At 34.5% G+C, this 58,500-nt stretch overlaps 6 protein-coding genes across 11 annotated transcripts; 4 read left to right on the top strand and 2 right to left on the bottom strand.

Moving 5' to 3' along the window:
• Positions 1-1,204: 1,204 nt before the first annotated feature.
• Positions 1,205-5,002, top strand: LOC142532019 (uncharacterized). The gene is made up of 7 exons (XM_075638316.1): positions 1,205-1,471; positions 2,045-2,160; positions 2,274-2,392; positions 2,814-2,976; positions 3,053-3,273; positions 3,363-3,684; positions 4,001-5,002. Exons 1-7 carry the CDS (start codon positions 1,319-1,321, stop codon positions 4,098-4,100), a joined length of 1,194 nt encoding a protein of 397 aa, XP_075494431.1. The 5' UTR covers positions 1,205-1,318; the 3' UTR covers positions 4,101-5,002.
• An 807-nt stretch (positions 5,003-5,809) lies between these two features.
• LOC142531541 (uncharacterized) lies at positions 5,810-9,100 on the bottom strand. Of its 2 annotated transcripts, none has more exons than XM_075637708.1 (6): positions 8,819-9,100; positions 8,684-8,743; positions 8,409-8,521; positions 7,787-7,855; positions 7,100-7,151; positions 5,810-6,176 (listed from the first exon to the last, which is right to left on the bottom strand). In XM_075637708.1, the coding sequence occupies exons 1-6, from the start codon at positions 9,050-9,052 to the stop codon at positions 6,051-6,053; spliced, it is 654 nt and encodes a 217-aa protein (XP_075493823.1). In that variant the 5' UTR covers positions 9,053-9,100; the 3' UTR covers positions 5,810-6,050. The 2 variants fall into 2 exon arrangements, with proteins under 2 accessions (XP_075493823.1, XP_075493822.1); XM_075637707.1 differs by having other exon boundaries at positions 5,810-6,179; positions 8,819-9,097.
• Positions 9,101-19,734: 10,634 nt separating this feature from the next.
• On the top strand, positions 19,735-24,637 carry LOC142530798 (VIN3-like protein 1). Of its 3 annotated transcripts, none has more exons than XM_075636637.1 (5): positions 19,735-19,888; positions 20,020-20,074; positions 21,572-22,110; positions 22,618-22,931; positions 23,015-24,637. In XM_075636637.1, exons 3-5 carry the CDS (start codon positions 21,644-21,646, stop codon positions 24,199-24,201), a joined length of 1,968 nt encoding a protein of 655 aa, XP_075492752.1. In that variant the 5' UTR covers positions 19,735-19,888; positions 20,020-20,074; positions 21,572-21,643; the 3' UTR covers positions 24,202-24,637. The 3 variants fall into 3 exon arrangements, with proteins under 3 accessions (XP_075492752.1, XP_075492751.1, XP_075492750.1); XM_075636636.1 differs by having other exon boundaries at positions 21,507-22,110; XM_075636635.1 differs by having other exon boundaries at positions 21,483-22,110.
• Positions 24,638-34,319: 9,682 nt separating this feature from the next.
• Positions 34,320-39,453, top strand: LOC142531218 (SKA complex subunit 1 homolog). Of its 2 annotated transcripts, none has more exons than XM_075637305.1 (9): positions 34,320-34,486; positions 34,565-34,689; positions 35,256-35,368; positions 35,460-35,532; positions 37,976-38,043; positions 38,187-38,292; positions 38,387-38,416; positions 38,752-38,865; positions 39,161-39,453. In XM_075637305.1, exons 1-9 carry the CDS (start codon positions 34,390-34,392, stop codon positions 39,236-39,238), a joined length of 804 nt encoding a protein of 267 aa, XP_075493420.1. In that variant the 5' UTR covers positions 34,320-34,389; the 3' UTR covers positions 39,239-39,453. The 2 variants fall into 2 exon arrangements, with proteins under 2 accessions (XP_075493420.1, XP_075493418.1); XM_075637303.1 differs by having other exon boundaries at positions 34,322-34,486; positions 35,454-35,532.
• A 68-nt stretch (positions 39,454-39,521) lies between these two features.
• Positions 39,522-43,601, bottom strand: LOC142531219 (Golgi SNAP receptor complex member 1-2). 2 transcript variants are annotated; one of them, XM_075637306.1, is made up of 6 exons: positions 43,413-43,601; positions 42,702-42,898; positions 42,024-42,113; positions 41,866-41,937; positions 39,841-39,970; positions 39,522-39,707 (listed from the first exon to the last, which is right to left on the bottom strand). In XM_075637306.1, exons 1-6 carry the CDS (start codon positions 43,531-43,533, stop codon positions 39,610-39,612), a joined length of 708 nt encoding a protein of 235 aa, XP_075493421.1. In that variant the 5' UTR covers positions 43,534-43,601; the 3' UTR covers positions 39,522-39,609. The 2 variants fall into 2 exon arrangements, with proteins under 2 accessions (XP_075493421.1, XP_075493422.1); XM_075637307.1 differs by lacking the exon at positions 43,413-43,601 and adding an exon at positions 43,006-43,387.
• A 10,362-nt stretch (positions 43,602-53,963) lies between these two features.
• Positions 53,964-57,315, top strand: LOC142531406 (putative pectinesterase/pectinesterase inhibitor 36). The gene is made up of 3 exons (XM_075637516.1): positions 53,964-54,471; positions 56,079-56,408; positions 56,504-57,315. The coding sequence occupies exons 1-3, from the start codon at positions 54,039-54,041 to the stop codon at positions 57,193-57,195; spliced, it is 1,455 nt and encodes a 484-aa protein (XP_075493631.1). The 5' UTR covers positions 53,964-54,038; the 3' UTR covers positions 57,196-57,315.
• The last annotated feature ends 1,185 nt before the right edge of the window (positions 57,316-58,500 follow it).

Raw genomic sequence — 58,500 nt, 5'->3', positions numbered from 1 at the left:
TCAATGTTTTTATATTTAAATAAAAGATATTTTTTTGTGAGCGTATTACAGCAAAATCTTAGTTCGTTTTTGTAAAGACGAAGAAAGAAATCAAACAACTTTAAAACGAGTAACAATAATAATAAAGAAGGGCGTGGATTGTACAAGATCACATGCTATAGATCTATGAAATAACACAGATTTTCTTCTGACTGTGCCAACCATCGTGAACCCAGAAACGGACTTTAGCAACGTTGGAGCAAATGCCACCGAAGTTTGAAACTTTATTGGATAAAACCAAGGCATACATACACTTCAAGGTTTTTTTTATAATTAATTTAAAAATAAAAAAATATTTCAAAATTTTGTTTGAGAATTTGTACTAGACGAGCATCCATATCATTTAGAACATACTAATGTACTAGATTTTGAAAATTAATTGTTTGAGCATCTTGAAAAATTAATATAAAATTAAATAAGAAAGAATGATATATTCTTAAAAAATAATGGTCCAAATACAAAAATATATATTTTTCATTAAATTTAAATGAGCACAATTAAAAAACTATATTTAATTATTTTTCAAATAAATGGGGGTGAGGTGGATGGAAGATGTGGAGTATTCGTGCTTACAAAGCATGGATGCTCGTCTTGACGTGGATCTTTGCTTTGTAAGCACGTATGCTTGTTGTAACGTGGAATATCCGTGCTTACAAAACACGAATTAAGGTAATTTTGCAAAAAAAAATTATTTTAAATTATTTTTGAAATATTTTTTATTTTTAAATTAATTATAAAAAAATCATATACTTCAACCACATAAGTAAATCGACGAATGTAGTTGTTCAATCACTTGCGTCATTTGCTATTTCTTCCCTCTCTTCCTTTGTATGGGAGCCAGTGAACTTTCCGTTTTGATTTGTTAATCTTGTAATTGACGATCTCACTCATTATTAATAAAGTTTTTAAGGTTTTACTTAAAAAAAAACAAAATAATAAAACATGAGCATCGTTATTCTTTATTCTGTATACATGTAAAAAAAACATAAATATCATTCTCTCAGGGGCAAAATGGTCTTTCCAGTTTCTCAAGTGTTGTTAGTGGGTGTGTGGGTCAGCCCATGTAGCCGTTAGGCATTTGAAACAGCCAAACAAAGAAAAAAAATCATTTTAAAAAATTAAGAAAACGACCGTTAACTTGTCACTCTGCTTCACCAAAAAAACCCTCAAAGATCACAGATTTTCTCCTCTGTTTGTACTTCTACAGCAGGAAAAATCCTTTGTTTTCAGTTCTGAAATTTTTTATTAAAGAGGACACAAGATTTCAGAAATTGCGGTAATGGATATCTTGTTTACGAAAGAAGAGATGTGCATAGATCAAGGCCTGGGCTACCCAAGAGCCTATGCGAAACTCTGTCGGGATAGGAGTTTCGGGCCGTATAGCAATGGCCCCCCTTTCACTTTTACTCCGTATACTTTGGTGCAGCAAGAGGTAGCCGATTGAATGATTTTTTGCTCTCTCTGTTGTTTACTTCGTACTGAAACCCAAGTTTTAATTGGAGAGAAAGATGGCTGTTTTTGAGTAAGAAAACAAGATTGTAACTTTTTTAGGTTGTGATTGGATGGAAGAATTTGAGTTTTGAGTAAGAAAACAAGATTGTAACTTTTTTAGGTTGTGATTGGATGGAAGAATTTGAGTTGAGGGATAATACAATATTGTTAAGGAAAGGCTTAAACTCGTGTATAATTCAAAAAATATCTTTATAAATGCAAAGGGTTAAGAATTATGAATTTGAAATATGTGAGGTCATATCCTTCAATCCGTTGATACTCGTGCGATTTGATGTGTAATAGTTTTACAAATTCGAAAGCTTTAGAAGTTATTTTTGCATTGGTATGTGTCTATCTTCTTAGATGATTAGCCCTCTTAAGTTGGTAGATGCCATGATTTTTCTTTTGGTTTTGTGGAGCATACTTGATCGAATTCGACACCCAAAAATCCCAAATCATTCATAGTTACGGGGGATTTTGCTGGATGTTTTGTTGAGATTCATGGGGATTGCAGGAATTAAGAGTAAAGGAATTGGAAGAGATGTTCCCAATCATAGACCAGGAAGCAAAACCAACAACCAAGCCAAAGATTTTTGTGTCTCTTCTGTGGAAACAGCTCAATCATCTTGGGTAGATAATTTTTCAATTTATTGAATACTATTTCACTTGAAAAAAAATCAAGAATGATATATATTTCTGAATTCAAGAAAATCCCACAATTAATGTCCCATTAATAATTCCAGGAATGCTGGATTTGATCCAGAAATAATCCGAGTTGATCCGTTCGGAAATGTTTTGTATTATCATGCTGATCCCGCTTCCCCTCTGGCATGGGGGATTGATCATTGGTTTCCTTGCTCAAGTAATTTCTGTTTGCTCGAAGACTACGTTTGGATCTGATTTTAATTACACAATGAATTTTAAAATTAGGGGTTTTAAAATCTATGGATTTTAACAACTTTTTGAAGAAATTTGAAAGAAACTTCTCAGCTTTTTTAGCATCCAAACATTAATGATGGACTTAGCCAATCGATTTTAATTTCATGATGCTCAAATTTGTCCAACAAATGTGTGTGTTTGAATGGATGAAGTTGAAGTTAAGGATTTCAAGCTCATGATAATAAATTTCATTGGCTTGTTGGAATAAATTTATTTTACGATGGATTTTCGAATATTAAGAGTTTATAAATGCCGATTTAGTTGGTTATATAAATCTAATATTCTTGAGGTAGTGAAATACATTTCATACCATCAGTACACTGATGTAATATCGAATCATACAGGAGGAGGATTGACTGTTCCTAGCAACCTTAGAATATTACAATGGCAAGTGCGCAAGGGAAAGGATAATAAGCTGGAATATCTCATTCCTTGGTGGGATTTTCAACTGGGCGTATCTATTAACCAGTTCTTGTCCATTTTTGCTTCATCCAAATCAGATTTCAGGTTTGTAAATGCGACTTTTGATACAGTGAGAAGGGGTTATGTCCCAGTGTACGAGCTCTTATTTCATGTTTTCCAGGAATAGAGCATTTTCTTGGCTGTTTTCAGAAGGTGAAAGTGAAGAAATAAATGCCACTCAGACTGTTGAATCTCACACTTTTCCACAACACTTTGCCGAAACGAAAGAAAAACTAGGACTGGCTCCAGCAGCAGTCGTTCTCTCCCGAAGGGAGTCATTTGACAATGCATTGAAATCTCTAGATGCCAACAGAAGGCCAAGATCAAGTACTCCAATAATAGGTCTGGGCTATATGATCCGACAGATATACAGACAAATCAGATGCCATGCCACTTTTGTTTCGTTTCACATAGTTTTTTTCTTGTGGCAGCTATGAGGAAAGTACAACCATTCGTCCGTAAAGAAAATGAAGATCCATTAATGGTGAGCAACCCATATCAAGCCATTCTTACAGCAAGAGATTCTTTGAAACACAGAGAATCAACTGCAAAAATGCAAGCAGAAATACAGAAGTTAGATGATGAAGTAAATGAGCTTCAGCAGAAGACTGAAGAAGAGAATGCTTCAATACATGACCTTGAATTGGTGCTGATGAAGAGAAAAAGGAGGGCCGAGAAATGCAGACGTGTAGCCGAGGCACAATCTTTCTATAGGGCGATGCTGGAGAAGATGATTCGAGATGCCATGCACCAGTAAGTTTGTTATAAACAAGGGTCGTAAATTACAACAGCTATGGTCATTGAAATTTGGCTTGATTACAAAAACTGCCCTCGATGTTTGATAATATTTACAACAGCATGTTGAGACATCCTCAAAGGTTTACGTACTTTAAGGGGCATAAATGTAAGATTAGGGTGTAAGTTCAAGGTGGTGTTGTAATTATTTAAACCGATAGTATCTGTGTGAGTCAAATTTTGAAGGGAGAGGTGTTGCAGTAGTTTACCTTAAAACCAAAATACATGAGTCTCAAGGTGACCGTCTGAGTTTTGTCAATATTTATCTTTGTAGGAGTGTTGTTTACAAAGAACACGTGAGGTTAAATCAAGCAGCAAGCAGTGCTCTTTTGGCTAGACTCGGAGCACAGAAGGCAATTTGTGATTCTGCTTAGAGAGAACTTCACAGGAAGTATGAACAAAGAGATGAGCTAGAGAAACAGATACAGCCCGGATGGGAGCAGACACCGAAAAGGTCAAGAATGTGTGAAGAGGATGATAACAAGATTGTACGGTTTTTGACAGGAAATGAGCCAAACCTGCAGCAAAAAGAGACTCGAATGAATAATACTTTCTTGAGAAAAGAGGTCGAGCAGGCTCTCTGTTTGCCAGAAGTTAAATCTGCTGCCACTTTACGAAAGGAATTAAGAGGAAGTTCCTGGAAGAGGAGCAGAGGGCTTCTACAGCGAGTTTATTGCTCAGCGAAAACGAAAAAAAGAAAAACTTGAAGAAACAGAAGAGATCGTTACCAATATTAAAATTTTGAAGCCTTATAGAGTTAACAGCGAAGAGAATAGCAGCAAAACTGAAGAAGGGGACGGCGAAAAGTTGGAGATACTAGATAATTGGACAAAGTTGCACAATATTCAGTTTCCCGATTATCATGAACCAAAGGAAGATGAGGATGAAGAGGCGAGAAAACTACGTGGAAAGGGGAATATAGATAAATGGATGCAGAGATTTCAAAAGGGGTCATTAAAATGGAAGAAGTTAGGAGCTCAGTGTCATCAAGTAAAAATAAAGAAGACATGGAAAAGAACAACATGTTTGACAGGAACATAGGTGACAACAGTCTCTTTAAGAACCCTCCTAACCGTATAGAAGAAGAGAGAAATAAAGCAAAAGAATCGGTTTCCACTGGTAAAGGAGAGGTAGAAAGTGATGGTGGTGAAGAGAATAAGAGAAAGGGAAAGAATTGCAAGGAAAGCAAGCTTTCGAGATCAGACAGTAAGGGCGCGTTTCGAAGAATCCCATCTTCTCCATCTTTGATCTTGGAAGGCATGAAAAGAGAGTGGATTGCATTGATGCTTCTGCCCGGAACAGTTTTATTAAATCGTCTATCAAGACAATCAAGAAAGCAGTGAAGTTTTAGCTCTTTTGTGCAGAAGTTCATTCTTTTTACAATTACATTATTTGTTGAGATGTGCATCCATGAAAATAATTGTGTTCTAGTCGAGTGTTGTTTTTCGTGTGCATGTTTGGTTGTTAATATACATGTAATATATAACTTCTTGTTGTTCTGCACTCTTGAAAAGGGTTTAATTGATCGCTATCACATACTTTATTAGTTCTAAGTTCGAATGAGCAAACATACCAAAAATGAAATAAATTCCAATAAAAAAACGAATAAGCAGGAATATTATAAAAACAAAATGCAGAAAATAAATAGGCAATATATCTTGTGGACTTTCCAATAATAGTGTCATCGTTCTACTCCTCTTCTTATTTGGAAGGAATCTACTAGAAGTTTTTCCAAAGTCGTGCATTCCTGACACTAAAAATACCAAATGATAAATATAATGTTTTTTTAAAAAAAATCTAATTCCTTGTCATGATCGAAAATCTTATTTTAATTGAACTTCTGATTGTTTAAAGATATTTTTTATAAGATGGAATCCATAGTCGCTAATATTCGGTTCAAAACTGGATAAATTCTTTGGCTAACATAGAATATTCTGCAAACTATGCTAACCATATATATCGTACAAAACAAACCCAGCGCGACACATAGATTTTCACTTCTTTTTCTCAAAACCATTATACTTCACATTTTGAACATATTCTTACATCGTGTGACATGTAAAAGAACATCTCTACCAGAATGTAAAACTAAACATGTATCACATTCCAACACAATTTCTTGAATACATTAGAAAACATATTTTTGCAAACCCTGGCCACAAAATTTCCAATGCTTTCAAAATTTTACATGACCAGAAGTCAAGTTATTTACTTGCATCTATCCAAGTTAAACCGGACTGCTGACCCAAAACACTAGCTAGAGTCAATAAACATTGCAGCTGCCTTTTGCCATGAGAACCACATATAGTTCATAATCAACCATTTTATTCCTCTGGAAAAAAATCGGTATCCTTTGGGGGACCTTTGCGCAGCTTGTTTTGGAGTTCAACCTGCTTCGGAACAACAAGTTCAATTCCATATCCCGAATCCGAAAAGTATCTCTCAAGCACCTTCTGCAATCAAAGAAAGGAAATGGATCGAGCCTCACTCAAGGCATTTGATATAGAGGTGTAAAAGAGCTGCGTCTTACAAGTGTTAGTTGCGAGTGGCTCAACAAAGTTGATACCGGTTTGAACTTGTTTTCATCAAGATTGCAAATTGAGCTCAAGTAAATCTCCACACTGACGATCACGTGCTCATTAAGCTCGATTCACATTGATCTATTTATTTTACTTTTCAATATTGTTCAAATTACTACTGTATCCTGAATAATTTTATAATTATTGTTTCAACAACTCATTACATTAAATACTTAAAAGGGAAAGGTAATCATTTTCACATTTCAAACAATCGGAGTTTTTCAAGCTTCAACTTGAATAACTCAAAAGCTTACATGAGAATCAGATTCATGTATAGTAATTGACAAATTGGGCGAGGTTGAGTAATGCCATAACTAATTGCTTTAACCTCAAGTATAAAACTATTCAAACTTTAGTCCACGTGTGTGAAATGAGTTTGATCCAATTATATTCAAGATAATCTATGCTATTTATTAAGCGAAGACACCTCTGAGAAACTAACTTTAGGACACTAATTGTCTCGATCAATTTCATTCCTATTCCCTTCTCATCATGATACAAAATGATGAGATGATGGTTTTATCCTCTCCTAAACCATTATCCACATAATATTAAATGAAGCTTCATACCTTGTATTTGTTAAATTCGATATTCCGCCAAAGAAAAAAATAGTTTTTAATATATAAAACACTTTTCACACACGAATTTCTTATGCCGCATTTACTAGTTTTAGTTAGTTCAAAGGAAAAAAAACTAGACGAACAACGGTGTTGTAAATGAAATATATATGAAGTAATCAAGGACAAATATAGATGAAATAATATGAAAAGAGAATGATTTTGTTTACAGCTCACCACAGCAGCATAGGCATCAATGTTCCCCTGACGAGCAGATTTACTGAGACCCCTGTTATTTTGAGACAAAAAATAAGATATGCTGTCGTCTAGATTTTAAATGGAATAAAGAATTTATACCATTAATTTCCATGGTGACAAAAATAACTCAAAAATTAATAGAATTATTATAAATATGCAACACAAATTCAACTCGCGGGAGTGAATTGCCCTTCTTTATCAATCCCACTTTGTAATGGGAAATGTTAGCTGCTCTTCATCTTTAACCTTCTTCTACTCCACCTCAATGGGGTGCATGAAGGCTAAATCCAAAGTGCTTGAGCATCTTTTTGCTTACTAATAAACTTGCAAATAGGAAATAGTTAACTAATTTAGTAGATTCAAATTCAATTCTCATAACAAAGGATATTGCAAAATCTAGCACAAATTCTCGAAAAAGAAATAAAATGCTTTTATTCTAAGAAAAAATACTATTTTACTTGAGAAGAGTTTTCTTATAAAAATCTTCTTGGAGTCAACCACACCACACAAGCCTTTTTTAAGACCATGCATACAATTTTAAAAGTTATCGGTCGAGATTCTCTCAAGCCGATCTCTTGCAAAGTAACTTCCCTACCAAAGGTAAAACATATTCAACCTATCTTGGCAAAAACAATATGACAAGTACCAAGACGAAGAGGTAATTACTGGGCAATCATATGGTCAACAGCCTCGGTTGATGTTCCATGCTCATCCTGAAGGTACACTCTCCATCCCCTGATACAAAATCGAGGCTTATGGTCAATATAACAATGTTCTAAATAGCATGAATTGAGATTAGTAAGACCAGCAATCATTTAGTCAGAGATACAAAAGCAATGCAGGGGGCAGTAAAGTTAACATGATAAAAGCGTGTAAGTAATAATTTAAAAGTTCATTTGTAATCCCAAAATATTACCCATGTTAATTACACAGAGTTAAATACACCTCAAGAAATTGCAGGACTAGAACATCAAAGCAGGCCTATCCATCATTCACGGCATTCAATCAACATACTTAAAAAACTCTGCAATTTGACAATTGCTGAGCTCAAATCTAATCATACATGTCAAGTCAGGAGAGGGACCTAATTGGGTGAGTGGGCTTGGCTCCTTGAATATATAAAACATTAAATTTCATGTGAAACTTCTCAAAAACTATAAGTTTGTCCCAGTTCATAACACTATACTACAACCCCAGTTGAATCTCCATGTAGCAGCACTGTCTCAGCGCCTTCTAAAACTGTCATCTGATAAAAACCATGCGAAAACGAAAGAAGAAGGCAATATACCTTTCCGCTGCTCGAACTGCAAGTCTACCCGCAACACTACGAACCTTATTCGATTGCTCTGTCTCCTTACCATCACTCGACTTAGGAATCCCAACTATAAACTCATCAACTTCCTAAAAAATGCGCATAAAAGAAACATTTTTACACAGACACGAATCGCATGGACACTAAATTCTCGATAACATTTAGCAGTATTAACAAATGCAAAACAAAGCAAAAACAGTAAAAAAAATCCCGGACAAAAAATGTAGAAGCAAAATCCTGTAAACCCTGACCTGGTTTTCAGCAATATCAAGAAGCCGGAGCTCAAGCTTTTGCCCTCTCAATTCCAAAACCTGAAACTAAATGGAATGAGCCCATCTCGAAAACACACTCATATACATACAAAAACAGCAAGAATGTGAGAATACCGTCAACGGGCGAATCGAGAAGCCTTTGCTAAGTGCCAGTCCGGTTCGAGAAAATCCCATGTCTACTCCGAGGCTGAAACCTCCCCGCCACGAAGGATTACGTCTTCGGAGGACGGAATTTGGAGGAATTTGCTCCTCCCAAGTCACTGAAACCGAGGACCGTGATTGGGTTCTTCGAGGAATGGAAATTGAATTGACATTTGCAAAGTGCAGAAGGTTGCTTTGTAGTGCCATTCGTTTGGTCGTTTCTTTTTTGAAGAAAAATGGTCCTCCGTTGCGGGTTTGGGATTAGAAACTAAAATCGTGTGGCTCATGTACTCTTAATAAGTTGTCAGTCGCTAGAAACGTTTTCTAATCTTAAAAAAAAAAAACACACACACACACACACACATATATATATATATAAACACTACTTTTAATTTACATTTTTTTATTATTATTATGAGGTTTTTCAATTAAATATTTTACCCACATTTTTTTGGGATAATTACATTCACATTTACATAGTTAACAAATTATAACATTTGAATGTTACATTTATCCCTTGAGGCAATAGGAGAACTACATATTGGCCTAGGTGGCCCACTTTTATTTTTAGAGTTTTGTGCATCAAGCTTATATTTCTCACATTTGAAATATAAATGTGCATCTCGGACTTTATTTTTAAAAAGTTTCACGAACAACACATGCATCAGCTAAAAATCTGATGAGTTGAAATATTTTGATGATATTTCATAGATTAGTGATCAAAATGATTAATGGACAAAACAGTTTTAAAACTCGATTTACTCCAAATCATAGCGCAAGCTGATTAGATTAGTTCGGATGTTATCTACAGTAATCGGACACCGTCGCTTGTAATATATGTGTCATCTAGCTACTAGAGTACTATTAGCCCCACTTATTTCTCGAGAATAGATTATACGGTATCATGCATGTTCATTTAACTGAATAGTTGACCAAACCCTCCATATGAACGGGTGATAAATGCAATTTGTGCACTTAAATTATCCTTATAATGCATTTAGATTGTTAGTTTTTTTGGTGTGATTGCAGGAATTTAGGTACGGCTACGACATGAGCGTGAAAAGGATAAAAAAAATGGCGCTTAGAAGAAAAATGTGAGCATGTCCCAACGCTGAAGCAGTGAGACCCGCGCATATGCGCGAATCATGGGCGCGCATGTGCGCGCAAGACAGGCGAGACACAAAGCAAAACAGAAAATCTCGCGCATATGCGCCGGACTTGGGCGCGCATATGCGTGCAAGAAGAGAGCCAACACACAAAAGGACCCGAGCATATGCGCGCGGCGCGATGTTCAGAATTAAATAGGTCAGTCGTGGACTTTGAAGGGTTTTTATTCTGATTTTTTGACACAGCCGACAAGGTGATCTAGGCGACTAAAAAGCGAGAGCCAATGACGGAGCGCGAAGAACGGAGACTGAAGACGCTTAATCCGGACACGGAGACGCACTTTCATCTCTCTTCAACACGTTTCTAATTCGGTTATTTACTTTTACGTTTTTAATGATTACAAACATGTTGTGTTGTGATCTAGATTTGAGTATGAACTAATTTTATTTTCTAGATATTGACGTAGTCGTGGTCGAACCTATGTTATTGACGTTTTGAATTTTCATTGAATTAATTCATCGTGTTTATTTGTGATTTCCTGTCTTTAATGCTTTTGGATTACTGGCCATAATTCAACTGATCTAATAATTGAGATCTAACACTCGAAAGAGGATATTGAAATTAGGACATGGGAAATCACATCGTCAGATGTTTATAACGTGCAAAAGACGTATAACTTTGGCGAATCCATAAGAGAACCTTGTTTGCATTTATTACGTATTACATGATTTTTGAATAGATATATTAAAATCGATAATAGGTAATACAGTTTTATTTATTACTTGAAAAAGGGAATAGAAAATATTGTGAGTTCTTGGTTAATAAATATGGTGCAAATTAATAATATGTTAGACTATTTTAATTTAGCATATGAGAGACTCGACGAAATTGTAGAAAAGAAGAGAGTGAGGAATAATCACGTTATTCTATTCATTGATCAAAACCAGTAAATATATATACAACCTAATATACTTAAAAGTAAGAGTTGTACCAAATCAAAAATAACAAACTAAGTAACAAGATAATCTTAAAACTAAGAAAAGATTATATGCCTAATCTGTGAATAAATATCCTATAATTATTCCTAAATACATGGCAAGCTTCTAGATGTTCCACAGTCCCCCTCAAGCTCGGACATAAATATTCAGAAGATTGAGCTTGTTACACATGTCTAGGAAGCTTGGACGAGAAAGAGGTTTCGTAAGGATATCCGCTAACTGATTTTGAGACGATACATAGTTCATCGAAATAGACTTTGCCTCTACTTTCTCACTTATGAAATGTCGGTCGATCTCGATGTGTTTAGTCCTGTCATGATGTACTGGATCCTGGGACATGCTGATGGATGCTTGATTATCACATAGCATTCTAACTGGGCCATCAACACTGACTTGTAGGTCTCGAAGTAGCCGCTCAAGCCAAATTCCCTCGCACACTCCATGTGCAAGAGATCTCAACTCCGCTTCAGCACTACTCCTGGCGACTACCGATTGTTTCTTGCTTCTCCATGTAACTAGATTTCCCCATACATATGTGCACATCCCGGATGTAGATCTTCGAGCGGAGACTGAACCACCGTAATCAGCATCCGTGTAAACATCTATATGTCGGCTGGGAGTCTTTCTAAATAAAAGACCTGATCCTGGGGATGCTTTTAAGTATCGAAGGATGCGTATTACTGCTTGCATGTGTATCTCTGCGGGGTCATTCATAAACCTGCTAACCATGCTTACCGCGAATGTGATATCGGGTCGAGTATGTGCTAAGTAGATCAATTTTCCTACTAGTCTTTGGAATCTCCCCTTATCAGCAGCTTGCTCAGTCGTTCTTGGCCGCAAGGTTTGGGTCCATGGAAATATCCACGGGTTCGCATCTAAGCATTCCAGCTTCTTTGAGTAAGTCAATGGTGTACTTCTGTTGTGCTACTGATATTCCATTCTGTGAGCGTGCCACTTCCATTCCAAGAAAGAATTTCAATTGCCCTAAGCATTTGACTTCAAATTCAGTAGACAATAATTCCTTCAGCCTTTTTATTTCTTCCACGTCATCTCCAGTGATTATTATATCGTCTACATATACACTTAGTATCGTACATTTCCCATGAGTAGAGTGTTTTGTAAACAAGGTATGGTCGGCGTGGCTTAGATGGTAAGACTGTCGTTTGAGAACTCGAGTGAATTTACCAAACCATGCTCGAGGAGATTGCTTCAAACCATATAATGATTTCTTGAGCTTGTAGACTTTGTTTGGATTTAACCCGTTTTTGAAACCCGGTGGTATGCTCATGTATACTTCCTCCTCTAAGTCACCATTGAGGAAGGCATTCTTGATGTCGAGTTGAAACAATGGCCAGTCAAGGTTGGCAGCAAGAGATAAGAGAACTCGGATTGTGTTAAGCTTAGCCACTGGTGCGAAGGTCTCACCATAATCAATCTCGTAGGCTTGAGTGAAGCCTTTTGCCACTAACCGTGCTTTAAGCCTCTCAATTGACCCGTCTGCATTGTATTTGACGGTGAATAGCCACCTGCATCCCACAGCTTTCTCCCCCGGCGGTAAGTCTGTAATCTCCCAGGTTTTATTGCTCTCTAGTGCATGGATCTCCTCATACGTTGCAGCCTTCCATTCTGGTACTTTGAGAGCATCTTCCACAGAGTTAGGTATTTGAATCTGATCAAGATTGGAGACAAACGCCTTGTAACTTGTGGAAAGATTCCCATAGTAAACAAAATCTTGCATGCGATAGGGGCCGCAATCCCGAGATGGTTTCCTTACGGCAATAGGTAGGTCCCGGTTAGTTTGATTAAAAACAGGAGTTTCAACAGGAGTGTGAGTATTACCTTGTTCCGTTACAGATTCGGAAGCTGGAGTAGATTCATGGATGTGTTGTTGTGTGTTCTCTCGTTGGACTCCATGAGGGGACTGAAGTTGAGAAGGAGGTGGAGGTGGGATGTGCTCTGGCTGATCACTCAGGAACAAGTACTGGGATTCACTAGGAAGGGATTCACTAGGAACATGCTCCCCCTGAATGACAGTAATGGTAGAGTAGAAGGGTTGTTTCTCCTGGAAAGTAACATCCATAGTGGTGTAGTATTTCTTAGTGCTTGGAGAGTAACACTTATACCCTTTTTGTGTGGATGAGTAGCCAAAAAATATGCACCTAAGGGACTTGGGATCTAGCTTATTCTGATTGTAAATATGAACATACGCTGAGCAACCAAACACCTTAGGTGGAAGGTAGGATATCAGGCGAGTGTGTGGATAGACAGATAAGAGAACTTGAGTAGGGCTACTGTAGTTGAGGATACGAGATGGCATGTGATTTATTAGATAGGTCGCAGTAAGTACAGCTTCCCCCCAATATAATTTTTGGTACGTTTGAGGTGAACATGAGTGATCGTGCAACCTCAAGAAGATGTCGATTCTTCCTCTCAGCAATGCCGTTTTGTTGAGGAGTTTGAACACAAGAACTTGTGTGCACGATTCCATGAGACTTGAAGTAGTGCCCAAGTTCATGGTTGAAAAATTCCCCAGTATTATCAGAATGGAATATCTGAATATTAGCATGAAATTGGGTTAATATCATGGCATGGAATTGTTGAAATAATGAAGCAGCCTCAGATTTGTTTTTCATAAGATATACCCAACTAAGCCGAGTATGATCATCAACAAATAATAAGAACCATCGAGATCCAGTAATATTTGCAATCTTAGATGCTCCCCAAATGTCACAATGAATCATGGTGAATGGCTTAGATGCTTTGTATGGACGAGGTGGGTATGAGTTGCGAGTATGTTTGGACAGTTGACAAATATCACATGAAAAAGCAGTGACATCTTTATTAATAAACAATGAGGGAAACATTCTTTGCAGATACAAGAAATTAGGATGGCCTAACTGATAGTGAAGTAATAGGATATCACTATGATTACTGTCCTGAAAACTAGAAATATTATGAGAAGATGCGAGAGAGCATTGTGGAGTTGCAGTGGGGTTGTTGGTGTTGATGATGTAAAGTCCAGAACACAGTTTAGCATATCCAATCATCATCCCCGAGCCCCGAGCCTGAAATAAACAAGAATGATCATCAAAAGTTGTGAGACATTTCAAGTCCTTATTAATTCTAAGGACTGAGAGAAAATTGCACTGAAGTTTTGGAATATAAAACACGTTATCAAGCTTCAACTTTGGAGTGACAGTGACTGATCCAATTCCTTCTACCATGGAATGTGTGCCATCGGCGATCATAACGGAGATAGGGTGGTCACATGGTGAATAGGATGTGAATAAGGATTTGTTACCAGTCATGTGATCTGACGCACCAGAATCGACAATCCAGGACAATTGAGCAGCCTGGACATGAAAGGCTTGAGAAGTGTTACCTCGTTATGCAACATTGCTGGAGCCTGCTGGAGGTGATGGATAGGCTTGGTGGATGATGCTGTGGAGGAGATCAAGCTGCTCCTTACTAAATAGATTTGAGGTTGCAGTGTTAGCCTTGCTCTCGGGATCACCAGAATGGTAGGGTGGCTTTCCATTTGGTGGCTTACCATGAATTTTCCAACACGTCTCACGAGTGTGTCCGAGCTTTCGGCAATGATCGCAATACGGACGTGGCTTTCGCGGCTTGTTGTCATATGTAGCTTTTGCTGCAAATGGCTGGTTGGAGTCGGATGAGCACATCGCCGATGCCTCTACAGGGGTTGAAGTCTGCAATGGTGTCTCGCCCATCATCACTTTCCGCCGACTCTCTTCATGTCGAACAGATGAGAATGCCTCCTGAAGTGACGGTAATGGCTTGATACTGAGAATACGACCTCGGACGTCATCGAGCTCCTTATTCAGTCCGGATAACATCTTGAACACACGCTTGGTTTCAATGATTTTGTTAGAGATGGGCATCTGTAGGGCATGTCCACTTGTGTTGATCGTAGAGGTCTAGTTTCTGCCAAAGTCGAACAAGGGAGGTGTAGTATAGAGTGACTGAGGAATCGCCCTGTCGGAGATCATGGAGACTGCTCTCTATCTCGAAGAGCTCAGACGTGTTATCGATGTTGGAGTATGTTGTTTTTGCGTGGTCCCATATTTCTGCAGCAGTATCATACATCAGAAACCCTTCACCGATTTCAATGGTCATGGAGCCGATTAGCCATGTCTTGACCATGTTGTTATTTGTCTTCCATACTCTATGGCTTGGATCGTCTTCCTCTGGAGTTTGAATCATTCCAGTCAGGTAGTCGTCCTTGCCTTTACCACTCACAAACATCAAAACTGATCTGGACCATGCTAAGTAGTTTTGGCCATTCAGCAAGTGATGTGTGATGAAGCTGGTAAATGAGTCTGTCGCTGAAGGAGTAGGGATGACTGGTAAAGGTGAAGTGGCCATGATGTAAAGATGGTGTGATGGCTCTGATACCATGTAGAAAAGAAGAGACTGAGGAATAATCACGTTATTCTATTCATTGATCAAAACCAGTAAATATATATACAACCTAATCTCCTTAAAAGTAGGAGTTGTACCAAATCAAAAATAACAAACTAAGTAACAAGATAATCTTAAAACTAGGAAAAGATTATATGCCTAATCTGTGAATAAATATCCTATAATTATTCCTAAATACATGGCAAGCTTCTAGATGTTCCACAGAAATCATATCTCTAGATTTCTTTACTCACTGAATCTCGACTGAATTGATAATTAGTTCTAATCTCCTAAACTAATATGCATCAAATAAAGGAAACTGATGGAAAAACAATGAAAATTGATTCAATAAATCCCCAACATTATTTTGAATTTACAAAAACATATGATTTCATCAACTACTACAAATTATAATAAACTTGAAGAAAGAAACTAGAATGAAAATAGGAAATGGTATACATGAAGATTGAAATTTTGCAAAGATAATTTGCAACTTTTTTTGTTTTTGAGTTCTCTTGTCAATCTGTTGATTCTTTCCTTCTTGTTCAGCTTCTAGAGTATTTCTTTCCCACTCTCATGTTTCTATTATCTTACGATCATTGGCCATGATCTTCTTCACTTGGACATTGTTTGGTTTATTCAAATACTTTGAAATGATGGGCTTTTATATTTGTCGATTGACTTTCTCACTGGGCTTGGGTCAAATTAATTCAGCTTACATAATTTTAGTTCAAACAAATGTCCTTGGAGGCATTGGCTCATTGGATCAAAATGTCTGTATAAATTCTTCGATCTAATTTTTCTTTCATTTTCACTATCAGGTCACTGATCTGGATCAATCGAGATATTCTACTCCTTGTTTGGTCCACCAATTTTTATTTGGCCCTATCAATTTAATTCAAAACTTCTTTTCTTGCTAGATTATTCTACATGTTGAAGTGTCTAGTAAGACCATTGAATCTTCTATTTCCTTTGCCAGTTGTTATAAGCAACCATCTATCTTTTCAAGTTTGTGGCAATTTTCGCAACACCAGCCCTCGCACTCCTCCTTGGTCATAGTCGTGGATGCCTAATTGGCTAGTCTAGCCCGCTGCCATCTTGAACCACGATCTCTCGGTCCACTCTTGATTCTTTCTCACAGCACCGACCCCGATCTTCTTCATATTTTCATAACTAAACTCTCACGCTCAACCAATTCATGTTACCTCGAGTCATTATCGCAGCGCGTGCTGCGACTCAAATCTTATCGCTTACCATCTAATGTCACGATAGGGACGGTACATCCTCTTCTCTGTTTGTCAAATTGTATTTATTGTGTTTGTCAGTTTGGCCAAATGAAATCCACAAACATTTGCCAGGCTCCGATTTTCCATCCAATTGTCGCCCCTACTATTGATATGCCTGTGGCCCAAGCCACTCCCTAAACTAACTCTCCATATCCCATGACCACATATAGTTCTCTGGACATAGGTGATATCGATGTTATCATAAAAATACAGAGACATTTGATGGAACACCTTGAAATGATTCAAAACGAGTTCAACAAGTTTGCTCTAAATGCAGAAGTTACGGGTAGGCTACAGCAAGCCGATAAGATAATTGTCTCTTATCGAATTATAGGATGTTTACAGGCTTATATCCAACTATGGTCTATAATACAAAGGCATATCCTCCAAGGCATTGAGAAGCTACTGTTTTCTCAAATGGAGAGTTTTTGAGTACATGATCCTATACCTGGAGCATATGATTCAAATACTCCTAGCGCAATTGTTAGGTCGGGTCATCTCCAGATGAGTCGGTCAAAACAAAAATTGAGACTCTAAATCTTTATCTCGAGTCTTCAAGTCAACCCTCCACCTCGGGGATTGAAGAATGAGATATCAACCTTAGACCTCATGCAAAAAAAAGATAAATCTAAGGTTGATAGCAATTAATCTGTAGTTTTTCCATTTCATGTATATCAAGAGAACTGAGAGAAATTGAAAACAATAATAGATATTAACCCGACCACAATGCATGTTGATGTAAAAGGAAGATATCCCAGTGTATGGATGGAACCAAATTCATATCTAAATGAGGTCAAGATATGGTATGAATTCGGGCTCTTGCATCAGTTTATACTACATTACCCAGCTTACCAGAAGTTTCAGGATTACCTAATTGGATTAAGGAAATAATGTACGAGATACAAATATTCAAAAATTTATGAAAAATCTTTCATCCGAAGAAACACCCTTGTTGCTTCATGAAATGAAAATTACATATCTACCAGAAGAGCATGAAGTCCATAGGCCTATCTAACCGAGATAGACAAAGTCAAGTCTCTATTTAAGTTTATTAGAATTTCGTAAATCCATCTTTTGTGTTAAATACAGGGTCGGCCCTTTCCAAGGGCAAACTGGGCCCATGTCCAGGGCCCCATTTTGATGGGGGCCCCAAATTTTTTAAATATATATATATATATATATAATAGTATTGGGACCCAAATAATTACTTTAATTATATTATATATATAATAAGACCTAAATATGATAAAAAAATTATAACAGCAGCATTTTCAATACTCAAATCGTAAGACTCAATTTTCGATTTCGGCGGATGAAGCTATACGATCTGACCAATCTCTAACATCCATTCCAATTGTCTTCTATCATCTCAATTTTGTTTCAGTACTCATCGTTGCTCCTCGTCATCCCTTAGTAAATTTTTTATCGTCGAAGATTAGAGGTATGAATTTTCAAAACCTAATTTTGAAATTTGGGACTTTTGTTGAATTTGATTTTGAATTGCTAAATTAACTGGTGTTAAATTAAATTAGCACATGCATTTTGAATTTTAATAGTTCATTGTGAATTTTTTTGGATAATTTTATAATTATGAATGTGAAGGATAATTCTTTATAGTTCAATTATTTTTTTGTGGTTGTTCTTGGTGTAGTATCACTTGAAGAAATATTTTATCGTCCAATGCCTCTTTTTTCTTAGGACCGCCCCTGGTTAAATACTATGACATAAAAAACAACAAGTTTTGCAGAAGACCTATTTGAAAAGAAATAAATCTTGTGTAGAATAACAAGCTGTCAAGGAGTAAAACACTCGCCGAAAATTCTGTAGCTCATGTGTGAAGATGGTCAGAAGGCATATGCCTAGAATGCCCAAATTAGAAAGAGTCAGAATTCGAGAAATGTTTTTCGGCCAAGATCTGACCGAAAGCATCTTGTAGAAACATGATCAAGTGATGAAGGACCACACAAAAAACAATTTCTTCGAGGACCATAAAAAAGTAGAAGATTCCCCAACAAAGATAAAGTAGGCATACTATCCAACCACTCCATTAGTGGAGGATGGACCACCACTAAAAGACGATTCCAATAACTAGTGGAAGATGAGCCACTCAACCACCTATAAAGACAAGTCATTAACTAGTGGTTAAAGGGACTACCACTCACAGGTTGTTGTCGGCCATAACTGGCAGAATAATGCATAAGATTTGAAGTCCGAATTTCTAATCCATCAAGAATTCTATAAATATCAAGGCAGAAGGAAGATGAGAAAATCATTCAATCTCTTCATTTTATTTTAAATAAATTTTAATATTTCTCTTTCTAAGTTTATGTGTTATATTATAGCTACTATAAATAGCTAAGGAAGTTCATTCTTTCTACAGGATGTTACTTTGTATTAATAAATTTTATGTTTGGATAAAAAGACCAAGACTTATTGTTCATCTCATATATTATTTTCAAATTGAATTATTTTACTATACACCATGAGGTATAAAACGAAACGGGAATGTGTTAGGTGTTGTCGAAGGAATCTACGTCAGGAACCATTTGTTATTCATGTGTGGTTAGACTGTGGGGAGCAGTCTATAAAACCAGATGGATACAACCCGTCGGTACTCCGATCAAAGTGGTAAACTATTCAATTTATTACATGGAAGCATGATGAGTCATTTATAAAAAAAAACTCAAACATCTGAAACATGGTATATAGGTTGGAAACTTTGTGTAGCTGCATGTATTTGGGCTATATGTCTTTAAAAACATGTTTGATAGGTATAACAATGTCACGTATAATAATTATGAAAATTGAGGGTATTTTCGAAAAATTTAAATGATTAAGGAGACAGAACAAAGTTATCTTTGAGATGAAGTGTTATCAATAGTTTTCCTTAAAAGATTAGTGTATATAACTGTATTTCACACAAAAATTAATAATATATAAAATTATATTTTATTATAGATTTAATGTATATGCATGTGTAATATTTGTATTTAATTATTTTAGATATTATTTTAAAGTATTTGTGGAATAATAGCGTGGCTAGATAGAAAATTATTATTATTAAAGAAAAAATGTGTGCTAATAAATAAGTCAATAAAGGTATAGTATTGGATCTGGTCTTCACATGTACAGTCAGAATCGATCTGTCTTCTCCCAATCTCTGCTCTGATTTCCCATTCATGTACCTCAATTTTATGCCCTAGAGAGACTACCACCCGCCAGCCGCGGCGGTATGATTTTTAGTTTTTTTTTTTTTGGAGTATGGTGTTTGTTTTCTAATTCCTTTTAAATAGCATTATTATTGCTGCAAATTTCATGGATTTCTATCTTTTGAATCTTGTTGTTTTGGGTGTCTCTGCAGGGGTTTAGGTCCTTAGTTTAGAGCTGCAGCAACGGGTCAGCATTGGCCTTCCATGGTGATTTTTCTCGTTTGTTTGATGGGTTTTTGATTTGGATGTATTTTAGCTGATTCTGTTGTTCCTTGGCTGAACTTGTTGTTTTATTCACGTTCTTGTTTTAACTAAAGTTTGTGTGGTTGTGTCATGTTGAACGTCAAATAAGCTTTTTCCAGCTGGGCTTGTTATGAGTTTTCATTGGACTTTTACTGGTTTCTTGTTATGATGTCCTGGCCCAAAATTTAGTGGAAGGAGTCATGGTTGCCAATTGGTTGGTGAGGGTGGCATTTACTACATTCTGGAGGCAAAGTTTTCACCTTTTGGAAAATTATATCTCAAAACATTAAATTTTCAAGTGATGGGGATTATCCCCCGCTAGTTTTTCCCCTTGCCGGCATTCATTGCAATTATGCATATGCTGCTATTGAATTCAGCATTTTTTTCCCTCTTGTAGATGAACTTATGCAGATTGAGGTTTCTGGAATTTACTATGCTTGTTAAGTTACTGTTTTGAATTTTAAGATGAAAATGGTTGATGTTTGAGAATTGAATCCAACCTGTGACACGTGTTTGGACTTGATTTGTTTGGGAGGCCTTGGTGCTATTGTAGTTCTTATTTCAGTGCCATCTGCTCACGCGTGCAAAAATGTAGTGCTACTCGTCCTTCTGTTCAACCTTTTAGGTTTGTGTAAATCTCTAAAGAACAACTCACTTTTCACGTTGTGACAAGGTGTAAAAGAGAATAACATCCATGTTTCGGTAGCCTTGTGTTTGTAACTAGAGTTGAGATAGATTGTGATGCCTTGAAGGTAGATGTCTTATTTTTGTGAAGATGCTTCGACATCGAATTTTTGTAGTTGCTGATTAAACATGATGCCGTTACTTGTACTCCTATCATACATCCAGATTTACCATATGCTAAAAGTTATTGAATAGTTTGGCTGAATAGTGGAATTTGGTAAAATAATATGGATAAAGTTTGAAAATTCTGTAAGTTCCTGGTGAAGCATAGAAAAGCTAGTTGTCATGTGATGTACGAATTTGTGCTAAACTTTTGAGAAGGATAAGGGCATGTTTTTTGGTGCGTGATAAGGGTAACAGAAAATTTAATCCTTGACAGCCGTAACATTCTATTTATAATTTATTATGAGAACAAGTCTCGATGACAATGCTGATTCATATTAGTTTATTGAAGGTTAAAAAGTGCTCAAAGAAATAATCCTTACACATGAATTACTAACGTGTGATTTGTTCAATGCTTTTTCTGTCTTCCTTCTTGGTTGTACTGATGCATCCAATATTATGCTGTGATCTTCTTAAAAGGCTAAGTTGCTTTCAGTTGTCATTTATTTATGTTATTATGTGTCCATTTGAGAATGCCGTGACATTGATGCACTCTTATTCAAGTCTAAATGCAATTTTAATCCAGATTTTTTACGCTCAAGAATTTCAGCCTAATTGCAAAGTCAATGAGAGAAAATTGGTTTGCGAAATGATGCTTCGAGAATTTATGAGCAGGTTTGAGAATAGATCAAAGGGAAAGAAGACATTTCGGAATTGAGTTAAAGAAGCATTCTGCTTCAGAAGTGCATGATGGACGAACAGCTTTCCAAGGCTTGTAAGAAAACAAATAAGACTCATGACCTCAAACGAGCATTTTCAAGTCCTAAAGATCAGCAACAACAGTCCAGGAAACAGCAGCGGAAGGGGGAAAACCCTGTTCGAATTTTGCCGAGTCCTGAACCACGTGTTGATTTCAAATTTTCTAATGCATGGATCTGTAAAAATTCTGCATGTCGAGCCACTCTATCAATGGATGACACATTTTGCAAGAGGTGCTCTTGCTGCATTTGTCATTTATTTGATGACAACAAGGATCCAAGTCTTTGGTTGGAATGCACCTCTGAATCTGTTGTGGGAGACTCTTGTGGCTTGTCTTGCCACATTGAATGTGCCTTCCAACGTAGTAAGGTGGGGGTCGTTGATCTTGGACCTTTGATGCAGTTGGATGGAAGCTACTGCTGTGCTAATTGTGGCAAAGTTTCAGGGATACTTGGGTAAGCTGTTTTATGTTGGCTGCTCTCATTTCAGTTCCTTCTTTTGGACCATTGTTGGTAAAATCTTGTTTGCTGTATCAATTTGTGACCTGGGAGATTAGTTAAATTCTTCCATCCAAGGCCCATAAAAGAAATAGTGCTCGCCAACTCCTATTATTTCTTCTTCCCTTTCTTTTACGCTCCCTCGCCGAGCTGAGAAGCTAGTGGATAGCCCTAAGATTGTAATTAAGCTGATTTAAAAAGCAAGACATTTTTTGAGTTCAGTTTGTTTTTTAAACTAGCTTAACATTATAAGAGATGTCCTGGCTTGCTTTGTCATGCTACAAAATTTTGCTGTAAGCACTTGTTTAATCTGAAAGTTGAGCTGCTTGGTTTGTTTCATTTCCTTAATCAGTAATTGCACACAATTGCATTTTGTATTCAAAGATCAAGTATATAGATCAAGTCCTTTCTTTTCTTCGATCTCATATATGTTGAGACTTTTTAAAATGTGGTCTACTTTGTCAGATGCTGGAAGAAACAGTTAAGTGTAGCTAAGGATGCTCGCCGTGTGGATGCCCTATGTTATAGGATATTCCTAAGTTTCAGGCTCTTGGATGGGACTTCCAGATTCTGTGAACTGCATGAAATTGTTAAAGAAGCCAAAGCCAAGTTAGAAGCAGATGTGGGTCCAGTTGATGGAGTATCGGCCAAGATGGCTCGAGGAATTGTGAGTAGACTCTCTGTAGCAGCTGTTGTTCAGAATTTATGCTCTCTTGCAGTTGATAAAGCTGATGAATGGATATCTTCAAAGTCTACCTCCTCAGCACTTGATTCCATTGGTAATTCTGTGTTCCTTTTTGGTGAAATAATGAGAAAATTACATTGTCGTATGCAATTGTTTTACTATTTCCTCCCCTGGCAGAGGGTTCACTTCCCGCAGCTTGCAAGTTCCTATTCGAAGAAGTGACTTCTTCTTCTGCTGTGGTTCTATTGATTGAATTTTCTACTGCACCAAATGATGATATTAAGGGCTACAAACTCTGGTATTGCAAGACTAGAGAAGAGACATACTCCAAAGAGCCTGTTTGTGTCTTTCCAAGAGATCAGAGAAGGATTTGGATATCCAATCTGCAGCCTTGCACAGAGTACTCCTTCAGGATAGTGTCTTTTATAGAGACTGGGGACATTGGCCACTCTGAAGCAAAGTGTTTCACGAAGAGTGTTGAAATAATTCATAGAAACTCTTCTTCTGTGTCAGGAAGTCCTGAAAAGGAGAATTCTTCACACAATATGGGGAGCTCTAGTTCCAGGCAAGAGCATAGAAATGGAGTAGACATTGAATCAGACTCAGGTTTCAAGGTTCGAGACCTTGGGAAAATCTTAAGGCTTGCATGGGCTCAAGAACAAGGGTTTTTTGAGTCATTCCGCAAAATTGATATTGAGAAATGCTTTAGTGGTTGTAATACTGTTAAACTAGAAACTCCACAGGAAAAAAGGTTGCCGCCTATTCCTCGTGAACTTGACTTGAATGTTTCAGTTCCTGATCTGAATGTGGAGTTTACCCCTCCAATTGAGTCATCTAGAGATAAAGGTGATGGATGCACTTTAGGGCAACCAGTTGAGGTGGATGATTACACCTTTTCTCACGACCTACAAAGAAATGTTGTTGCAAGGTCGCATGGCAGTGATGTCCCTCATAATTGGAATCATGAAAAACATGGGGATGTACCAGCTGTTGACTCTAAGTTAACTGCCTCCAAGAAGAGGAGACTTAGCACCAACGGAGAGTTACAGGATTCTGATAGCACTCTGACAAATGGATCTCCATGCCAAGTCCAAAACGAATGCTTGGACGAGAATTTTGAATATTGCGTCAAGATCATACGTTGGCTGGAATGTGAGGGTCACATTAAACATGATTTTAGACTAAAGCTACTGACATGGTTCAGTCTTATCTCAACTAAGCAGGAGCGCAGAGTGGTAAACACTTTCATACAAACATTAATTGATGATCCTAGTAGTTTGGCTGGGCAATTGGTGGATTCATTCTCAGAAATTGTATCAAGCAAGGGGCCACAAAACGGTTTCTGTAACGAGTTTTGGCATTAGAGCTGTAGGGTTCTTGGAATACGATACGGGTATTAAACTCGAGTATTATCATTCCAGTGGTAAGTTATTGCTGTTCATCTTGCTGCTTCTTTTTACAGGCACCTGCTCCTAAAATTTCTTCTAGTGATTCATTTGTTAAGTTGACAAGCTCCCAAACTAGCAGATCTGATTTCCCCTTCATGAAGATAGCTCTTGATTTCCCTACAAGGTCATCCCATTGTTTAAGCCAATCTCACTCATTGTGGGATGCATTTTCATTCTTAAGAGATGCTCTTGATTACATTTTTAGTAATTAAATGTGACCTTGGAACTTCTTCAAGTAGGAGATGGGTGGATGCTAATAGACATTTGATGTTCCATATTTTCCATTTAACTGTTATTGCTATTGAATCAATTGAAGTTGACTTTTGCTCCTTTTGGTTGAATTTTTCATCTATGCAACATCCCATGGCCATTACTAGTTTCCTTTACATATTTCTTGAATTTTTCATCTATGCAACATCCCATGGCTAGCTATTACTAGTTTTCCTTTACATACGATGTGTGTATGATAATATTTTTTTTATGTATGAGTAATATTATCAATAAAATAAATCAGAATAATCAAAAGTCCACATAAAATTAAAAAAACTCACTATAGTAATTTTCAAAATTTTGAAAAATGGATGAAATAGAAAAGTTATATATGAGTGAAAAATTTATTAAATTATACTTTTATCAAATAGAAATGGATAAATTTTGTTATCTGAGAGGGTTATTCTTTATATTTTAACTAGACAACGACATCAAAGTTAGTTTTTTGAGCGTAGGGTTCAACTTTAATAATATAGTCTAGCTATATGTATATAAAATAATAAAAAAATATAATATTGTTTGACATGAATTTTAATTTTGTGGACAACAATGACAATAATGATAATATAAGTATTGTCTGATTTGTTAGATAAAATGCATAATATATGGATGATAAATCGACGTATAAAGATAACGAAATGAATTATGACTATCATTTATAGAATTTAACTCCAACTTTAGATGAAATATGAATATAACATATATGCAAATGGTTACCAATGTTCAATCAAAATAATGATTGTTTAGCATTTGGAGAAGAACCATTTAACAAAATTTATCATTTGTTTATAACTATGATCGGGATTCTATGTGGATTTAAAGTTTAAGGTTTTTCTCAAAATACTGATTGTTTGCAACCTCAAAATTACGACAATCAAACATACCAAACACGTTTACCGTAAGAGAATACAGTTTACTCACTCTAATTGAGTGATGTATTTGCTATAAAATATGATGAAATTATTAATATCTTGATCGCAATGAAATTATATAATAATTGTATTGAAACAAAGAAATGTTACAGTCATTCATTACAAAATATTATTGTATTGATGATCGAAATGTAGATAACTTTCCTAAAATGATAATCCAAATATTCACTATTTTTTGGAAAAGAAAAGTATTCAGTCTACAAATCCAACTAATAGCCAGTGTCACATGCACATGGTGTGTCCATCATACTTTTCGGTGTTAAATATTTTTGCGGAAAAAAATAGAGATTATAATAAATTTGGATAATGTAAAAAAAATCTTTAAAATTTTTTGTAATTATTTAGAATAATTGTTTATCTTTTAAATTTTATAAAAGTATTTATTTATCTTTATCATATTTTTGTTAAAAGTACAATTTACGGTAAAAAATAAAATCTCAAACTCACAAAATATATTAAACTACACATTTTATAAAATTTTATCTACTCAATCGTGTGTTTTCTTCACAAATTGATAGACCTATTTATAGAATTTCTTTGAAAATAATCCAAAAATAAATACATCATTTTATAAATCATCACACACTAATTTTCAATATTTACAATTCTTATTACAAGTTCTTTTATTCTCGATCGAGATTGGTTGGAAATATATGAAATTCATATATATTTATACACTGAAAAACACTTCTTTTCATTTTTTCCTTTTTTTTAATATCTAATTACATTGTCATATCCAAATTGTTTGAAGAATAAATGTCAATTTTAGTTTTGTATGTATTGATTTGTGAGATTTTTATTTTTTAGTCATGTATGCTACTTTAAATCTCATGTATGTTGTTGGAACTTTTCAAGTTCGCAATCTTGATTTTGATGTTAACAAAACTTGTTATTGTGTTTCTAACATATTTACTCAAGTGTGAAGTTGCAAACACAGGAAGCAAGCTGAAACTGAATTTTGCACAAACTGAATTTCTGGCGAGCTTCGGTATTTTGATGATATCTCTCAAATGAATTATCCAAATGACAATCCGCCAATTGGACTGATTAGAAAACTCAATTTGGAACAAATCGTATTTCATGTCAGTTGGGAAAAATCGGATGTTATCATGGTCTAACTGATCGCTCAATTACCGAACTGATCACACGAAAACAGCAATCAGTTGAGTTTGAGCAGCTGCGGTATTTTGGTCATATCTCTCAGCTCGGCTATCGAAATGAATCGATTCAGTATGCGTTGGAAAGATAAGACGATGATCTACAAATCATCTTCAGAAGTCAAAGTCTGAATCAAAGCTTAAGATGCTGATAAATGACGATGAAGTTACTGGTTCTGCACAAACTGAAATCAGCTAGGCTGATTTCAGCACACCAGCTGAAACTGAACCAACTGAACCAACTGCTGACCAGGTGACCAACCAACTGAACTGAACCAGCTGCTGACCAACTGAAACTGAACCAGACCAGCTGAAGAACAGTTGAACCAGACCAGCTGAACTGAACCAGCTGAAACTGAACCAGACCAGCTGAAGACCAGTTGAACCAGTCCAACTGAACCAGTTGAACTGAACCAGACTAACTGAACCAGTTGAACTGATTGACCAGTTGAGTTGACCAGAGTTGACCAGTCGAGAAAATGTCCAGCAAGACGAATTTGACCGTTGCAATTCCAGAAACAGTACAGAAACTTTCCAACGGTCATATTCCTGTGTCTAACGTATATATCAGTGTTGGAGCCTATAAATACAACATATTGAAGATCAAACAACAGCTTTTGAAGTGGATTCAAAGCATGGGCAGTTAGCATGAAGATATCAGCTAGTTGAGAGCACAAGCCCTTGTGTGAGGATACATTTGAGATATACACTGTAAATGATAAATTCCTTATACAAAATCACTCACACATATACAAGAGAGTTGAACTTCAAAGATTAGTTGAGTGAGTCTTGCACAAAGACAATAAACTTGTGTATGTAGTCTTTGCATATGAGACATTAAACAATATGCTGATTTTGAGGTGCTGCCTACAATCTTGAATGCTAGGAGTTCTAGTTGGGTGCTGCCCTTCCGGAATGGATTTGTACAAGTAGTTGTATAAATCAAAGTCTTCTAGTGGATCCTTCCCAAGGGGAAGAAGGGGTGACGTAGGAGTGTTTGAAATCTCCGAACATCCATAAACAAATTCGTATCTATTTTTTTATTGCATTTTCTTATCATTTTCACTGTTTTTAAAGATGCATTGTTGAAGCATTTTATGTGTTCTTCAAATATCAAAATATTGTATACCAAGTATTTGATAAAATGCTTCAACTGAATATTTTTACTCATTCAACTTGCATATATTTTAAATGGTTTACAAAATATTTAATCGGTTTTTACGAAGGATTATTTCGAGTATCTTCCGCTTGGTTTTTAACCAAACTCGATTCAATTCATCGGTGTTCAATATTTCAAGAACCGAGCTATTGTAGCTCAACGATTACCCCCTAATCGATCCCAACATATGTTATATTAAATCAATTATAATCCTGTAAATAAGTTTTTTTAAATCACTTTTAGTCCTTATTGTCAAAATTATATAATTATATGATTAATATCATTGCTAAAATTATAATTACATTTTCAAACAAACATACGTATCTCGAGAAATATTTTAAACCACATACATAAAAAAATTTAACACTAATATTGATAATTTAATTATATTATTATAGAAAGAATCATTAAAATTGAAAAAACATAGTTACAAGATCTAACGAAACATATAAAATCAAAAATATTGCATGTCAATAGTGGTTAAAATTGATATTTTACATTGTTTGAATAATCAGATTGATTCTTGAGGTTTTGGTTAACATTACAAAGTTTCAAGCTCATGTAATTTGATTAGATCTTTAGAGGGTGTGGATGTAATTTGATTCATTTTTTAGTTTTGTGAATAAAATTGGCTGAATAATCCAATATATTGGACTGTTAAAAGTAAAAATTTACGGTAAAAAGTAAAAACCTCAAACTTACAAAATATATCAAACTACACATTTTATAAAATTTTCTCTCTACTCGATTATGATTTTCTTCACAAATTGAGAGACTTATTTATATAATTTTTTTGGAGATAATCCAAAAATAAATACATCATAACATACATAATCACACACTAATTTTCAATATTTACAACTGTTATTTTCAACATTCAAATATTTCAACTCCTATTTTTGAACACTCTCCCTTGTGATGATGATCATGATACAATGATTGTCTTCATTACGTGTTTTATACTACTTTGTTAAAAATCTTACTAGGAAAACCCATTGGGATAAATCATAGTAAGGGAAAAAGAGTGTAGTCACGTAAATTCTCCTTCATGTTAACACGAACAATTCTTCAAAAATTTCGTAGATTGCGCATCCTAATATTATATCTATGCTTTATGAATATTATCATAGGAAGCACCTTTGTGAAAAGATATGATGAATTTTCACTTGATTAAATGTAACGAATATCAATATCTTTATTCTTCTCAAGCTCTTGGGTGAATGCGAAGAACTTGGGGGGATATGTTTAGTTCTGTCACTTTTTATATATCCCTCTTTCATTTGAGAAACATATGCAACATTATCTTCTAATATCGCATGCTTCTTGTCGAATGATAATCCGCATGAGAATTGGATATGTTCGTTCATTGATTTTAGCCATACACATTCACGACTTGCTTCATGTAGTGCAATAATCTCGGCGTGATTTGATGAAGTTATTACGAGTGTTTGTTTTTGTGAACGCCAAGAAATTGCAGTGCCTCCACGAGTAAATACATATCCGGTTTGTGAACGTGCCTTGTGTGGATCGGATAAATACCCAGCATCAGCATAACCAATTATGCTTTGATTGATATATTTTGTTTACAAAAGTCTCAAGTATGTCGTTCCTAGTAGATAACATAATATATGTTTAATTTTGTTCCAGTGTCTTTTTTTTGGTATTAGCTAAATCTTGTCAATAAATCTACAGCAAAAAATATATTAGGTCTTGTAAAATTTGCAAGATACATAAGGAAACCAATAGCACTTAGATATGGTACTTATGGACCGAGAATAACTTCATCATCTTCGCATGGACGGAATGGATCATTTTCTATGTTTAATGATCTAACAACCATTGGAGTAGTGAAAGGATTTGATTTAATCATATTAAAACGTTTAAGGACCTTTTCTGTATAATTTGATTGGTGAACAAATATTTCACATTCTTTTTGTCCAATTTGCAAACTCAGACAATACTTTGTTTTTCCAAAGTTCTTTATTTCAAATTCTTTCTTCAGGTACGATACAACTTCTTGAATTTTCTTATTTGTTCTAATGATATTTAAATCATCAAGATATACAACAATAATTACGCATCCGGATGTTGTTTTCTTAATGAAAACGTAAGGGCATATTGAATTATTTATATATACTTTTTCATTAAGTGTTCACTTAGTCGATTATACTACATTCAACCAGATTGTTTTATCCTATATAATGATCTTTGCAATTTCAAAGAATAACATTCTTTGAGTTTTGAACTTTGTGTTTCAGACATCTTAAATCTTTGAGGGATTTATATATATATATATATATATATATATATATATATATATATATATATATCGAGTGATCGATGTAAGTTAGTTGTGACAACATCCATAAGACGCATTTCTAGATTTTCAGATACCGTCAAATTAATCAAATACAGAAACGTAATTGCATCCATAATAGGAGAATACGTTTCTTCATAATCAATTCCAGGTCTTTGAGAAAAATCTTGTGCAACAAGTCGAGCTTTATATCTTACTATTTCACGATTCTCATCAGTCTGTGGTTCTAACAGAAAATTTTCATCATCATATATTTCTACCGGAATATCATTATCTATTTTGTGATCATCGTGTTTGTCTATGCTTTTTCGTTTTTGATGATTTTTATCATTGGAAGCGATTGGTCTTCCACGTTTCAATCGTTTTACGACATCATAAGTGTCTTCAATTTGTTTCTTTGGAATTTCAATTCGAGCAGGGGCATTTACAACATGTATATATGATTTAGTTACCCATTTTGTGTCTTCAAATGCATCCGGTATTTGATTTGATATTATTTGCAAATGCACAATTTGTTGTACATCTTTTTCACATTGTTTAGTTCTTGGATCCAGATGTAACAATGATGATGTATATCATGTAATTTCTTTTTCGATATGTTTCTTTTCTCCCCCCTAACATTGGGAAGATTTTCTCATTAAAATGATAATCAGGAAAACGTGTTGTAAACACGTCGCCTGTTTGAGGCTCAAGATATCAAATGATTGATGGGCTATCATAACAAATATAAATTCCGATCTTTCTTTGATGTCTCATTTTTGTTCGTTGAGGCAGTGCAATAGACACATATATCATACATCCAAAAATTCTCAAATGAGAAATGTCTGGTTCTTTATCAAAGGCAAGCTGCAATGGAGAATATTTATGATATGCACTTGGTCTGATGCGAATTAATGCAGCAACATGTAAAATTGCATGTCTTCATATAGAAACATAGAGTTTTGTTTTCATAATCATTATTCTAGCAATCAGTTGTAAACGTTTAATCAATGATTCAGTTAATTTATTTTGTGTATGTACATGAGCAACATGATGTTCAACAATGATTCCTATTTACATACAATAATCATTGAAAGTCTGTGAAATAAATTCACAGCATTATAAAGTCTTATTTTCTTGATTGTATGATCGGGAAATTGATTCAACAATTTTATTTGAGCAAGTAATCTTGAAAATGCCACATTCTGAATTGATAATAAACATACATGTGACCATATGCTGGATGCATCAATCAATACCATAAAATATCTAAATGATCCACATGGTGGATGAATTGTCCACAAATATCACCTTGAATACGTTCAAGAAATATAGGTGATTCAGTTTGAATTTTAGCTGGTGATGGTCTTATAATAAAGTTCCAAAGAGAACATGCTTTGCATTGAAATTTATTATTTTGAAAGATTTTCTGGTCTTTCAGCGGATGATCATGTGTATTTTCTATAATTCTTCGCATCATTGTTGAACCAGGATGTCCTAATCGATCATCCCAATTGATTAATATTGAAAAATTATCAACTACCATGTTTGACTCAATTGGGCTTATATGTGTATAATGCAATCCAGTAGAGAACATCGGTAGTTTTTCAACTACATATTTTTTTCCTGATTTATATGTGGTAAGACACACATATTTCTCATTTCCTTTATTTATTGTCTGATTATCATACTCATGGGAATATATGTAATTAAAACTCAACAATTTTTTTCGAATGTGGTGAATACACAGCATCATTTATCAGAAATTTTGTACTATTAGGTAACAAAAATCTGCTTTACAACAATCTTTAATCAATTCTACAGGACCTGATATTGTATTCACCATTGTTTTTGTTGGTTTTAGTTCCAAGAAATATATTTTATCTCGGAAAATAGTGTGCGTTGTACCACTATCAGGTATACAAACTTCCATGAAATTAGTTCCTTGTTTAGCTTTGTTCATAGTAGTGTTCATATTTGAATTTCAAAAAAATATGAAATGAAAAATATTACTTGTAATACATATGTAATTTATTGAAAAATATAAGGCGTATCATAATTATACAATAAAATATTAGCATATGAGCATATGAAAAATAAAATATTTTACATTTCAATTTCACAAATATATTGATCATTTTCAGAGAAATCATTCAGAAAATCAGCAGCATCAAAATGAGTTAATAACTCAAACGGCCACTGTGCTCAGTGAAGTTAGTCTCTTTTTCTTTTCCCTTTATTGAATCTTTATAGAGTTTACAAAGGTGCTCGGGGGCTTGAAAAAAATGAGACCAATGTCCTGGATTGCCATAACTAAAACAAGAAGTTTCAAATCGTTTTGAGTGATTTTCATTTACACTCATGTTCTCATGATGCCTTTTCAGTGGGTGGTTCGTGACGCCCTTTTGAGATGGGTTATAGAAGTAACTATCTTGATTGTTTTCAAAACCACGGTCGCAACCACGACCACTTCCACGTCCACGACCACGACTTCGATTTCGACCTCGACCAAAACCTTGTCTTTGACTTTGATTTTGGTTTCTAGGTTTAAATTCATTTTTACTTACAACATTTACTTTTGGAAATTTTGTTGATCCAGTGGGTCAGGGCTGATGATTCTCATTAGCAGCTCGTTGTTCTTTTCCGCCACAAGAAGACATGCGACAAGTTCAGAATATCTCGCAAATCCACGCGCTCTATGTTGTTGTTGTAGAGTTATATTTGATGCGTGAAAAGTGGAAAATGTTTTTTCAAATATTTCTGATTCCGTAACCTCATGTACACAAAATTTAAATTGTGGGATTATTCGATACATCGCTGAATTGTAATCACTAACTTTTTAAAAATCTTGGAATCTTAACGTATTTCATTCATTAGGGGCTGTCGGAAGTATAACTTTCCCTATATGTTCAAATATTTCCTTTAATCCTTTCCATAAACCCATGAGATCTTTTTCAATGAGATATTCACATTTTAATCATTCATCAAGATGTCGACGCAAAATATTATAACTTTTGTTTTTTCTTGTGATGATGAGATACTATTTTCTTTAATGGTGTCACATAAACTCAATGACTCAAGATGCATTTCTATATTGAGAGTCTATTGCATATAATTTTTTACCGTAATGTCGAGCGTAACAAATTCGAGCTTTGCCAAATTTGATATGATGGTACTAAAAAAATAACAATGCATTTTATTAGCTAAGTTCTAAATCTATTAATATGACAATAAAAAGTAAAAGATAAATTATAAGTACATGCATTCTTAAAAATAAAGAAAAAACGCGAGGCGGATATTCTCTGATAAATACAAGACTAATGAGTATATTAACCAAAATAATTATACAAAATAACCTTGAAAGAACCATCTTCTTCTTCTTCTTCGAAAATTTTGATAAAGAAAATTTTTAGGGAGGGAGAGTAAGTTTGGAGTGATTGAATGTGTTTGTAAAATCATATTTATAGGGTATAAACTAGTCGTCTATGACCGTTATAAAATCTTAAAAAATTAAATGTATGTATATGTAAATTTTATGGTAATATTATGACCGTTACAAGCTTCTCCTCCTATACATGAGGTTACTATATAATAATATTTTATATATTTGAATAAAAGAATCAAGGCTTTTGTCCATCTCATGTATTAGTTTCAAATTGAACTACTTTACTATACACCATGAGGTAGGAAATAAAACAGGGTTGTGCTAAGTGCTGTTAAAGGAATCTGCGTCAAAAACCATCGGTTGCGATTGTGTGGTTGGACTGTGAGGAGCAGTCAGTAAAATTCGGTGGATTTAACCCGACGGTGTTCTGGTCAAAAAGGTAAAATGTTCAATTTATTATACGGAAGCATGATGAGCCATTTATTTAAAAAAAATTCGATCATTTGAGCATGATATATAGGCTGAAAACCTTACGTAGCTGTATGTATTGGGGCTATATGCCTTCAAGAACAGACTCGTTAGGTATAACAATGTCACGTACCAAAAACATAAGAATTAAAGATTGTTTTGAAAATTTTAGAAAAATGGGGAGTTAGAACAAAGATTTTGAGGGATTAGGGAGTAAGGAGAAAGTTGAGTTTGGAAAAAAAGAGAGATTATAAATTTTCCCTATATTTAATCTATATTATAAATATAAATTCGTTATACCTTGTGTTAGAATGTACTCACTCTTGTTTTTTTCAAGGGGGGCGAAAACAACGTTTAAAAAGCTTGTCATAAGGTGTTTCCCGCCAGAAGCAGAAAATCGCTATTAGCGGAGAACTGCGAAACCTAGAGAGAGAAAGATGGATGTGAAAGAAGCGGGAGCTTCCCTTGACTCTTTGATCTCCCAATTCAATTCTCGAATCGCGGAGCTCCAGCAGTTTGTGATTGCTCGAAACAGTTGAGAATTCAAGTTATTGATAAATTTATGCGATGATTCCTCTTGTTCATTTGTTTTTTCCCTCTGAAATTGGATAGTGTACCCGGCCAGCAGCATCAGCGATTTGTCGGGCATAGATGCAGCATTGAAAGGTATGGAGCTTCAGGTTCAAAATATTAAGGATCGGTTGAGCGACGAGGCTCAAGCCATTCCCAAAGCTAAGGTATTTTTTACTTCGCTTGTTGATACGCGCGATTCTGGTGGGTAATGTTTGAATATTGCCTAAGATGGAAAATGTTTTTGCATATTGAATTTAATTCTTCTTACATGTTATAGTATCGAATATTGTGACAATTGGATTTGAATTTCAAAGAAATTTTTGAATTGAAGCTGCTACTGACGATTTGGCAGGTATAATGATAAAAAAAAAAAGTTAGGGGTTTGTATATTGTCACTTACAAGTGGTATGGTACTGATGGATTTATACTTCAAATGAAAATCTTAACGGTGAGTTAAGACACTCAGATTGAAAAGTTTATACATGAAATTTCATATGTTTGACATGGAGGCAGCGGTGTATTTTTAAAATTAATAATTGACATTTGAATTAGATTTAAGCGTCTATAATCCTGTCTGATAAATTTATCTTTCGAAATGATTAGATGAAAGGCAATCTACAAAAAAATTTCAAGCATGCATGGTGAAAGTTAAAAGTTCAGACTAAACTCTAAGAGGAATGACAAGCTAATCTATGAACTGAATTGAGTGATTTATTCATTGTAAGTGCAGAAATTAATAGAGGCAGCCTTGCGACAGCAAAAGAAATTGGAGACAGTTTCTGCTTGTGTTCCTTCATATATACCCGAAAGAATTACTAGTATCAATACAGAGACGAGCAAATGGTATTGTACAATTTGTTGAAGCAACAAAATTGTCTTCTCGACTGATTGATAGGTGATCTTTTGTTTCCTTCCTTGGTGTCATCAGTTATAGGAAGCAACCAGGGATCAGCCAAGTAGATAATGGAATCGAGTCTTTAAAACTTGAGGAGCCGGCACCATCCAAAGTGAGGAACCTCTGGCATATTTTTTTTTCTAATCCAATTGTTTTATTTACTCATTCAATTTTATCTCGGTGAAATTTTTTCATTATTTAATTTGTGTCTAGCACAATTGCTTAAGTCAACTGCAGAAAACTCAATGTGAGTCAGTAAATTTTGAGAATCTTGTCAAATTCTCATCACGAGAATAAGATGATTTAATGGTGAAATTATGATATTAAGAGGATGAGTTTAAATGTGACATAATTTTGATGGTGACAACGACTAGCATCCTCTCCTTGTAATTTAATATGTAAGTATAAGAATAATCTGGAAGTTAGAGACCTTGAACATCCTCAGTATTTGATCTTTGAACATGGAACCGATGGAAAAACTGTGTCATGAGACCTTCTACGTCCCTATTATTAGCAAACTTAAATTCGGTGCATGTAATGGAGCAATACTCATCTAATGCATGTTTTGATGATGTGGATGTTACAAACTTTCCTCCTTGCTATGAGCGAGACATGGAGACTCTTCACCTACCTAGCATTATAAGAGATTTACTATCATTAACTTGAAGGATTATTGTAGCAGTTGTGCCATAATCAAGTAAGGAGAGGTGATAGGTGTAAGCCTTTTTTTTCTTTTGAACTGAAATGTTTGAACAAGAATGTAGCAGAAGTTTTAAAGTTTTTATTCTCCGGTACTCCACAACAGTGTGGCCTTAATTCCCGTTAATTTATAGTGAAATAACTGTATCATAATATATCCAAAGAAGCCTTGTCATGGTGTATTCACGGTGACAACACAATACAACCTTTAATGATGAGACTCTTCACATTACTTGAATTCCTTACCTATAAATAGGACCCTAACTCTAACACTAAGTTATCATACAATCTTCTCAAATTGCATAGTAGAGCATGTCTAATTCTCGCACCTGTATATGTCAAAGGGTCTAGGAGACGGGGAGTCTAAAAGAAGATACTAACTAGTTTAGGAAGGGAGAGTTTGGTTTCAAACCGTATCAACAACTTAAGTTTAGAGAATACTTGTGTTATAAATAGTTTCTAAATTTCTATACCTTATTGAAAAATGTTTCTTGAGAAATTTTTTTTTATGAAAATTACTTTTTTTTATATATGTACAAATATGTTCAGATACGTATATATTCAAATGATTTTCTATGTATTAAGTATCACGTGATCTCTTATTATGATGTATAAAAAAAAAATCAAACCGGGAAAATAAGTAGAAAAGTTGTTGATTGCGAATACAACTCTAACCGATTGGGAAACCGATAACAACTCTAACCGATTGGGAAACCGATAGGTAGGAACATAGTTTTGACCACAAAATTCACTCTATTTTTCCCTATCTAGTGGATAAATATTCAGGATCCTTATTGTAGGTACAGATAACCATTTCTATTGTGGCCTACTAAACGGGATAAACAACTAAGTCTTATATCAACATGCATCAAAGGGAAACTATTGTTTTTATTGTGCCAACGAGACATTAGTACCTGTCCTGTCAATGTTTCGACATTTTAAAACGTTAAGATGATACCTAGTAGCATAGTCTTGGTCATATGATGTATATAACTATAAAGATGACTAATTGAGAAAATCTTTACGGACGTGAAATGATACTTTTTAAGCTGTCGATTTTAAAGTAGTATGTCTGTAACTTAATTCTACCAATTGAAGGCTTATAACTAATTACAAAGTGATTTTATTGCTTCTCTTCTTGTCTTCTCGGTCTGTGTTTCATTTGTTTTGCTCAAGAAAGGTTGTTTGAATTTTGGATTCATCAATATGCCAATATGCTCAAGTTGAAGTTAAATGTGTTCAAGATGTCGATCGTCATTGAAACTTCTTTTTGATGATTTCTGTTATTTAATTTTTTGTATAGTTTGTTACCATCTTCTGTAATGATGTTTCTACAATGTAAAATGCTTCCTCTATATTAATGATGATGAATTTCTGATTATATTGATGAGATGATACGAGGAATTTTATCTTTGAATTCAAGTTTGGATATTTGGCAGATAATTGTGTTGTACTGCTAGGCTCGTAGCGCTCTTCAGTTGATCAGCTAGCTAAAGACTTTTGAAGCTGTTATCCGAATTGTACTGAACATAGATTTAGCAACAGTGATTAGCTCATTCTTTTATCTTTAGTAAGGAGGAGAAAAGCTGATCAATCAAGTCTAATAGTCTCTTCCTTTATATCGAAGATGCCACTTTAACTGAGTCAATTTCTTCAGCATATATTGTGTTGTTTCTCCAATGGTGCCACTCTTTAAAGTTGTTAAAACTGCCCGGTTGGATATTTCTGAAGGGTTCATCCCTTCAGCTAGCAAAACTTGTCTCTTTCCCCCTGGAACGAGATGGACGCTGAAACTATGATTGAATAACCAAATCGACAATTTCAAACATTTTTATGATTCTGATTTTTTATTCCAGGAGAAAAAGGGTCGGGCCTCGCCTCCAGTGTGGTATATTACTGGTGACGAACTAAATTCCTTGCCATCGTAAGCGACTTACATTTTGGGACCCCTGTTGTTCCAGTGCATCTGAAATATACAAACTACTAAACCGCGTTAAGATTATTTTCAAATTTCATTATATATCGAGTGTCCCTTTTCCCAATGGCTCAGCCGTAACTAATCTGCAGGTACATGAAACAAAGGCTCACTTTGGATAAGGTCAATGCCGCAATTGGTGATATGGTAACATACGCTGAAGCAAATGCCCAGCTTATCACAGCGCCAAGAAAAAAGGTTATTTTAACAATTCTTTTTTATTTCTCTTCCTCATGTACTTGAAACAATTCTTCAATGCTGACTGGGTTCCAATTTCTTTTGTGTTGTGAAGCTGACAGAGAATAACTTGGACCGAGCTCTGGTAAGTAGTGATTCTCGTTGTGAGGCTAGCCTTCACGTGGGTTGGTGGGTGGTTCGTGGTTGGCAGTATTCCTTTTAAGGATGCAATCCTTGAGGAAAGAGATCGATTAGAAATGCGAGACTTTCTAGTGCTGGGGACCTATTATTTTTATTATATGTCGCCCTATTTGATTTAGAATTGAGTGCAAGAGATTCAAATTTTATCATCGATGATATAAAACTGATATAATTTACAGATGACTCACATGTTTTCGTTTCTCATGCGTCTGCTTCAAATTTTTTGGGTTATCAGGGGTACTTGGTGTACGAATAGTGATTTCTCTTTAACATGCTCAGGAATTACGTGACATTGCAATGATGGATGCAGTGAAGGGAAAACACTTCTTCCTGGAATCTGATGTCAAAGGGCCTGCAATGAAGCTTGACAATACCGGAAAAGCAATATTGACGGTTAGTGATTCTTATTCACTAATGAAAACACATGATTTTTAATAAATATTCGTAAGTTTATTAGGATTCTTCTGATTATTTTAAGGTTCTAGTATGATCCTTGTCCTTCCAAATGTATCTCAGCTTAGGTGAAGGTTTTGTTCCTAAGATATTTGCTCCACTATTTTGCTAATGATTAGCCAATTTTATTGCATTCATGTTTAATTGGCTCTTCCGCTTCAATGCATTTTGCTGATTGATTTCATGATCAGACACGAATCAATCTATCCATTTTCCCTTTCTTTTGGCCTTGTAGGTCCTTCGCCACCTCGGTCGGATAAGTGAGACTCGAGTTGGACATCACCGCGTGATCATCCTACTGAGACCACAATGAACCATTTTTATGTGATTGTTTTTTTGCTGTAAAATCAGTAATAGATGGACATTCATGGAAGTTCCCCTCCATGTTTTCAGACCGTAGGGTTTGTGTTATTATGTGAGGCAGACGATTCCAAATGTGAGACCGGAGGAAGAAATTGAGAGCTAAGATTCAAATATCTAATACAGTAGACAGATTTTCTTTTTATTACCTTTTTTTGAATTTTTATGCGTTGGTATACTACCGCTAATAAAGACTTTCAATACATGTAACATGAGCTTGGCTAAGGATAATGCGCTAAATAGGCATGTAAAAATCAATACATTGATGTGAATATTTCTACAGATGGAGAAAGTATCATTTTCAACGACAAAGTAATATCTATTTCATTTCGAAAGCCAATAAATGATAAGAAAGAGTGTACAGGCAGCGATAACAGCAGATAGGATGAGTGTGTCTCTTGATTTCTTTCTTCTGATTGAACCTGAGAGGAAAGCATGATCACGATATCAAATACTGGTTTTTGAAGGAAAGTTCAAACAATTGGTGTGATAGAAAATCAAGAATATGAATTTTCATATGAAGAATCAAACAGCAATGGTGGCTTCAAAAATTACCAATTAGACCACGAATCACTGGATATTTGTCGCTTAGTAGTTTCACTTTTCCTTGAACATCACTAAACAAGGTCCGTTGGGAACCCAAAACAGTCCTAGTCGCTTGAGCTTGACTTATAACATCATCAATCTGTAATAGATTGGTCAAAAATGCTTTTAAAAAACAAAAATATGCATGACCGTAATAAGTTTAAACTGCTTAAAGTCATTACAACGACGACAAAGACAGCATGCAACAAGAATTGGTGAAAATGTAACAAATTTTTATCTTACTGTCCCAAAATCAACTCGAGATGTATCCTCATGAATATAGACGATAAATACTCCTTTATGCACATGAAATTTAGTTTAGTCTAGACAATAATAGTGTTGACTAGGGTGTAAAATGAGCTGAGGTTGATAGAAAAAAGAAAATGTACTCAAGCTTGAGTTCAACATAAAGAATCTCGAGCTTGAGCTCTCAGCTAACTCACGAGCTCAGCTTAGGCTCCAATTTTTTTTAACACATTCATGATCTCATCTTTACACCAACTTACACTCAAAATGTTTTTTATTAACATGTTTACGATCTCATCTTACAGCTGTAAAGGGGACTAATATTGTAATATCTTTAGAAAATCACAATCTTGTCTTTCCATGCTCAAAACAATTGAGTTGGTAAATCAACAAGCTCACGAGCCAATTCAGGCTCAAATTTGTCCCCTTTAGCTCTAATGGAGACTACAATTATGGTATCTCTCAAGCTAAGAAAACTCTAATATTGTCTTTCCTTCTAAAAAATGTACACCTGGTAAATGCATAACACTATTTTAACCAGGTTAAACAACAGCAGGGTGCTTGAAACAAACACCCAGAATGTAATAACTGAAAACTTACATAACATTAATTATGGTTCTGATTTGCCAAGGTGGTGTTATAGAAGTTAACAAGTGTAGTGACAAAATGTGTAAAAGTATTTAACCAGTGAGGAAGAGGGAGTTGAACCAAGAAATGACAAGCATCTGAATACGAACAGAATCCATGCTTGGAGGGCCGCACATAGGCTGAACAAACACATCCGCGCACGGATATTTTTTGTTTAATATTTACACCATGTTTTTAGATTTTTCATTTTAACTTAAAAAGCCACGTTCTTCTAAAAGGCGTGCCTCAAGCCTTCCCATGGGACACACTGCTTTAGTTGTTACATCTAGGCACTGCAGACGCTTGGCTTTTACAACAATGAGTTCTACATGTACAAGCAGATTTATTTCTGAAAAGAAATGTTACCTAAGTGAGTTTTGAATTATGGTTAAATTATTGACTTTGGGACAATTTTGTATGTTATTGGATATTAGAAATGTTACCTAAGCGAGTTTTGAGTAATTGCTAAATGATTGACTTTGGGACTGTTTTCTATGTGATTGGAAATGAGAAATCGAAATTTGTGCTTATATAATACAATGGTTAAAATTATTGGAGATTGCATGTTGCATCTGGGTTAGTATTAGAAATCGTTGAGGATTCAGTTTGTTGAATGCAGGGCTACATTGAGGTAGTTCTTTACTTGTAAATATTTGTCCTGTAAGGACTGAGTTGATAAGTAGCATGGTGATACTAAGGTAAATACGGATCAGGGAAAGGGGAGATACCAAGGATATCCTAAGGGTTATATTCTTATATTATTTGGTTGCTATTGTAACATTTCTTGACTGGTTATTTGGGAACATCAATGGCATTCTGGTGGCCCATGGTATTATCTATATGTGGTTTATAGGAGTTCAGATTGATTTATGGATGGTCTATTTATGAACTCTGACTGGTAAAAATGAATTCAGAGTGGATGATATCTTGTATTATGGTAATGATTTCAAAACAGAAAAGTCAGGGTTCTGAATCGCATGTGTTGTTCCTCATCTAATAAATCCAGGAGGTTTGGTGCTTATAATTGTCTATAACGTTCCTCACATCCAACATTCAACCATCACGAACAAGTTCACCATAGGAAATTTTTTTATATGATAATAAGCAGCTTTAGAATCTTACATGAGATACGCTACCATGTATGGCCGCTCTTTCCCGTAGTAACTGCGTTCTTGGAGATCCACCCCCAGAAGCCTGCATTAAATATAGCTTACAGCTACCAAAGGCATTTGGAAACAATTTTGTCACAACCAGAAGTCAAAAAGATTTAAATTTCTCACCTTGTACTCACTAATGTCATCTCTCACAGAACTGAGAAGCTCTGCATGCTCCTTCATTGAGATAATATTTCCCTTAATACGCTTAAATTCCTACAGAGTATCTGAAGTCAATTTCACCAACATAAAAACTAATATGAGGGTCCAGCAGACTTATTTCAGAGACCCATGCACCATGTATATATAAAAAAAGCTTCAGAGTCGTTGAATCTAATTTTTTTCCAAAACTAAGACCCAGCAATTTCAAATCAACTGCAATCTATATCATAATATTATCATAAAAATTAATACTCAGAGATATTTTCCCGCCCACAGCTTAGGAAAAAAAGATTAAAAAGGGAAATGGATATTAAGTTCATTGTCGGATATAGTCAATATAAAATGAGTCAAATTGCAGGTGTCACTGCAGTGATGAGAGCCAGTGGACCATGCATCCTTTCACATGATTTTATATATAAAATTAGTGAACAGTCACTTAGGATGACATGAGCCATCTCAATTCTGAAAGCAGCTGTTCTGAATTTAACTGTAGTTTTCAGTAGAAAAGGCAACAGAATAGCAAAATCAAACATCGTTTTATTCCTATTGTTGATTAGAATACAGATCAAAGGTAATAAATATCATTTGCAAATCAAAAGATCACAGTTAAAAAAACCCCAGGTGAAAAGTACAGTAAACAACCTGGGTGAACTCATGAAATATGTCCCTATGTCTAGCAAGTTTTTGAGTAACTGATGTTGTCGGAGCAGCAGATGCAGCACATCTACTCATCGAATCATTTATATCCAGAAGCTTCTCAAGTAATGATTGGATCTCCATCTCCATAGACTTCCACGACCTGCTGGACCCGACAGTAGGTGAACTAGTATCCATGTAACCTGGCAACCCATGAAAGCATCAGAAACACAAGCACCATGCTAAATCATAAGTCAAGACAATTTGGTCACATATGCACAAAAATAACCGAGTACAGAAATCCTCATACTTTAAAAACAATGGCATGAACCATGGCAAAAATGCCTTGTTATGTCAGAGCATTATCCTGATATATCCAGCCGTATAAAAAATGGCAAAATGCCTTCCCAATTTCTTAACCATCAAATCAACTCACACCAGATGTCTCTTTGCCCTAAATTCCAACCTCCACGGTCCAAATTCCGTCAATGCAGCCCCAATTAACTCCAAAACACATAAATCAAATTCCATGTAGCAATGTGCATTATGCAACAACCACGAAAAAAAATATCACTCAAAATCACAAGTCCATATACAGACCATCCTACACAACATCTTCTGAAAATCACAGCAAGATCAGAACTTACACTAAGAAAAAAAAACATAGTCTGGCAGCAAATTGAGAGGCCAAAGGAATGAACAACGAGAAAAATTCACCTCCTTGGGTGAAGCGAGCACCAAGCTTCGCGTAAGAGGAGAGCTTCACATCGAGATCACCTTCGATCTTCCTGGCCTCCTTCCTCAGCTCCTCCCAGCCCGACTCTTGCAGATCATCCATAGCGATCTATGCGTGTGTTTCGCTCTATACATTCAATAGTAATGAATTTAATTTGTGATTTAAATATTGTTTATTAATTTTACTTAATTTAATTAAGTACAGCGCTATTTAATTTAATTTAATTAAGTAGATACAGTTGACAGCGATCGAAATTGATTCATATTTGTACTAAAAAGTAATATAATTTTAATATATAGAAGTAATGTTTTTCAATAATTCAGGTTGATTTGGAGATCTGTCCGACCGTCTATATTTATGAGACCATATTTGCGATGAAAAACGATTATTTTGATATAAAAAATAGTGTTTTTTTTATAATTTAGATTCAAGATTTATGTCACAAAATCGATGAATTTTTTTAATTATATTTACCAAAATTATCAAAATTCTTTATAATTTCAAGTTAATTTCGTGCAATTCTTTTTTTTTTTCTTTGACTCATTATTTATTATTATTATTATTATTATTATTTTGAAGGAACAATGTCCTTTATTATTTAATAAAGGACATTGTTGTTGAAAATATGAAAAATATTTGTATTGAAAATTATAATATTGAATGTTGAAAATTAGGTAAAATTAGGTGTTGAATATTGAAAATTAGTGTGTGATGATGTATGTAATGATGAAATTGTTTTTTAATTGTTTTCTAAAGAAATCCTATAAATAGATCTCCATTTGTAAAGATTTGATACAATTGAGTAGAGAGAAAAATATTATAAAGTGTGTTGTTTGGTAAATTTTGAGAGTTTGAGATTTTTACTTCTTACCATAAATTTTTATTTTTTCACAACACGTTATCAGCACGAAGCTCTAAAAGTCCTCCATACTTTTCCAAGCTCCAAACAGAAGAAAAATGTAACAAAAGTAATAATATTTATTTTACTGTTATTTATTTATTGTGTATATATTTAATATATAATATAATGTTATTATTAGAAAAAATAAAAATAAATTTTTCAAAAACTTGTTATAAATCCTGGGAGGATGTTAAGACGACATCCCAGACTCCCGGTAAGGGATACGACCAGTATAAAGCCTATAAGGTTTTTAAACAAAATAACTTATGACACTTCATTATAATAATGTGATATGATATACATAATTATTTAAACATGACTAATATTATATACACTATATTAATACCATAAAATCATACAAATACATACATTTATTTTTTTTGTACACCAACGGTCATAAACGGTAACAAAACAACTAGTTTTTGCCCTATAAATATGATCTCACAAAATCTTTCAATCACTCCAACTTTCTCATATTCTAAAAATTATTCTTCATCAAATTTTCGAAGAAAAGATGGCTTTCTCAAGGTTATTTTTAATTATTTTGGTTATCATACTCACGAGTCTTTTATTTATCGGAGAATATCCTCATCGTGTGTTTTTTTTATTTTTACAAATGCTTGTACTTGTTGTTTATCCATTACTTTGTATTGCAATATTCATTAACTAATAAAATGCATCGTAATTTTTTAGTACCACCATGTCAAATTTGACAAAGCTTGAATTTGTTGCGCTCGACACACGGAAAAAAATTATATGTCATGGACTCTCGATGTAGAAATGCATCTTGAGTCATTGGGTCTAAGCGAGACCATTAAAGAAAATGATATATCTTCATCACAAGAAAAAGCAAAAGCTATAATATTTTTGCGTCGACATCTCGATGAAGGTTTAAAATGTGAATATCTCATCGAAAAAGATCTCATGGCTCTGTGGAAAGGATTGAAAGAAAGATTTGAACATATAAGGGAAGTTATACATCCGACCGCCCGTGATGAATGAAATATGTTAAGATTCCAAGATTTTAAGAAAGTCAGTGATTATAATTCAGCGATGTATCGAATAATCTCGCAGCTAAAATTTTGTGGACATGAAGTTACAGAATCGGAAATGCTTGAAAAATCATTTTCCACGTTTCACGCATCAAATATAACTTTACAGCAACAATATAGAGTGCGTGGATTTGCGAGATATTCTGAACTCATCGCCTGTCTTTTTGTGGCGGAAAAGAACAATGAGCTATTAATGAGAAATCATCAGTCCCGACCCACTGGATCAACAGCATTTCCAGAAGTAAATGCTGTGAGTAAAAATGAATTTAAACCTGAAAACCAAAATCAAATCCAGAGACAAGGTTTTGGTCGAGGTCGAGGTCGAGGTCGTGGTCGTGGACGTAGACGTGGAATTGGTCCTGGTCGTGGTCGAGGCCGTGGTTTTGAAAACAATAGAGATATTTATTTTTATAACTCATCTCAAAAGGGCGTCACGAACCATCCACAGAAAAGGCATCATGAGAACATGAGTGTTAATGAAAATCACTCGAAAAAGATTTGAAAGTTCTTGTTTCAGATGCGGCACTCCAGGACATTGGTCTCGTATTTGTCGATCCCCTGAGCACCTTTGCAAGCTCTATAAAGAATCGATAAAGGGGAAAGAAAAAGAGACCAACTTCACTGAACGAAGTGACCGTTTGAGTGATTCAACTCATTTTGATGCTGCTGATTTTATGAATGATTTTTCTGGAAATGATCAATATGTTGGTGGGATAGAAATTAACAATATTGATGCTACATATTTTCTCAATGATTTCTCTGAAAATGAACAATATAATGGTAGAATATAAATGTACAATAATTTATTTTTCATGTATTCATATAATAATGTTTTATTGTACAATTATGATATGTGTTATATTTACATATGTATTGTCAGTAATTTTATTTCATTGCATATTTTTTTTTAAGTTCAAATATGGAAAATGCTATGAGCAAAGCTGAAGTTTGCATACCCGATAGTGGTACAACACACACTATCCTCCGAGATAAAAGATATTTCTTGGAACTAAAACCAACAAAAACAACGGTGAATACAATATCAGGTCCTGTAGACTTGATTAAAGGATGTGGTAAAGCACAATTTTTGTTACCTAATGGTACAAAATTTTTGATCAATGATGCTTTATATTCACCACAATCGAAAAGATATTTGTTGAGTTTTAATGATATATATTCCCATGGTTATGATACTCAAACAATGAATGAAGGGAATGGGAAGTATATGTGTCTTATCACATATAAATCAGGAAAGAAATATGTGATTGAAAAACTATCAACGCTCCCTACTGGATTGCATTATACACATATAAGTCCCATTGAATCAAACATGTTAGTTGATAATTCTTCAATATTAACCAATTGACATGATCGATTAGGACATCCTGGTTCAACAATGATGCGAAGAATTATAGAAAATATACATGGTCATCCGCTGAAAGACCAGAAGATCTTTCAGAATAATAAGTTTCAATGTAAAGCATGTTCTCTTGAAAAACTTATTATAAGACCATCACCAGCCAAAATCCAAACTGAATCACCAATGTTTCTTGAACGTATTCAGGGTGATATTTCTGGACCAATCCATCCACCATGTGGACCATACAGATACTTTATGGTATTGATTGATACCTCCAGCAGATGATCACATGTATATTTATTGTCAACTCGAAATGTTGCATTTGCAAGATTACTTGCTCAAATAATAAAATTGAGGAATCAATTTCCCGATTATACAATCAAGAAAATTAGACTTGATAATGCTGGTGAATTTACTTCCCAAACTTTCAATGATTATTGTATGTCTATGAAAATCATTGTTGAGCATCCTGTTGCTCATGTACATACACAGAATGGATTGGCTGAATCATTGATTAAACGTCTGCAAATGATTGCTAGACCAATGATTATGAAAACAAAGCTCCCTATTTCTATATGGGGACATGCAATTTTACATGCTGCTTCATTAATTCGCATCAGACCAAGTGCATATCATAAATACTCCCCATTGCAGCTTGCATTTGGTAAAGAACCAGACATTTCTCATCTGAGAATTTTTGGATGTATGTTGTATGTGCCTATTGCACCACCGCAACGAAAGAAAATAGGACCTCAAAGAAAGGTTGGAATTTATATCGGTTATGATAGTTCATCAATCAGTCGATATCTTGAACCTCAGACAGACGACGTGTTCACAGCACGTTTTGCTGATTGTCATTTTAATGAGAAAATCTTCCCAATGTTAGGGGGAGAAAAGAAACATACCGAAAAAGAAATTACATGGTATGTATCATCATTGTTACATCTGGATCCAAGAACAAAACAATGTGAAAAAGATGTACAACAAATTGTGCACTTGCAAAGAATAGCAAATCAAATACCAGATGCATTTGCAGACACAAAAGGGGTAACTAAATCATATATACATGCTGCTAATGCCCCTGCTCGAATTGAAATTCCGAAGAAACAAATTGAAGATACTCACGATGTCATTAAACGCCTGAAGCGTGGAAGGCCAGTCGGTTCCAAGGATAAAAATCCTCGAAAAAAAAAAATTCATAGAGAAACACGATGATCACAAAATAAAGAATGATGCTCCTGAAGAAACACATGATGATCACAAAATAGAGAATGATGTTCCTGAAGAAACACATGATGATGAAAATGTTCTGTCAGAACCACAAACTGACGAGAATCATGAAATCTCTATCAATTATATTAATACTGGAAAAATATGGAACCGAAAAGATATAGAAGAAATTGATGATATATTTTCTTATAATGTGGCAATCGACATCATAAATAATAATGAAGATCATGAACCAAAATCTTTTGATGAATGTAAAAATCGACATGATTGGATAAAATGGAAAGAAGCCATCCAGGTTGAATTGGATTCGCTAAATAAACGTAATGTTTTTGGACCATAGTCCTTACACCTGAAGGTGTAAAACCTGTTAGATATAAATGGGTTTTTATTCGAAAACGAAATGAGAAAAATGAAATAATAAGATATAAAGCTCGACTTGTTGCGCAAGGTTTTTCTCAAAGGCCTGTAATTGATTATGAAGAAACGTATTCTCCCGTGATGGATGCAATTACGTTTCGGTATTTGATTAGCTTGGCGGTGTCTGAAAATTTAGAAATGCGTCTTATGGATGTTGTTACATCTTACTTATATGGATCACTTGATAGTAATATATATATGAAAATCCCTGAAGGATTTAAGATGCCTGAAGCACAAAGTTCAAAACCCAGAGAATGTTATTATGTGAAATTACAAAGATCATTATATGGGTTAAAGCAATCCGGTCGAATGTGGTATAATCGACTAAGTGATCACTTGATGAAAAAGAGATATGTAAATAATTCAATATGCCCCTGTGTTTTCATTAAGAAAACAACATCCGGATGCGTAATTATTGCTGTATATGTTGATGATTTAAACATCATTGGAACGAATAAGAAAATTCAAGAAGTTGTGTCATATTTGAAGGAAGAATTTGAAATGAAGGATCTTGGAAAAACCAAGTATTGTCTGGGTTTACAAATTGAACAAAAAGAATGTGGAATATTTGTTCACCAGACAAATTATACAGAAAAGATTCTTAAACGTTTTAATATGGATAAATCAAATCCTTTAAGTACTCCAATGGTTGTTAGATCATTAAACATAGAAAAGGATTCATTCCTTCCATGTGAAGATGATGAAGATATTCTTGGTCCAGAAGTACCATATCTAAGTGCTATCGATGCCCTTATGTATCTTACAAATTGTACAAGGCCTGATATATCTTTTGCCGTAAATTTGTTGGCAAGATTTAGCACATATCCAACAAAGAGACACTGGAACGGAATTAAACATATATTCCGTTATCTACGAGGAACGACAGACTTGAGACTTTTGTATTCAAAAGATGCTAATCCAAGTATAATTGGTTATGCCGATGCTGGATACTTATCTGATCCACACAAGGTACGTTCCCAAACTGGATATGTATTTACTCGTGGAGGCACTGCAATTTCTTGGCGTTCACAGAGACAAACGCTTGTAACAACTTCATCAAATCATGCCGAGATTATTGCACTACATGAAGCAAGCCGTGAATGTGTGTGGTTAAAATCAATGAGCCAACATATCCAAATCTCATGTGGATTATCATTCGACGAGAAGCCTGTGATACTATATGAAGATAATGCTGCATGTGTAGCTCAAATGAAAGAAGGATACATAAAAAGCGATAGAACTAAACATATTCCTCCTAAGTTCTTCGCATTCACCAAGGAGCTTGAGAATAATAAATGTATTGATGTTCGTCTCATTCAATCAAGTGAAAACTGATCAGATCTCTTCACAAAGGCACTTCCTACGATAATATTCAGAAAGCGCATATATAATATTGGGATGCGCAATCTACGAAATTTGTGAAGAATTGTTCATGTCAACATGAGGGGGAGTTTACGTGACTGCACTCTTTTTCCCTTACTATGGTTTTTATCCCAATGGGTTCTTCCTAGTAAGGTTTTTAATTAGGCATTACAAAATCACGTAATGAAGACATCATCGTATCATGATCATCATCACAAGAAGGAGTGTTGAAAATATGAAAAATATTTGTGTTGAAAATTATAATGTTGAATGTTGAAAATTAGGTAAAATTAGGTGTTGAATATTGAAAATTAGTGTGTGATGATGTATGTAATGATGAAATTGTTTTTGGATTGTTTTCCAAAGAAATCCTATAAATAGGTCTCCATTTGTAAAGATTTGATACAATTGAGTAGAGAGAAAAATATTATAAAGTGTGTAGTTTGGTAAATTTTGAGAGTTTGAGATTTTTACTTTTTACCATAAATTTTTATTTTTTCACAACAATTGTCAATAAAGAGAGATCCATAATAAATATAAATAATTGATATGAGTAGGTGACATAAGTAATACATGTAAAATAGTGACAAAAATATGATTCTGTTTTCTATGCTAAAGTTATATGGTAAAAAGTTGTATGGGACGATCTTACGGGTCTTATTTTGTGAGACAGATCTCTTATTTGGGTCGTCCATGAAAAATTATTATTTTTTATGCTAAAAATATTACTTTTTATTGTGAATATTGATAGGGTTGACCCGTCTCATAGATAAAGATTCATGAGATCGTCTTACGAGAGAACTATTCAAAATTTATATGATTTTGTTTGTGATAATTAAATAGAAAAAGAAATTGTAGACAAGAGAAATTGTGGGATATATAAAAATATATATGACTTAAAAACTTTTTTTAAAAATAAATTATATATATTTGGGAAGTGGGTTTTACACAAGATCTCAAACTCAGAATTTAATCTCAAATTATATTAAAAAAAATTATCTCAAATTGGAACAGTGGCAAACAGGTAATTATTATAGGTTTTAATCATTTATATTTCCATTTTTCTTTTTGTCCCACAATGTTGTTGATCAAGTTTTTTTTTAAAAATGGGAAAATGAAGCAAAACTTTTTAAAAATCATGATCAACAAAACTTAATTTTGTGCTATTTATATAGATTAAACAAAAAATGTTTAAATAATGAGCTAATTATTTATAAATAATCAATTACGTCTCTATATATATATTTAAATTTTAAATAATTGTAACTATTTAAATTTTATATCCAAAAAATTTAAGATTAATTAAAAATTATCAAAGATTAAATTATAATTAATCAAAATTGATCTAATTAACAAGAAAAAATACACAATTTTAAAATTAAATTATTAATATTCAAATTTCGGAGTCAATTCAAACGTGATGATTTTATTAATCTAATTTTCATTTAAAACACCTTTCAAAAAATTTCTTTTTAATGGATATTATTAATGTTTATCACTGGTATATCTTATAAGTAAGTATAAGAGTGTTATTATTAAAGTAACTAATTAACTAAAATAGTTTTAAGAAGCATTCAATAAGCAATCACTTCAAAAATAAGTTTTGTGGTCTTATAAATCTTTATCCATAAGATATAAGATGAATCAATCCAGTTCATTTTTACAATGAAATATAATTTTTTTGACATAAAAAATAATATTTTTCATAAGATCTCATAATATTTTTTCATGAATTTGATCAAATTGGACAAAAAATAGTACTTTTGACATAAATTTTTTTCTTATTTTTCTTTTATTTTTCATTTAAATATAATTAGCATATTAATTTCATTCAAAGTTTTACAATTTGAATAATGAGTAGCTAACATCCCAAAATTGAGATGAAAAGGCGAAACTCTTGATATAATAATAAAGTTATTAAAAGGTAATAATGTATGTTTTATATTATTTAATCATTATTTATTGTTTATGTTATATTTATTTCTTTAAGTATTATTATACCCTACTTATAAGTGAGAGTTTTGATTTATTGTTGCTATATGTTACACTAAATTCTTGGAGCTATTTAAATGTTAGTTTGGTATTACCAACCATTTAAAGCGGATGCCTTGATTTATTATATAAAATATATCATAATATTATTTTGTTTGGTTTTACCAACCATTTAAAGTGGTAACCTTGATTTAGTGGATTTCAATAATGTTCATTAATGCTAACTTTATTACCAAGAGTGGATCCTCTTATATCAATTACTTAAATTAAAACTTGAACAATTAAAAATTATCAATTATCAAACAATTAAAAGAAAAAAAAACAAACCAAAAAGACATTGTAGTGGACTTATAATTACCTTAGCTTCCTTATTGATACGATATTCGGACTCGCCGAATTATACTACTTGTGGACAATTTGCTATTGGTAGTGTAATAATCAAAGTCGCATCAATAATCATATTAATGAAAACATATTGAAAATGTAAAAAAAAAAAAAAAACAATGTTGGATTAAAATTAAACTTTTAACGGTTTAAAAGACAAAAAACAATTTTGTGATATTCCTTATTATTATAACATATATCTGTTAGTATCGAGAAAGATTTTAGAGGGGGTGAATAAACTTTTTAAAATTATTTGCTTTTTAAAATTAGTTTTCAATCGTTTTTAGGCGGTTGAAAGTTTTTCTTAAACTGTTAGAAATATGAATCACTTGAAAAGTGCGGAAAACGATTCACAATTTCTAATGACAACTTCAACTAGTTGGCAAGAAACGGTTCGAAAAGTAAGTGCACGCGAAAAGTAAATGCGCTGGATTTTTATGGATGTTCGGAGATAAAAACTTCTACAGTCACCATTTCTTCTTCTTTATGAAGGGTTCCACTAAAAGGCTTTAGCTTTACAAACTTATTGCAAGAGCTCACTCCAATATGGATTTATCACACTGCCTGTTTTGGAACTCTTAATGATCACTTTACACTTTTAGATTTTAAAAAACCTCGCTTCACCAGACAATACAATCAATCAAATAACCAAAAGGTTACTGATAAAAGAAAACGATATGTTTTGAGTAGCACGAAATTGATCTTTGAATGATCAGATGTCTTTCTGCTTAGTGCATGCTTGATGAGCGATGAAGTATATAAACTTTAAGAGCGCTTAGATCTTTGAGTATGCAAGCTTCAGTAGTGTGTCAATCACGTGGTTGAAAATCTTAAAATTATCGAACTCACTTCTGCATTCTTCAACTCTTATTTTATAAGATATCATTGCAATGGTCGGAAACGATGAATAACGTAAACCTTCGCTGGAGTGATGTGTCATTATCAGCTGCAACTTCATTAAATGTTCTTCAGCAAACATTCAATTTTCTCTTTGCTTGTGTAGCTTTGAATCACGTTCCTTGAAGAGTTGCTGCTAAGTATCCTTTTCTGGTGACTGTTATCTTCATCAGAACTTGAGGGACGTATAAGCAATATTTCTATTCTGGGATAATAACATTAATGTAGATCTTTATCGGGACTCGTGCAGGATATGATTGACTTGTAGCGGTGCACAACAATTGAATATCCTAAGCCTGTCAAAGAATGTTTTTCATTAAGTGAGCAATAAATAGCTCTTTAATGAAACGGTTTGAAAACTTTGAAACAGCCGGTTGAAAGTCTTCTAAACGGTTGAAACTTCTTCAAGTTGTAGACGGACAGCCGGTTTGAAAGTTCAAGCGATCGAAGACCAAGCGATTGAAATCTAGATGATTGAAATGGTTACTGTTATACAAGGAAGATTGTAGCTGATTTCTGAAACAATTAGGTGCTGTTTTGATTTTGTCAATCACCAAAACTTTAAATTAATAATAATTTATTAACAATATATATATATATATATATATATGTATGTATGTATGTATACACACACGATAATCCACATTTATTTTATTCTCGAAAGTGAGATAAAAGCCATCAATTTATTTCCATCCGTACTTGAACCATTATTCAAACTGCCATTCACTACCATATACAAAATCAACCCCAAATTTCCAACATATGATATGAACAAAACAAAGCCAAAACTTGACATTATTCATTGTTCGATTATGGGAATCGAACGCATTAAAATCGTCCCAACAAAGGCATTCGAAGCCACCGCACAGTACATATAAGCTAGCTCCACACGACGACACATGGCTATACGTGTGTATAAGCTTACGGACCGATTATTCATGCATTTACTCTACATATATTCGATCCCATTCAATCATCTTTGCATTAATTCGATCAAATTCAGGAAACAAAGATGTTGCCTTTTTCCACCACCTTTCTGATCCTTGTGCTTCTGGCCTCTGCACGTGTTGATGTTTCTTGCAGGGAGGAGATTGAAGTGGTGAAAATGGTGAGGGAGGAGATGCTGCTTGCAATAGCTAGCTGGGATGATATTACCCGAGGATCGAAATTCGGGCCGGGCCCGGGGGTTGTGGGTGATTGCCTGAAGATGTATCGAGACGTGGAGCCGAGGCTAGCCCGGATAGTTCGGGCCGAGAACTGCAGCCACGATGATGGGGTGACTTGGTTGAGTGCCGCATTGGCCAGCCATAACGGTTGTGTGGAGGGGCTGGCGGAGGAGGGGTTGCTGTCGGAGGCCCGAGTTGCGACCCGGAATTTGAGTTCTTTGATCAGGGAGGGTTTGGCTGTGTATGGGAATAAAAGGAGTCCAAGGTGGAAGGGAATCGGTGAGTTTTGATTATTTTGATTTTATAGGCTTCAATTTGAGTTTCAGTCTATTAGAGAGCGTTTGTGATCTTAAAAAACATTGATTTTTCACTTGAAAAATCAACTTTTAGAGGTTCTAACACTGAATGAGTATTCCAATTTTGATTTTGATACGTTGACTTCAATTTCAGATTAATTTAATTTGATTGCTGACATGACATTAATTAAGACTATAAGCTAAAGAAAATCGAAGTTACACATTAAAACTAAAATTTGAAACTTATTTGAGCTAAAACTCAAAACAAAAAAGTCAATAGAAAAAAATTATTTTTTAAATTTTATGTGTTAACATGTATTTGTGGACGATATGTTTATATAAAGTACTTATGTTATGTTTAGTTGGAGGATAAAATTATGAAATAATTAAAAGAAAAATGATAAAAAGAATGATTTAAGTAGAAATATAATATATAATGATAAAATAATATTATGTTTGGCATGATGGTTAAGAATGAGATAATTAATAATCTTTTGATTAATTGACAAAATTGTACTTCCACTTTTGCGGCGGTCGGCGGCGGTGGGGGTCGGCCGGCAGGAGGAGGGGGTGGTCGGCAGCGGAGGCGGCGGGCGGTCGGCGGTGATCGGCCGGCGGTCGGTGGGCGGTCGGTGGAGGGAAGTGGTGGTGAGCTTGGATTTAGGAGAAGGGTAAAATTGAAAAAATAAGATGTATTAAGAGTGTGATAAATAATCCTAGGGGGTGAGGAGTGATTATTTTATCACAGTTAATATAACCTAATCATTCATCGGAGAAATTGACTAGGTTAAATAAAAATCCTACTAAACATGAGATTAGATGGATTAAAAAATTATATACCCACCTAATCCCTCCAACCAAACATTGTCTTAAGTTTTAAAATAGCATCTTTTGTTTATACTTACTTGTATCTATTTTCTTAAAATATGTATTTTTTTGATTGAGAAGTAACATAAAAAATTAAAAGAAAATAGTTTACTAGCTAGGTTATATATCTAACAAACATAATATTGTTGAGCTTGATATAGTTGATGCGTCCTTTTGTCATAAAAGAAATTTATATTTAAATGTGGTGACTTTTAGGGTCATATATAATCGTGTTGTCAAATATTTTTTCCGAGACTTCTTTTAATTTTATTTTATAATATTTAATAAATTTAAATCAATGATCGAACAGAAAAGTTAAAAATTATCTCGAGTGATAAAAATTCAAAATATTAATATCTATAGAGGATTATAAATTAAAAAATTAATAAATCTTGAAGACTATTTTAATTAAGAGTAGGTTTCTTGTGAGACTATCTCACGAATCTTTATCTGTGAGACGGGTCAATCCTATCGATATTCACAATAAAAAGTAATATTCTTAATATAAAAAGTAATAATTTTTCATGGATTATCCAAATAAGATATCCGCTTCACAAAATACGACCCGTGAGACCTTCTCGCACAAGTTTTTGTCTTTAATTAATAGTAAAAAACCAATTGAAAATTTAGCTTAACTTAATTTTTTTTAAAAAATCTTAGGAGATATATATATATATATATATAAATGTGTATTTAAATATCCTTTGTAACATTGTAATTCAGGGGTGAAGAGGAAGCCAGTCTCCAACCAAGAAGGGGGGCCACTAACATCTTGGAACCCGGCTACTTCAAAGGCTGACCTTGTAGTTGCTAAGGATGGCTCCGGAAATTATAAGACTATCAACGAAGCAATCGTGGCACTCGCTGGAATGGGCGGAAATCGTCCCGAAAGAGCGATAATATACGTGAAGTCGGGCTTGTACAACGAGAAAGTAGAGATCGGTAGGGATTTGAAGAACATTATGCTGGTTGGCGATGGCATGGACAAAACTGTTGTGACAGCAAGTGGTAATGTGCAAGATGGGCAAACCACTTTCAGTTCTGCTACATTTGGTTAGTAGCATGCAATTTCATGGTTATTTGAGTAGTTCTTATCGAATTTTTTCTAGCATCTTGAATAGATATTCTTGTGTTTTTTGTTTGTGTAGGTGTTTCCGGCGACGGGTTCTGGGCGAGGGGCGTGGCATTCGAGAACACGGCGGGGCCACACAAACATCAGGCAGTGGCATTGAGGGCAAGCTCGGACCTAGCCATTTTCTACCAATGCAGCTTCAAGGGGTACCAAGATACCCTTCTAGTCCACTCTCTACGGCAGTTTTATCGCGACTGCCAGATACACGGAACGATCGACTTCATATTCGGTGACGCAGCGGTGGTTTTCCAGAACTGCGATATATTCGTTCGTAGGCCGATGGATCACCAATCCAACATGGTAACCGCGCAGGGAAGGGACGACCCGAATGAGAACACGGGGATTTCTATAGTGAATTCCCGTGTCGTGCCAGCTTCTGATTTCGGTGATGTTAAGGGGATGTTCAAGAGTTACTTAGGCAGGCCGTGGAAGAAGTACTCGAGGACCGTGGTTTCGAAGACGGATCTGGATGGTATGATTGATGGGAAGGGCTGGACTGAGTGGGACGGAGATTTCGCGCTCTCGACCCTATACTACGGGGAGTATATGAACACCGGGAGTGGGGCTTCAACTGCTGCTAGGGTCAAATGGCCTGGTTTTCATGCTATGAGTGACCCCCGTGAGGTTGCCCCATTCTGTGTTCAAAATTTCGTCGGCGGCGACTCGTGGATTCCGGCCTCCGGTGTACCATATTGGTCTGGAATATGACGGAATTACGCTTAGCATTGATGTTCGTTGTGATAGTTTGACGGATATGTACTCTAAGATCGTTGTGTATATATAATTTGTGAGTGAAAGGCTGATAATCACGTCCTATAAAACAAACAAAGCGGGAAATTTGTGAGAATATCAAATTTTAATTTTGAAAAATAATTCTTTTCTTTAAGTTAATTTTTTAAAAAAACGTTTGATTAAAGTTATCTTAAAGATAGAAAATGTCAATAAAGACAGAAAAATATTTTTATTTTATACCTGGAATGGAGCATATAACAAAAATTTAGACAAATAATGAAAATGGTGAGAAACGATGGCTACTTATTTATATTGAAGTAATCATATTTATATTACATATTATATCATTAATAATTACACTTTTCTAGCAATCAATACCCCGAAAACTATTAGGCAAAAACTTGTGTGAGACGGTCTCACGGGTCGTATTTTGTGAGACATATATCTTATTTGGGTTATCCATGAAAAATATTAATTTTTATGTTAAGAGTATTATTTTTTATTGTGAATATCGATAGAGTTGACACGTCTCACCGTGAGACCGTCTCACAAGAGACCTACTCAAACCATTAATCACAACTAGCATTATCATATCGAAACCTTTTATTGAGTTTCCCTTGCAATTAATCACAAGCTCGCGAGCTTAGTCAAATTGGATCTATCAATTGTCAAATTCTTAAATGAAGGATCTAACCGATAAAAAAAGTAAAATTTGAAATCAAATAGAAAAAATTAAAATATAGAAGAAAAAATTCACTACAAAAATAAACATAAATAATATTAGTCCTAACAAAATAAGTTATAATGCTGAATGATTAGCAAGATGAAAAATATTTAAAAGAAGAAATATTCGATTAATCTCTAAATTATCATTTTTTTTGCTGGTCCCACGTGCGGAATTTGAGGTAATAAAACCCGAAAATAAAAAATAAACTGGACATCGAGATTTACGTGGAAAACCCCTAAAAATTATTAGACTAAAAACCACGGGCAAGATGAAAAGAATTCCACTATAATATTTTGTGGTGTACAACTAACTCACTTTGTTTTCAAAGAGAACACACACTCTCTTAATACAAGAGAACAAACACCTCACAAATATTATAGAACTAATAGGATGAGAGAAAACTCGAAGAAGAGATTATTTCAGAATGAAGAGGAGAGCTCTATTTATAGAGCCCCTTGTCCGTGTGAAGACGCGTATAAAACGCATCTTCCATCTTTTATATGAAATTTCCACGAAATTTCTCCCAACCACGTTTTCAAATTCTCTAGCCCCCT

The sequence above is a fragment of the Primulina tabacum genome, chromosome 17, assembly GCF_025594145.1.
Source record: "Primulina tabacum isolate GXHZ01 chromosome 17, ASM2559414v2, whole genome shotgun sequence".
NCBI lineage: Eukaryota > Viridiplantae > Streptophyta > Magnoliopsida > Lamiales > Gesneriaceae > Primulina > Primulina tabacum.
Note: the sequence above shows the minus strand (reverse complement) of the source record. Positions and strands in the feature narration are given on the sequence as shown.

Bases quoted from the DNA above. Each gene is read 5' to 3' on its own strand.
- LOC142532019 (XM_075638316.1), top strand. From the start codon at position 1,319: ATGGATATCTTGTTTACGAAAGAAGAGATGTGCATAGATCAAGGCCTG. The intron at 1,472-2,044 runs GTAGCCGATTGA...TGGGGATTGCAG, and splicing joins ATACTTTGGTGCAGCAAGAG to GAATTAAGAGTAAAGGAATT. The intron at 2,393-2,813 runs GTAATTTCTGTT...CGAATCATACAG, and splicing joins TCATTGGTTTCCTTGCTCAA to GAGGAGGATTGACTGTTCCT.
- LOC142531218 (XM_075637303.1), top strand. From the start codon at position 34,390: ATGGATGTGAAAGAAGCGGGAGCTTCCCTTGACTCTTTGATCTCCCAA. The intron at 34,690-35,255 runs GTATTTTTTACT...TTGTAAGTGCAG, and splicing joins AAGCCATTCCCAAAGCTAAG to AAATTAATAGAGGCAGCCTT. The intron at 38,293-38,386 runs GTTATTTTAACA...TGTGTTGTGAAG, and splicing joins TCACAGCGCCAAGAAAAAAG to CTGACAGAGAATAACTTGGA.
- LOC142530798 (XM_075636637.1), top strand. From the start codon at position 21,644: ATGATGGACGAACAGCTTTCCAAGGCTTGTAAGAAAACAAATAAGACT. The intron at 22,111-22,617 runs GTAAGCTGTTTT...CTACTTTGTCAG, and splicing joins AAAGTTTCAGGGATACTTGG to ATGCTGGAAGAAACAGTTAA. The intron at 22,932-23,014 runs GTAATTCTGTGT...CTCCCCTGGCAG, and splicing joins CTCAGCACTTGATTCCATTG to AGGGTTCACTTCCCGCAGCT.
- LOC142531406 (XM_075637516.1), top strand. From the start codon at position 54,039: ATGTTGCCTTTTTCCACCACCTTTCTGATCCTTGTGCTTCTGGCCTCT. The intron at 54,472-56,078 runs GTGAGTTTTGAT...ATTGTAATTCAG, and splicing joins TCCAAGGTGGAAGGGAATCG to GGGTGAAGAGGAAGCCAGTC. The intron at 56,409-56,503 runs GTTAGTAGCATG...TTGTTTGTGTAG, and splicing joins TTTCAGTTCTGCTACATTTG to GTGTTTCCGGCGACGGGTTC.
- LOC142531219 (XM_075637306.1), bottom strand. From the start codon at position 43,533: ATGGATGATCTGCAAGAGTCGGGCTGGGAGGAGCTGAGGAAGGAGGCC. The intron at 42,114-42,701 runs GTTGTTTACTGT...GATACTCTGTAG, and splicing joins TATTTCATGAGTTCACCCAG to GAATTTAAGCGTATTAAGGG. The intron at 41,938-42,023 runs GTGAGAAATTTA...TATTTAATGCAG, and splicing joins ATGACATTAGTGAGTACAAG to GCTTCTGGGGGTGGATCTCC.
- LOC142531541 (XM_075637707.1), bottom strand. From the start codon at position 9,052: ATGGCACTACAAAGCAACCTTCTGCACTTTGCAAATGTCAATTCAATT. The intron at 7,856-8,408 runs GTATATTGCCTT...ATTTTGTATCAG, and splicing joins GCAGTTCGAGCAGCGGAAAG to GGGATGGAGAGTGTACCTTC. The intron at 6,180-7,099 runs GTGAGCTGTAAA...CTTTGATTGCAG, and splicing joins TTGATGCCTATGCTGCTGTG to AAGGTGCTTGAGAGATACTT.